Source organism: Stegostoma tigrinum, chromosome 12 (assembly GCF_030684315.1).
Source record: "Stegostoma tigrinum isolate sSteTig4 chromosome 12, sSteTig4.hap1, whole genome shotgun sequence".
NCBI classification, from domain to species: domain Eukaryota; kingdom Metazoa; phylum Chordata; class Chondrichthyes; order Orectolobiformes; family Stegostomatidae; genus Stegostoma; species Stegostoma tigrinum.
This window is the reverse complement of record NC_081365.1, coordinates 76,436,627-76,501,626: the sequence shown is the minus strand read 5'-3', so window position 1 is coordinate 76,501,626 and position 65,000 is coordinate 76,436,627. Positions and strand designations below refer to the sequence as shown.

Genomic DNA, 65,000 nt, shown 5'->3' with positions numbered 1-65,000 from the left:
GATGCTGTAGAATCTGAGATAACAAGGTGTAGAGCTGGATGAACACAGCAGGCCAAGCAGCATCACAGCAGCAGGAAAGCTGATGCTTCAGGTCAAGACCCTTCTTCAGAAATGGGGGAGGGGAAGGCAATTTGGAAATAAATAGGGAGGGAGGGAGGCAGATGGAAGATGGATAAAGGAGAAGATACCTGGAGAGGAGACAAACAGGTCAAAGAGGCGGGGTTGGAGCCAGTGAAGGTGAGTCTAGGTGGGGAGTTAGGGAGGGAATATGTCGGCCCAGGGAGGACGGACAGGTCGGGGGGGTTGGATGAGGTTAGTGGGTTGGAGATGGGGTTGGGGCTTGAGGTGGGAGGAATGGTTGGGGAGGCGGGGATGAGCTGGGCTGGTTTTGGGATGCAGTAGGGGGAGGTGAGATTTTGAAACTGGTGAAGTCCACATTGATACCATTAGGCTGCAGGGTTCCCAAGCGGAATATGAGTTGCTGTTCCTGCAACCTTCGGGTGGCATCATTGTGGCACTGCAGGAGGCCCAGGATGGACATGGCGTCGAAGGAATGGGAGGGGGAGTTGAAATGGTTTGCGACTGGGAGGTGCAGTTGTTTATTGCGAAACAAGTGGAGGTGTTCTGCAAAGCGGTCCCCAAGCCTCTGCTTGGTTTCCTCAATGTAGAGGAAGTCACACTGGGTACAGTGGATACAGTATACCACATTGGCAGATGTGCAGGTGAACGTCTCTTTGATGTGGAAGGTCTTCTTAGGGCCTGGGATGGGGTGAGGGGGAGGAGGCGTAGGGGCAGGTGTAGCACTTCCTGCGGTTGCAGGGAAAAGTGCAGGGTGAGTTTGGCCAAGCGGATAAGGGTGTCAGTGAGGGGGACTGGTCAGGCCTGCAGGACAGGAAGAAGCGGAGGGCCTTTAGGCCATCTGTATGAGGAATGCAGGTGTCTAGGGACCGGATGTCCATAGTAAAGATGAGATATTGGGGACCAGGGAACTGGAAGTTCTGGAGGAGATATAGATCGCCTCAAACTCTCCACCCGCTCACCCATGCCAGCCTCTTCCCCCGCAGAACATGCAGCCCTCCCTCCCTCTACTCCAACTCCAACCTCACCATCAAACCCGCAGACAAGGATGGCGCAGTGGTAATATGTCGCACTGACTTCTACATCGCCGAGGCCAAATGCCAACTCTCCGACACCTCCTCCTGCTGCCCCCTTGATCATGACCCCACCCCCGAGCACCAAACCATCGTCTCCCAAACCATCCACAACCTCATCACCTCAGGTGACCTCCCACCCACAGCCTCTAACCTCATTACTCCCCGACCACGCACCACCCGCTTCTATCTCCTTCCTAAAATCCACAAACCTGACTGTCCCAGATGACCTATTGTCTCCACCTACTCCTGGCCCACCGAACTTATCTCCACCTATCTTGATTCCATTTTCTCCCCATTGGTCCAGGAACTCCCTATCTATGACACCATCCACACTCTCTACCACCTCCAGAATTTCCAATTCCCTTGTTCCCCTCCACTGACTCCCTCATCCGCCTAGCCAAACTCGTTTTCACCCTCAACAACTTCTCTTTCAATTCCCCCCACTTCCTACAGACAAAGGGGGTGGCCATGGGTACCCGCATGGGCCCAAGTTATGCCGGCCTCTTTGTAGGTTACGTGGAACAGACCCCTCTTTCATAGCTACACTGGCCCTAAAACCCACCTCTTCCTCCGTTACATTGATGACTGTATTGGCGCCGCCTCGTGCTCCCCAGTGGAGCTCAAACAGTTCATCCACTTCACCAACACCTTCCACCCCAACCTTCAGTTCACCTGGGCCATCTCCAACACATCCCTCACCTTCCTGGACCTCTATGTCTCCATCTCTGGAAACCACCTAGAAACCAATGTCCCTTTTAAGCCAACCGACACCCACAACTACCTAGAATATTCGTCCTCTTACCCACCTTGCTGCAAAAATGCCATTCCCTATTCCCAATTCCTTCGCCTCCACCGCATCTGCTCCCGAGATAAGGCATTCCACTCCCCGACATCCCAGATGTCCTCTTTTTTCAAGGGCTGCAGCTTCCCCTCCACAGTGTTCAAAAATGCCTTCAACCGTGTCTCCCACATTTCCCGCAACTCATCCCTCACACCTGCTATCCTCAATAATAACCAAATCAGAATCCCCCTTGTCCTCACATACCACCCCACCAACCTCCAAATCCAACACATCATCCTCCGACATTTCCGCCGTCTGCAATCTGACCCCACCACCAAAGACATTTTTCCCTCCCCACCCTTATCTGCCTTCCGGAGGGACCATTCTCTCCGGGACTCCCTTGTCCGCTCCACACTCCCCTCCAACCCCACCACACCCGGCACATTCCTCTCAACCGCAGGAAGTGCTACACTTGCCCCGACACCTCCTCGCTCACCCCCATCCCAGGCCCTAAGAAGACCTTCCACATCAAACAGATGTTCACCTGCACATCTGCTAATGTGGTATACTGCATCCGCTGTTCCGTTGTGGCTTCCTCTACATCAGGGAAACCAAGCGGAGGCTTGGGGACCACTTTGCGGAACACCTTTGCTCGGTTCTCAATAAAAAACTGCTCCTCCCAGTCGCGAACCATTTCAACTGCCCCCCACCCCGAATCCTTGGACGACATGTCCATCCTGGCCTTCCTACAGTGCCACGATGACACCACCCAAAAGTTGCAGGAACAGTATCTCATATTCCACTTGGGAACCCTGCAGCCCAATGGTATCAATGTGGACTTCACAAGCTTCAAAATCTCCCCTTCCCCCACTGCATCCCAAAACCAGCCCAGCTCATCCCTGCCTCCCTAACCTGTCCTTCCTTTCACCTATCCCCTCCTCCCATCTCAAGTCCCACCACCACCTCCTACCCACTAACCTCATCCCGTCCCCTTGACCTGTCTGTCCTCTCTGGGCCGACCTATCTCCTCTCTAACTCCCCAACTACACTCACCTTCACTGGCTCTAACCCCGCCTCTTTGACCTGTCTATCTCCTCTCCACCTATCTCTCCTCTATCCATCTTCTATCCACCTCCCCTCTCTCCCTATTTATTTCCGAATCCCCTTCCCCTTCCGCATTTCTGAAGAAGGGTCTCGACCCGAAACATCAGCCTTCCTGCTCCTCTGAGGCTGCTTGGCCTGCTGCGTTCATCCTGCCTGGATGTCAGGTTCTCAGCGATGGGTGCGTGGTGAATTGAGCAGGGCGTGTGCCTAGTGCTGTCATTGGTGTGATATACCACCTCAAGACGTATGTAGCGACTTTTGATCACTTGAGTGAGGTGATCGAACTTCAGTTGGTTGGCCCAGCATCCTCAGGTTTCGACGCGGGGCCTTGACTGTCAAAGTAATGTCTTTTCATTCGCTTCTGGAGGCCCAGTTGCTACCCCAGGCCCACAATGATACAGGACACGGTTCTGCGCTCCCACTCCTAGCTTAGCATGGAAAAATTTTCACGGCCCTTTCTCTCCTGCGTCGTTCAGTTCTTCACCGATTCCTGGGAATGACGCAGGGCCTGGTCAGCTGCCGGGACCTAGTGCAACCAAAATGTATCTTCCTTTCAAGAAATACTCGATATTAGGGAAATGCAACCTTGCAGCCCCATTTGACCTCTGAATATGGTCATGAGTTTGGGAGGGGTGTCTGTTTTTGCAGGCACTACGTTTCTTGGAGTGAATTTTTGGGATCTATTCGGTTTAATGCTTGTGGTACCGTCCAGCGTGGGAGGAGGCCATTCTGTCCATTTTGCCTGAGCGTGCTGCCCAAAATAATCTCGTTCTTTTTCGCTTTTTCTTCAAATGGTGGCGTAGGCATTGGCTTTTCGAGTTATTTATCCCAGGTCTGTTGGAAACATGTTATTGAAGTCACTTCCTCCGTCCTTTGGCATCCCATAGGACTAGCGGAAGGAACAAAACCGGAGTGTGCTGGAGAAAGCTCAGCAGGCCTCATCAGCGAAGGGAGAAAACAGAGTTAACATCTCAAGTCTGGTGACCCTAATTCAGATGCCATGCTACTGGTTCTAATACCGACCCCACGCAGCAGAGATGGTGTCGATGTCTGTCAAACTCAGACTCGCTCATGCAGTTTGTTGCAACAGGAGGTTTTCCGTCACGCTAAATTCCTCCCCCACCAAACCCCATACCGCCCCGCTCTCTTGGCAAACTTTAAAACCCTGCAGCAAACGTTTTCACCGCTTGTTATTTCCGTAGTTTCTTGTTAACTGAGGTAAATATGTTTTGAGCTGAAACTTTTACTGACCGCTAGTCTCTGTTAATCAGTTGCTCGTTGCGGTAATAACCACATTTTCTGCATTTGAGCAGGCGAGGGTGGGAAGTGGATCAGCTCTCGGATCCAGCTTACTCATTAACAGCACTGTTCTCTAAAATGAAAGGTCTCCCCAGACGCGAGCCTAGTGCTGAGCATAAATGGACTGAGTGATATCCAGTCTGGATTGAAGAAGCTCAGCCCCATAGCCTGGGCCTAGAAGCAACACTCAGCCCGTGTGCCACTGGGCCTTAGCAACAGCTATCAGCCTGAGTCAACTCAAAGCCCCGTGGAGGAGAGTGAACATACACGCGTTAAGAAATGGGAGCACCGTCAGGCCACCCGGCCCCTTGAGCCCGGTCCCTCATCCAATAAGATTGTGGCTGTGATAACGGGAACTGCAGATGCTGGAGAATCCAAGATAACAAAGTGTGAAGCTGGATGAACACAGCAGACCAAGCAACATATCAGGAGCACAAAAGCTGATGTTTCGGGCCTACGATGAAGGGTCTAGGCCCGAAACGTCAGCTTTTGTGCTCCTGAGATGCTGCTTGGCCTGCAGTGTTCATCCAGCTTCACACTTTGTTATCTAAGATCGTGACTGATCTTTTTTGTGAACTCAGCTCCACTTACCCGCCTGCTCGCCATAACCTTTAATTCCCTTACTGTTCAAAAATCTCTGCCGTTAAAACCATTCAAAGAGGAACCATTCAAAGAGGAAGCCTCAACTGCTTCGCTGGGCGGGGAATTCCACAGATTCACAACCCTTTGGGTGAAGAAGTTCCTCCTCAGCTCAGTCCTGAATCTGCTCCCTCCTTATTTTGAGGCCTCTACCCCCTTGTACTAGGTTTACAAACCAATAGAAACAGCCTCCCTGCTTCCATCATATCTATTCCCTTCATAATTGTCTATGGTTCTATAACATCCCCCTCATTCTTCTAAATTCTAATGTGTGTAACCCTGCATTTGTCATGGTTAATCCGCCTAATTTACATGCCCCTGGACACTGCGGGCAATTTAGCATGGCCAAAATCCACCTAGCCTGCACAGCTTTGGACTGTGGGAGGAAACCGGAGCACCTGGAGGAAACCCACGCAGACACAGGGAGAATGTGCAAACTCCACACAGATGGTCGCCCGAGGGTGGGATTGAACCTGGGTCCCTGTGCTGTGAGGCCTGGGGAATGGGCCTGGGACAGGCAGGTGGACTCTTTGGGCCCATTGGCCTGCTTCCACACTGTAGGGGATTATATGAATATGGTGCCAACCATTGTCACTCGGAGGCAGCTCCCACTTAAGCTGCATGTCCTGTTGCCCAGTCGTGCAGGCCAGAAGGTACTGCATGTTTGATGTTCATCCACAACATCGCCATCATCATTTTGAAGGGTTGGGGTTGGGGTGCATTCGTCATTCCCATTGGGAATTCCAAGGCTACCCCTGAAGGAGAAGAAGATATCCTTGGGCCCATCTAGATGTTCCTGTTCAGAGCCTTCCTGGTGATGGCGGTATGTTTAATGGCATTCACTGGGGGAGAGTTCTCAAGATTTTGGCGTTGAAGAGCCATATTCTGACTGTTTGTCTGAAGCCCAGTACTGGATGAGCTGAAGCCACCCCGGGATTACATATGAAGTAGACTGAAGACATTGTTATTGGAACCCACTCCAAGCTCCAGATTTTACCTCACTCCCTAACAGCGCTCCAGCTTGTTTCCAATCTCGGGGTGTCACATTTGACCTGGAAGTGAATGAGCATTATTGTTGCTGTCTTTAAGTCAGGTCATTGCTATTTATCAATGGAGTCAGAGAGTCATACTGCACAGAAACACAGTCTTCAGCCCAAACAGTCCATAACACCCAGGCTTCCTAAACTGACCTAGTCCCATTTGCCAGCATTTGGCCCATATCCCTCCAAACCCTCCCTATTTACGTACCCCTCCAGATGCCTTTTAGATATTGCAACTGTACCTGCATCTACTGTTGCTGCTGGCAGCTCATTCCACACACGCACCACCCTCAGTGTGAAAAAGTTGCCCCTCAGGTCTGTTTTAAGGCCGCCTGAAACCCATGCTCTCTGGCTTTGAACTGCCCCACTCTAGGGAAAAGGCGTTTGCTTTTCACCTTAACAAAAACTGAAAGAACTGCGGGCGCTGGGAATCAGGAACAAAACCAAGTTGCTGGAAAAGCCCAGCAGGTCTAGCAGCATCTGTGAAGGAAAAAACAGAGTTAACTTGTTCCGGTTCTGAGGAAGGGTCGCTGGGCCTGAAACGTTAACTCTGTTTTTTTCCTTCAAAGATGCTGCCAGACCTGCTGACCTTTTCCAGCAACTTTGTTTCGGCTGCTATTCCCATTGTCTATTTCTACTTCCATCTTTGTATCAAAATCTGACTTCACCTCTGCCGAAGATCTCATGTTGCTGAACCACTTGTTTATGCCCTTGTTAGCTCGCGGCTCACTATTCCGACACACTCCCGCCTTTTCTCTCACATTCCCCCTCCTGAAAACTGGAAGTCAATCCAAATTCGACTGACTTCATTCACAGCAAACCCCATTCTGCTCACTGTCCTGCATTAACTCCCAGCCAAACAGTGTCTTGATTCTGAAAAGTTGTCATCCTTAGTTTCAAATCTCTCCATGCCCTCACTCTTCCTATTTCTGTAATCTCCTCCAGCCTCCTCCCCAGCCCACCAGCTAATCCTGGACCCTTGTACGCTGACCGTGTCATCATTCATCTGGCGTTCATCCCGTTTGACTTGATTTGACTTACTACTGTGACATGTACCTAAGTACAGTGAAAAGTTTTGTTTTGTGTGTAGTACATGCAATTCATGACGTGCAAAGACCACAGGGTGATGGAACAGGCTGAGGAGATACAGCTGCATAGAAGGTGCACTGCAAAGCAAGATCGGCATTCGATTTGAAATTTGAGAGCTCCATTCAGAAGCCTAATAACAGTGGGGAAGAAGCTGTTCTTGAATCTGTTTGTGTGCGTGTTTGGTATCTCCGGCCTGACGGAAGAGGTTGGAACAGGTTATGACGGGGCGGGAGGTGTCTTTGATGATGTTGGCTGCTTAACTGTGGCAATGAGAGGTGTTGATGGAGCCAGTGGATGGAAGGTTGGTTTGTGTGATGGCCTGGGCGAGGTTCACAACTCCCTGTAGTTTCTTACGGACCTGGGCGGAGCAGCTGCTTTACCAAGCCATGATGCATCCGGATAGAATACCCTCCACACATCCCTCCCTACTTTCCTTCTTTGCAATACCCTTTGAACCCAACTCCCAAAGCAGATTTTAGGTTCAATAGTAGTAACTTGTGCAAACTTAGAACTGAGATTTGGAAGAGCAGGACAGTTATATGATATGTAAGAATGAGATCTGCTGTAGACAGCTGGCAAAACGTTACCATAGTCTGGCACCATCTTGAGTTTAAGGTTTTGTGAGGTTTTAGGTTACCTGTCCTAATAGGTTGTAATATGCGTCATACTTTGCTTTAACAGATACCGTCTCTAACACAATGAAACGCCCCAAAACCCTTCACAGGCACATGCTAATACATGACGTTGTTACAACATCTCGACATGGGTAGCAGAAGTCTGGATAGTACATTGTAGAGGCAACAGAAAGGTCTGGTGAGTGGGATAGCAATAAAAACAGAGTTCCTTCAGCCTCATGCCACAGAGCGCTGTGGGATCCGGCATCACCGAACGCAACGAGGATCATCAGATGTTCTTGCGATAACTTGCCCCTTGATGGCTACACTGATGAGCAGGCTATGGAGATCCTGAATTAACCCCTTTCTCCCTCCCATTTGCCTCAGCACAAGTACCCAAATGGAGTACTTTTACCCAAATATTCTTTGCTTGTGTCTCAGAAAAGGGACAGGGAGTTGACTTTGATTTTCATCAAACAGTCCCTTCTTTATTAAACTGTTGGGGTCCCAATATTCAGTATAAACATCGAGAAAGCAAGAACTGCAAATGCTGGAGTCAGAGGCAACTCTGCCTGGCCTGCTGTGTTCTTCCAGCTCCATACCGTGTCACCTCAACGTAAACATACTTCTGTTACAACATTTACTTCACGCACCTCAGACTTCAACTTTAGCTCGCTTTTTTATTTTTATTCAACTTAATTCACATTTAACTCATATTTTAACTCTACAAGTTTGACTTGAAACAAATACTACCTGGATTTGAGGGAAGCAGCCAAATTTCGCTCTTGATGCAGATCTTGCCTCACAGTTCTTTGTCTTCTCTGAAGATAACTTTGGGCATTTGCTTCTCAAATGTTAGTCTCAAGGACTCGCTCCTTTGTGCTGGTGACTTATATCCCAAGGTGCGCTCATTTTCCAGAAACTTCGCTAGCACCCAGCCAATGAATTGACTAACCCTGGTCACAATTTTCGATCCCAGCTGGTGAAGTTTATTGGTAAACAACTCCCAAATATTTAATTACCATGGTCCATCTAAGTGGCAGCACTACGTCTAACATAAAACTTTCCTTATTTTGTCAACGCAGGAAACTGTAGGTCACAGCTTGCAGGAAATGTCACAACATTTCCGGGCTACTGTTTTGACCCAGAGTTTAGACTAGATTGACCAAAGTTCCCAGCATGCTTGAGTGTAGCTCTTAGCCGGTCTTGTAGCCATTTCTGCTGCTGGTCACCTGACCACACTTATCACTCCTGTCTGAATTTATGTCTTAAGATACTCATAACCTGTTGTCTGTCATTCAGAGCAGCTTCAGGAGGTAATTAAGAAACAGAGAGAATGCAACAGAACATCATTAATGAACAAAATTTACCATTTCATTTGCTCCTCCTGTTTCATATGGCCCTCACTGTCACCAGCTCAGATATCAGCACTACAAGAACTTTGAAGACAAGTACAGAACTGCAATCCATATGAAGTGAGTCACCAGGTAAGAGACAGTGGTGACCAGGTAATAGGGTGAAAACACAAAGGGTGGGGTCACAGGAAAACGATGACAGGAAGTTGAAGGGCAGAGGAAATAAGGAGGCTGATGGCTATGTGCGCTGAGATACTTGCTGTATTGGAAGGTTGTTCCTCGACAGGTTCTTGACTTGCCGCAGAAATAAAACCTCTCATCCCATTGATTCCAAAAGGCTTCTGGCAGCTCAGCTGGGAACTGAGAAGCCCCCTGGCTGCTCCATTGCCCATTTTCCTTGCTTTTGATAATGACATTGCCAGTCAGCATTAGCCTCTTCATTCAGTGTCAACTCTGGTTAAGAGAGAGGGACAGACTGCGTTTAAGAGCTGGAATGTGATATAACAGCCTAATATGGTTGTTTAGCCCGTTGCTTGAATATACAGTCCGCCTGTCCACAGCAGAGATTATGTTGGGCAGTACATAGGGACTGCAATAAGGAAGTGTGTGAATTCGACAGACACAAACAGGCACAGAATGTTAATCACAGAAGAAGCTGCGGTGTGAGCAACTTCTTAGTCCATGAACTAAACATGTGGCTTGCTTTGGCCCTAGCGTTAGAGATTATTTGCATACTGGGAGGGGATAGCGTGGTGGTAACATCACTGGAACAGAAATCTAAAATGTTCTGGGAGACATGGGATTGCAGTGGAGAATAAAATGTGAATTCATTAAAAGTTCTCGGATTCAAATCTAGCCATCAATTATTGTAAAAACCCATGTGGTTCACTGATGTCTTTTAGGGAAGGAAATCTGCTATCCTTACCTGGTCTGGCCTACATGTGACTCCAGACCCACAGGGGTAGGGGACTCTCAACTAAACTCTATAATGGTCCTGACAGGCCAGGTACAGAGCAAGGACAACACTACACCATTACTGAGTGAAAAAAAAGACCAGCAGGATTCCCAGGATGACCTAAGGAAGGCAGTGGAAGGGATGTGGAAAATAATTCGGAAGGTGCCGCTGTGTTTGTTGTAAATGCAACACTGCTCCAGACAGGAACATCTTTCACTCGCTGCAGCTTTAAATGTAACTCATTCGGGAGTTGAAGCTTCCCTCTAAATTCAGAACACTCCACGAAATTTCTCCGGCATTTTGTGCTTTTATTGCAGTACTGCGTTATTTAGATTTCAACCTATCTTATTAGGTTTCAAGACAGAAGATGGTGGGTTTGAATTCCAACGACACGAGTTAATCTAGCTCTGTTTTGAGTGCAGTACTGACAGAGCGCTGTACTCCCTGAAGCACTCCCCACGATGTTTAGCTGAGATTGTGTCTGTCTTCTTGAATGCACAATAACTGGCCAATTCCAAAGTAAAGCTGCATACTGGTCATCAGCTCCACTAAAACAAATGCAGTCAACCAGCCGTTTGTTGCATTAAATAAAAACAAACCTGTGTGGGTACTGGAAATCTGAAACAAACATGGAGAATACTGGAGAAACTCAGCAGGTCTGGCAGCGTCTGTAGAGAGAGAAACAGAGTTAACACTTCGAGCCCTGTCTAACTCTTCTCGAGAATGCTCAACTCATTGCTGTGGGATTTGGCGGCGTAGAAAAATGACCTCTGTGTGTGCATTCATGCAGCACCTCAAAGGCTCTGCCTTTCGGATCAAATGCTTTGAGTTCGCTCTGAGTTTTGAAAGGTGCCAAGTCGAGGCACATACAGCACGGGAACAGGCCCTTCAGCCCAACCCGACCAGTTAACCATAATCCCAAACTAAACTCGGTCTGTATCCCTCTGAACTGTTCCCGTCCAAATGTCTTTTCAATTTTGTAGCTGTGCCACTTCCTTTGGCAATTTATTCCACACACGAGTCACCCTCCGTGTGAAAACGCTACCCCTCGGGTCACTTGTGTATCTTTCTCCTCTCACCTTTTATGCTCTCTGTTTATGAACACCCCAACCCTAGGGAAAATGCCTTTGCTATTCAATGTGTCCATGCCTCTCATGATTTTATAAACCTCTATAAGGTCAATCCTCAACTTCCCGTGCTCGAGTGAAAGAATGCTAGTTTATCTGGCCTCTTCCTAGACTCAAGACCTCCAGCCTTGGTAACATCCTTAGGGAAACTGAACGTTTCAAATGTTGATGTTGATCTCTATCTCTCTCTGTACCTTCTCCGCGGCTATCACACTGTATTCTGCTCTCTGCTCTGTTACCCTGATGCACTTTTTCCAGTACAATCTGCCTGTATAGCACAGAAAATGACACTTTTCACTGTGTTTCAGTACATGTGACATCTCCCGGAGCATTCTGCTTCGTACTGAGATCAAGGGCATTACTGCTCCAGCAGCCTGGAGAGTGGGCTGCCTGTGGGGAATTAGGTCATGTCAAAAGGGACCTGTCCGGTTGACCTGACCACCAACCTCCCTTCCCCCCTCCCCCTCCGGAACTAGGGAAATCGGCGGAAAATGGAAAGAGGCTGCAGAATCTCAATTATCCTTCCATCTGTTGAAGACGGACTTACGTTCTTAAATAAAAGTGAATGTTTTTACACTTATCAGCAGATTCTGTAGATGCTCTTAGGCAACATCATCAAAAATAGAAGTTATAGAAAACTGGGGCACTGAATATCACAGTAAAAAGGTAAGACAGGAGATCAGAGGTCTTTCCCCCAGGGTAGGGGAGACCAAAACTAGAGGGCATAGGTTTAAGTGAGAGTGGAAAGATTTAAAAGGGATTGAACAGAGGGTGGTGTGTGTATGGAATGAGCTGCCAGAAGAAGTGGTGGAGGCCGGTACAATTACAACATTTAAAAGGCATCTGGATGGGTACATGAATAGGAAGGGTTTAGAGGGAAATGGGCAAAATGCTGGCAATTGGGACTGGATCAGTTTAGGATATCTGGTCAGCGAGTTGGACCAACGGGTCTATTTCCAGGCTGTGTGACCTTTTGACTTATCACCATACGCTTGCCTTCTCTTTGGAACATGTAATCCGTTCTTCACCCCACGCCCAATCGTCACCAGCAATTCTCTCAGTGAGGGCAGGAGAGGGCAACTTAGTTCTGGTCATTGAGGCAGTGGGGTGGTCTTCTGAAATCTTCCAGTGTTGATCCATTCAATTTTTTGGAAGGATTGTGGATGATAAGCCATTTCATTCATCCACAAATCCGCATACCACTCGATACAGAATTGATGCAATCACTTGATTGACACAAACATTCCTGGGACAGAACATGCTGGAATTAGTAAGCAGTGGTGGAGAGACAAAAGTAGGATTGGCGCTTCAGTTCACTGTCCTTCCGTCAGCATTCCTCAATCTTCTTTAATTCCAGGCTCAATTTCCAGCGTTACTTGGAGCTGGCTTTGAATGCCCCAGCAAACATTCACTTTGGGCTCAAAATCTTCCATCGTTACTAACTGCTGGTTTGTTCAAACTGGAGGCAAACAAAGATGTCAGAGGATTACCCAGTAAGATAAAATACCTCTGGTACGATGCTTGTTCAGTTTCAGAAGCAGTTTCTGTTTCGAAGCATTCTGCAATGAGGTTGATGAATTAATTTCCGGCAGTATTCCTGAGAGCAAGAAAGATCTATTGATGTTACAATCCTTCATAACAAGTTGTTTTCACTCCTGCTTAAAAGAAAATCATCAGGGAAAACGATCAGAGCTTTTTTTAATGTATCCGAGAAAGAGGGATGTTTTGATAAGTCCTACATTGGGTTGCAAAATCGACAGAACAGGCTGAGCTGTTGTTTTACTTTATGCTTGCTAAATCCACTGCATCTGCTGCGTGTGGTGGGGGCTCACAGAAGTCATAGAGCTATGGGCTATGAGGACTCAGCGACGTCCTTAAAGCTTTGAAGGACTGGGTGTGAAGCCACCGCAAAGTTGATGTGCAGCAGAGATTGAAATTTGAAAGCCCAAATTCAATATTTGTCTGGCGCAACTGACCTCAGTTAGAGTTTGGGGAGAATCCAAAGAGCTATTTTGTCCAATAGTTATTTTCGTATCTGCACTGATGTTGTCCCTTTCATCCCATGGACATTGAGTCTATATTGTGAGAGATAATGGGAACTGCAGATGCTGGAGAATCCAAGATAAAAAAATGTGAGGCTGGATGAACACAGCAGGCCAAGCAGCATCTCAGGAGCACAAAAGCTGATGTTTCGGGCCTAGACCCTTCATCAGAGAGGGGGATGGGGTGAGGGTTCTGGAATAAATAGGGAGAGAGGGGGAGGCGGACTGAAGATGGAGAGAAAAGAAGATAGGTGGAGAGAGTATAGGTGGGGAGGTAGGGAGGGGATAGGTAAGTCCAGGGAAGACGGACAGGTCAAGGAGGTGGGATGAGGTTAGTAGGTAGATAGGGGTGCGGCTTGGGGTGGGAGGAAGGGATGGGTGAGAGGAACAACAGGTTAGGGAGGCAGAGACAGGTTGGACTGGTTTTGGGATGCAGTGGGTGGAGGGGAAGAGCTGGGCTGGTTGTGTGGTGCAGTGGGGGGAGGGGACGAACTGGGCTGGTTTAGGGATGCGGTGGGGGAAGGGGAGATTTTGAAACTGGTGAAGTCCACATTGATACCATTAGGCTGCAGGGTTCCCAGGCGGAATATGAGTTGCTGTTCCTGCAACCTTCGGGTGGCATAATTGTGGCACTGCAGGAGGCCCACGATGGACATGTCATCTAAAGAATGGGAGGGGGAGTGGAAATGGTTTGCGACTGGGAGGTGCAGTTGTGGCTTCCTCTACATTGGGGAAACCAAGCGGAGGCTTGGGGACCGCTTTGCAGAACACCTCTGCTCAGTTCGCAACAAACAACTGCAGTGTCACAATGATGCCACCCGAAGGTTGCAGGAACAGCAACTCATATTCCGCCTGGGAACCCTGCAGCCTAATGGTATCAATGTGGACTTCACCAGTTTCAAAATCTCCCCTTCCCCCACCGCATCCCTAAACCAGCCCAGTTCGTCCCCTCCCCCCACTGCACCACACAACCAGCCCAGCTCTTCCCCTCCACCCACTGCATCCCAAAACCAGTCCAACCTGTCTCTGCCTCCCTAACCTGTTCTTCCTCTCACCTATCCCTTCCTCCCACCCCAAGCCGCACCTCCATCTACCTGCTAACCTCATCCCACCTCCTTGACCCGTCCGTCTTCCCTGGACTGACCTATCCCCTCCCTACCTCACCACCTATACTCTCTCCACCTATCTTCTTTTCTCTCCATCTTCGGTCCGCCTCCCCCTCTCTCCTTATTTATTCCAGAACCCTCACCCCATCCCCCTCTCTGATGAAGGGTCTAGGCCCGAAACGTCAGCTTTTGTGCTCCTGAGATGCTGCTTGGCCTGCTGTGTTCATCCAGCCTCACATTTTATTATCTTGGAGTCTATATTGTGACATGTGTTTTAGAAGTTCATATAAAAGGTAAGCTCCCATAGTCCCTGACTACATTCCCAACCACGCACTCTTAACAGAAACATGACTGGTGGTGAGTCTAACCCGAGGGTAACCGTGCCTCAGGTTAAGGGTGAGGTTGAAGAAGGTGAGACTCTCACAGTGACCACAACTGATATAGCAATTGAGCCTGTGCTATGGGCATCTGGCTGCATTGCAAACCAGCCATCCAGCTAAATGAGCGAACTGATTTCTCATCCACGCCCTCACCTCTCCCACGAATGACGTGCAGCTCAACCTCAGGGGTTGGTGCTGGGTCCACACTTCTGCTTGTCGTTTACATAAATGATGTGGATGAGAGTACAGGAGGCACAGTTAGTAAGTTTGCGGATGACATCAAAATTGGTGGTGTGGCGAGCAATGAAGAAGGTTTTCTAAGGCTACAAAGAGATCTTGATCAATCGAGTCAATGGGCTGTGGAGTGACAGATGGAGCTTAATTTGGATAAATGCGAGGCATTGTATTTTGGCGATACAAACAAGGACAGGACTCGTAGAGGGAAAAGTAGGGCTCTCAATAGTGTTGTAGAACAGAGAGACCTAGGGGTTGAGGTACATAATTCTTTGAAATTTGCTTCATAGGTCGACCGGATCATTAAAAAAAGAATTTAGCATACTTGCCATCACTGCTCAGACCCTTGAGCGTAGGAGTTGGGACGTCACGTTGAGGTTGTACAGGTCATTGGCAAGGCCACCTCTGGAGCATTGTGTCCAGTTCCGGTTGCCCCATTAGAGGAAGGAAGTTATTAAGCTGGAGGGGGTTCAGAAGAGATTTACCAGGATGTTGATAGGTATGGAGGGTTTGAGTTATAAGGAGAAGCTCGATAGGATGGGGCATTTTTCACTGGAGTGTGGGAGGTTGAGGTGACCTTATAGGGGTTTATAAATACATCGGGGTCTATGGATAAGGCGAATGACAATCTTTTCTCTGGAGCGGTGGTTTTCAAGAGTAGGGGCCATATATTTAAGTTGGGAGGAGAAAGATTTTAAAAAGACTTATTTACACAGTGAGTGGTTAATGTGTGGAATGAACCTCGAGAGAAAGTGATGGTTGTGGGTACAGTTACAACGTTTAAAAAATATTTGGATAAATACATGAATAAGAAAGATTTGGAGGGATATGGGCCAGGAGCAGGCAGGTGGGACTAGTTTAGTTTGGGATTATGGTCAGTATGGACTGGTTGGACTGAAGGGTCTGTTTCCATGCTGTATGACTCAATGACTCACTGGGCTGTGGTTTTTAGGGGTAAATCCTTGTCCAATTTAATGGTGGAGGTCCTATCGCTTCCCGTAGGTAGAAATTACGAGTGTGACTCACTTTCAAGAGCAGTGCTACTTCAAGCTGCACTCACAAAGCTGTTAAACATTTTAATTCCTCCTCTTGGCTGGTATTGAGCAGATAACTGTAAGCTCAACAGCCCGCAGTCTCAATTGCAATCACTTCTCTCCAATATGAGCAGCGTTTCTGTTGAGTTTGCTTGTTAAGAATTCTCTTTCCATTTCGTATCACTGGCAATGAGAGGTAGCGTAGTAATGACAGGCCTGTAAAAATCAGCAGGATTGTTTACCAGGGGAACATCTTAGTTTAATCATTAAGCCTTTTACAGACCTGTATACACACTTTTCCACCCATTCCTGCTGCTGATTTTCATCTGACAGGGAATATAAGACCACATTCTCCGAGGATCAGCCTTTGCAACATCTCTCGAGCTGTAAGGATGTGGTTTGGGATTTTACTTCTCGTTTTCAATATCTTCCCGTCCAGAGGGTCCGATGCTGCAGCAGTGAATAAGCTCTGTTTCAAAGGTCTGTTACTTTAACTGAAACTTTGCTTTTGTGAATTTGTACATTAAATTTCTGATGATATCACAATTAAAACGCATTATGGATATGAATCATTTCTGATTTTTGCTGCTAATGAATTTTGCATTTTTTTGACGTAATAACATTGCCGAATATGTACTGATGCTAAGTCAGATTAAAAACCATTTCTGGAATGACCCTTAAATTCGTTTCAGATGTTTGAATAACTTTCTCACCCCCCAACCTTCACTGCGTCTTGCTGTGCTGTTAACCTTTTACTAATAGAGACAATTCTGCCTTGCTTCGAGAGTTTGATGTTTTCTTGGTCATATTAATTACAGAATCTCCTTATGCTCACAAAGTGCGAATCAGCCTGAATGCAGCCCTTGGAGACAAGGCAGTAAGTTCACCTTAATTGCTGTTTAAGACGATTAAAGGTTTTGATCAGATAAAGTATTTCCGCTCATGGCAGTGTTTGGAACAAGGGGGCATAACCTTAAAATTAGCCGTTAAACCCCACTGAAGCAACAAGCTGGAATTCAAGCCCTTATATTCCTTGAGACATGACAAAATTTAAAAGAACTTAATTCCCTGTCTTTCTCTTAATTTACCTGATTGATGGAAAGCTTGAGCAGGTTTCCATACTGAACAGGAATGACTTTTCAGTGTGAATATTACCAATATTACATGGTTGGTACTTCTGCTTTACAGCATCAGGAGCCTGGGTTCGATTCCACTGTCTGTGTGGTGTTTGCACTTTCTCCCCGTGTCTGCGTGTGTTTCCTCCAAATCCCCTGCTTTCCTCTCACAGTCCAAAGATGTGCAAGTTAGATTGGATTGACCGTGCTAAATTCCTCATCGTGTGCAGGCTAGGTGGATTAGCCATAGGAAATGCAGGGATAGGATGAGTGGAATGTTCTTCGGAGGGTCAGCATGGGCTGAATGGCCTGTTTCCACACTGTCGGGATTCTGTGCAGGTTAACTTTTATTAACTGCCGAAGTATAACTCTATTGGTTAAGGTTCTAACCCCTTTATAAACTCTCCCTCTACACACACAAACAGACAGGAGAAAAAAAATGGGTATTACAGGCAGAGGAAGAGACTGGAAAAGCAATTGTTGCTGTGGCAGTCTTTTCACCTTGCCAGAGATGAAAAGAAAGCAAAAAAATAAAGATATAGTCTTTAGGCAGTGCAAGATTGTTGTTAAGGAGCACTTCACACAAAGTACCGTGGAGTTGTGAATCTTTCTCTTTGCAAAAAACTGTTGAATTGATTGGAAACATCATAGCCGAGGTTGAGAGATTCCCGTTATTTAAGGGTTATGGAATTATTCATTGTTCATACCCCTACTCCGATTAGCTGGTTTAAAATCCGCTGACAAAAATTTTCCATTATTGTCATGTTATAGAGACACAGAAGGAGGCAACTTGGCCCATCCCTCTTGTGCAAGGAATTTGGATGAGCAATGACCGCTCAAACACCCCAACCCACATTTCTATTCTGATTCTCAAACATTTGACCAACTCCCTTTTTAAAGTTAAGTATAGAACCCTCTTCCTCTCTATTCCAAGCACTTTTCCAATGATTTTAAACTTCAAGCCATTGACCCATACTTTTGCACTTCCGAACCCAACAAAACTTCACCTTTCTTTGGAGATAGCAGGAACTGCAGATGCTGGAGAATCTGAGATAACAAGGTGTATAGTTGGATGAACACAGCAGGCCAGGCAGCATCAGAGGAGCAGTAAAGCTGACGTTTCGGGTCTGGGCCCTTCTTTGGAACCCTTTATAGATCACATCTTAAATGTCACTGTTTGAAGGAGAACAGTCTTGAAATTTTCCAATCTCTCCTCAAACTATGGCTTTTCTCAGTGTGAATGAAAGGAATATGTTCATGCCATTAATATTGTGATTGTTTCAGTACTCCCAAGTTTAAGGACATAACTAAACAAGCATTGGAGTTTCTTGGATCTTGCTATTGATTTTCTTGCTGTTGATACTCAAACAATGCATGTGGCTCTGATATAGATAGGCAGCAATATGGATTTATATAGGAAAACACAATCGTGTGTAACAGAGGAAGTGACAAATCAGCCAAAATTCCTGGTTTTAGTTACCATTGGGAAGTACCGGTAAGTAGCTCTTAGGTCTGGGTAAACTTAAATGGCGCTCAGTAGCTTCATGACACATCAGCCTGAATTTCTCCAGTGAAGGAGAGCATCTCCTCTTTGGCCAAAATGATGTCTGAGGCTCAATTGCCGTGCTCCTCCACCCTCACCACACTTTCCCAAACCCCACCCCAACCAAATCTGGGCATATTAAAGAGACAACAAAGTGTGGAGCTGGATGAACACAGCAGGCCAAGCAACATCTTAGGAGCATTTGCTGCTTGGCCTGCTGTGTTCATCCAGCTCCACACTTTGTTGTCTGGGCATATTAAAGTGCAGTTTCCCCCAAACCAATCCAATTTTTGCAGACGAGATGTCCAATATAAAACTTATGGGTTCTACTATTCTCAGGTGAAGGCCTGTAAAGCCACCAGTGTTCTTTGGGGAGGGAGGTGACCCTTTTGCAGAGTTCTAGTCCTTTGAGAGGGGTATGGTGACCTTTGGATGAGGTCAGATGACCTTTGTGATCATTAAAAGTATGAATATGAATAAACTCACTGAAGCTGCCAAGGGAACAGTCAAGCCAAAAAGACATCTAAATCTCCTGACCTTTAAATTTTGCAGGTGGGAAAAAACTGTTTATGAAGGAAGACTGGGATTGAGCATTTGAGGGATATGGGTGGAGATGTGCAGTGGTATCAGTGGGGCAAGGAGAGTGAGTTTGGGGAGTGAGGGTGAGCGTTTAGGATGGAAGTGAAGTTTTTTTTGTTTTATTTTTCCTTTAACATTTGTGACAAAAGCCCAGATGATGAAGGCAGATCTTTGCAAAATGTTGCCTCTCTACTCAGCTGCCTTTACTCTCCCAGTGTTCCCACTGCAACAAATGAAAAGCAATTACTCTCCAAAGCTGAGCCACTGGAATCAGCTCGCGATACAGTTCAGTTAATGATTTGCTTCAATGGGCCTGTCTAATGCAACATGGACCTAGGGGGAACAAGCAGGAATATGTTAACATTGGATGACTATGACTGGGACACTTCAGCGTAGAGTCCTAGGGGTCTACGTCACAGCAAACAGGCCCTCATCACGTGTCAGAAGTATTTAGATGCACACTTGTGATAACTTTGTGTTTGGTGAGCTGGATTGATAAGGCAATTTTAATGCAGTCTTGATCTTGAAGCTGTTTTAAGGATGGTCATGCAGGTGGGACCTTAGGGAACACCCAAGTGGTGTCAGCTGCTTTCGGAGCAGCGGGCTAGGGTTAGGGAATTAAATGCCCCTCCTGTACCCACTTGTAACAAGGCATGTTGTGCCCTACCCCCTGTGCCTAGGTTCAGGCAACCCTGGATACTCTCTCCTGAGCTGGTCCCCCTGGAGGTGAGCTGGTGATCAGCCAGGAGCACCCAGCCTGTGTGGAATGTGATAGGGCACTGTATGCCGGTTGGATGCTTTGCGATTCAGACTGGCACCATCAGTGCCAGCCTGAACTCGATGTGAAGGGCCTGTCTTCTCAACCTTGCCCGTCGCTTGAAGCGTGGTGACTCTCCATCCGCCAGTTGTTTCTCTCTAACGAGAGAACAGCCCCGTGGTCCTCTGAGATAATGCTGACTTTCTCCTTCAGACTAATAATGTGACGGAGATGAGGAGATGCAAACCAAAAGAGCTACCTGAAGTTATGGCAGCAAAACCTGAAGTTTTACAGCCTCCTGGTGACTCCAAATTCTGTTCCACCCATGTATTATAATTAACACTGTGCTGTTGAGGGAAGCACATTTCAGATCATTACAAGACTCTACAAATATAAGTCAATTCCTTTCTATGCCCTCAATTCACAGGGGTTCTGCCCAACAGAAGTAGCTTCTCCCTATTTATTTGAACTGGCAATGGATTCATGCTCATCATTAAATTCTTAATTCCAGATATTTTGTTGAATGCAAATCCCAACATCTGCCATGGTGGGATTTGAGCCCACTGGCTGCAGAGCTCCTAACGGTCAATAATACTGGCGAATCTATTGGTCAACTTCTGACTATGCATGAGGCAGTGTTGGCCAGGAGGGGGTTGCCGCTGAAGCCAGGTGCAACATTGCTGTCTGCTACCTTGTTTCAGAGAAGTGAGATGTGAAGAGGAAAGGTCTGAGTGTTGAGACTGATTTTAAGTCTTGTTCACCGACAGTATGAATGGGATGAAAACGAACAATTCTACTTTCAAGCAACCATGGCCTATGGCATGAGAAAATCAATGAACAAAACATTCGGGTAAGTGCTTCACAAAATGAATCATCCTGGGAAGATTGGCTGGGTGATTTGTTTCTGTTTCGGGTGAGACTTAAAAACAAGTGTTTTGAAGAGATCGCCAATTTGAACCAAACTCACTCTCCCAGCCGCCCCACAGCATCTTCCCCTGCATCGGCACATGCCCACAAATGCTTCCAGTTCTGCTGAGCTTTTCCAGCAATTCCTGTTTTTGTCCCTCTCCCTGTCTACCTCCTTCCAATTCTAGCAGTTGCCAAGCTGTCTCGGTGATGTTGGAAGCCAACTGGCTCTCGAGAGTCAGATTATTTGCTTAAATCTTTTAGTGAGGCTGAATGCTCCAGGTTTTGTCTCTCGTGTCCTTAACAGTGGCTAACTGGGTTCCCTGGGGTTTGGAAAGTCCAACAGTTCAGGGGAGGTTGGGCTTGCCAATCTGCTTGTAGGTAAACTGTTTTTCTACCACTGCTTGCAGGCCAAGAGAAACAACAGCGTTCTCCTAACCCAGCCCTCCATAAATTAACATCTCTATATTGGAGCCAACTCACACGCTTCAAATAACCCACTCTGCATGATTGGATACCCTTCCCGGATATCTCCACCTCATAACCTTTATTTGACATGCCCCTTGACCCTAAATGTCTCTGGGGTCAGAGATATCTTTTGGGGTCATTGATGTTTTTCCCAGTCCATGATTCCTCTTTGCCTCTTGCCAACTGGTGCTGGAGGCTATGAAATGGGCTTCAAAATGATGATCAGGTCTGGCCACTCGCTGGGGACTGAGGGAAACCCTTCCTTTGCCAGCAGTTACCTGGCCGCTCTGTTAAATATCTAGGCCCGCGTCTTGATGTCCTTTGATCACGGGGGTTCTTCTTGAATGATCTATTAGACCTTTACCCAGCCCAACAAGGGAGCAAAGAGACAAACACAGACGTTGCTGGAAAAACTGAGCAGGTCCGGCAGCATCTGAAGGAAAAAACAGTGTTGACACTTCGGGTCTGGTGACCCTTCCTCAGAGCTGATGGCGGCTGGGAAAACATCAGCTTATAGAGGAAGGGTCACCAGACCCGAAATGTTAACTCTGTTTTTCCCTCCACAGATGCTGCCGGACCTGCTGAGCTTTGCCAGCAACTTCTATTTTTGTTCCTAATTTATAGCATCTGCAATCTCTTTGATTTTTATTAAGGGAGTTAAGGGTAATTGTTATCAAACATGTTGGAGGAATGAAGTGACAATTGAGCAATTGTTAGCTAACATTTGGAAGCTGATCAATCCATGATTTACTTAATCCATTCCCATTGTATCAAGGTAAATAACAACACAGTTGCAGTGCCTGGGATCTGTGGCTTTGTTGGATATCAGAGGTACCCCATCTGATTTCTTCCCTAGGTTACAGTGGATGCCTCTTTTCACAAAGAAAGTCCGTTGTTTTTTTCACTCTTTTCCAAATTGCGGAGGTGGAAGAAACGTACTTGAACTGATTCATGGATGTCTGTTCATTCACCTCCATGAAGGCTGAGAGCCCAGTTCATTCTCACAACACTATCAAATCCGACACAGGCTCCCAGAGAAAATACTGAGCCAGATACACTGAAAATGCACCATTCACAACCACAGGATGTGTGAGCAACATACAGTGTAGATTTCGGGCATGTTAGACAAAGGAGCAATGAACAGAAGCACGTATAAATAGGTTTAGGCTAAGTAGGGTAGGGGGATAGCAGGGGATTTGGATGTATGGGCCTGAATGGCTTGTCTTGGCTGTAATTCTCTGAAGTTTGCTTCACTGCATCACGGAAGAGAACAAAATCAGGCATCAGTGTGTGCTTATGGTCTGAAGCTCTTTATTCCAACACATCTGCACCCGCCAGTTCCCTAAATACTCCGTAGAAATGGGTTGAATCTATATCATAGCTGGAGTGAGGCCTACTATTGGCACTGAGCATTAAGCCTGAATGAGCCAAAAATATATTGAGCATAAAAATCTGACATTTGAGATATTTTACTGCCAATACTAACAGGACAGATATTTCCAGGCGACATTGGAAAGGCGTGATCTGTCTCCCCCTCGAGTCATGAATGGACTACATTTCTAGCCCAGTTAAAAATGTGCTTTTTATTTTATATCAACCTACTCACTCCATCTGATTTGTCTCTCCTAAACGGTTGGAGCCAGAGCTATTAGTGTAAGAGAAGCGGTGAACTGTATGAGCAGTTATTGCCCAGCCTGTTTGTGTTGTTGGGGAAATAAAGTCATTTGTTTTACGAGAACAGTTTTTCAATTGCAACTCTAGTGTTAACTGCAACTCAGTCACAGGTTGTCTAAAGTCCTTTGATAATAAAATTTAAAAGGCACATTTTGTTTTCACACCCTATTTTGAGGTCAGACCAATCCATTTCATATATCCCTGAGTCTAGTAATCTGCTTACTCAGCAAAGCCTTCATTTAATCCCAAATCTGGTTTATTACTTGACAGAGTATTCTGCATTGTTGTGATTTGTTTCCTGTAATGAATTGTTTTCTCCATAGTTCATAGAATCCCCGCAGAGTGGAAGCAGGCCATTCAGACGATGTAGTCCACACTAACCCTCCAAAGAGCACCCAACCCAGCCCCAGTCCCCTATCCTATCACTGTGCCCCTGCATTTCCCATGGCTAATCCATCTGGCCTGCACATCCCTGAGCACTAGGGGCCATTGAGCATGGCCAATCCACCAAACCTGCACGTCTTTGGGCTGTGGGAGGATACCCACGCGGGCACGGGGAGAATGTGCAAACTCCATACAGACAGTTGCCCGAGGCTGGGTTCGAACCCAGGTCCCTGGCTCTGAGAGGCAGCAGCGCTAACCACTGAGTCACTGTTCTACCCTATTTGTCAATGTAAAGTAAATAATAATCGAGATACTAAAGTTACGTTTTCATCTCTACATCTTGTTAGGATTAGCTCCCGCAGGTGCACCGTTCCCCACTGTTTACGGTAATAATGAACAGTAGGGATGGCAACAAATCGATTTGGAGTGACAAGAGGGGAGGGTGTAACAGTGGGTGTCAATGGCCCCTTTAAGGGTTTAACGGGGAATGGAAGGCTGGCTGAACCGAGAGTGGCAGGATGCAGAATGACCTTTTGAGGGTTTAACGGGGAATGGAAGGCTGGCTGAACCAAGAGTTTGGGGTGGTAAGGTGCATCAAGTGGTTAGCACTGCAGCCTCACAGCACCAGGGACCCGGGTTCGATTCCAGCCTCGGGTGACTATCTGTGTGGAGTTTGCACGTTCTCCCCTTGTCTGCGTGGGTTTCCTCCGGGTGCTCCGGTTTCCTCCCACAGTCCGAAGGTGTGCAGGTTAGGTGGATTGGCTGTGACGAATTGCCCACAGTGTCCAGGGTTGCAGAGGCTGGGTGGGTTAGCCATGGGAAATGCAGGGTTACAGGGAAAGGCAGTGGGGGGCAGAGGGGGGGTGTGGATGGATCTGTGTGGGACACTCTTTGGAGGGTCAGTGTGGGCTGAATGGCCTGCTCTCGCACTGTAGGGATTCTATGAATCTCTCAAGCCTTCACATTCTTCCTGGAGTGTGGTGCCCAGAACTGGGCATGATGCTCCAGTTGAGTCTGACCCAGTGTTTTATAAAAGGACACTAAAACTTCCTTGTTTCTGTATGCCTCTTTTTTAACCACTTAGCCACCATCAACGATTCCCTCCATGCCCCCTTTGGCCTTGATCTAAGCTGGCAGCACATTACCACTCACCCTCTCACCATGTGGAAACTCACCCACTGACCTTCACCTTGCTGCTCCTGAAGGCTAGTCTTGCACCTTAATAACCCCCATCCTGACTGTCGCGAACCCCTGCTGTGGGAGCCATGGTGATGGTCAGTGTCTATAAAACCCCTTCCCACGCACCCTGCCCCCACTCCCAGGCTTCAGCAGCCTGCTATATCCTCCAGTTCCGTTCTGCCTACTGCTTTGATGTGTCTTCCCATTACCTTCCACCTCAACCCACGCTGTTGTATGTAAATCACCATGAACTACCCTCAATTCAGTTACTTATTAAGGAATCTCACAGACAATCCAATACTGAAACAATTGTCCAAACTTTATTGCACGTATCGGCCTCAAGAAGATCCCTCAAGTTAAGCCTCACAACTCAACCTGCCCGTTACCTGATTGATGGGACAGTTTAGCCTCAATTCCAACCAGCTGCCTCTGTCTCTGGATGTGCCCAGAGTTCTATCTTTGTGCAGTGTGGCACTTCAAAGTTCTGCTACTGAAGAATCCCGAGGTCGAATTCTTACTGGACTTTCTGTCAAGTGAAGTTTTCGATGTGACGTTATCGATGGTCCTTTAGATCAGTCCGTCCACATCATTGAGTACACTTTTTACCATCACCAGTCCACCAACTTAGCTTCTTATGAGGAGCAGCTTCCTTGTTCCTTGCTACATTCAGCATTAATTTCCTGTCTAAAAAAAACACAACTTGCCTGCAATTAACCCCATTTACCTCAGGACATTGCTTATGATGGACATTGTAATTGTCACGAGGCAACAGGTTATCAAGCAATAGTTACTTCTCATCTGCGATGGGATTGTTTATACCGCTTCGCCTCTTTCTTCCCAGGGATGGTTAGTTCACATGCCCCTTTTAATTCCTTTATCACAGCTTCTCCTTGTCCTTTTCTTCTCAGGAAACAGTTTGCTCCAGAAAGAGTTATTGATGGGTTTCAATCGCTGACCAGTTATTAAAGTTTGGAAGTTTACAGTATCAGTGTGCTCCTGCACCTTTTGGTAGCGAGGCCCTCCAGTCCTTCACAGACTGTGCTACATCCATAATGACTAACACCCAGATCTCTGACTGACTGCAACAAACAGCCCGCAGGCATCACTGACCAGTCTCCAGACCCTGAATGATGATAAATGATTCCCACAACTGGTGGTGTTCACCCTACAGCATGAACATTGCTCACTCCCCAGATTGTAGTCGGACACATCCCCTGACCATGAGTGGTCTAGGCAGAGGGCTGACTTTGGCAAAGCCCCTGGTCTGTATGCAGACTGTGCCAGTGACTGTCTCAGGGCCTCTGACTGCCCCAGAGCCTTGCCTAAACAGACACCCAACCCCCACCTACTTTCTTTTTTATTAACCATTTGTGAGACGTGGACATCACTGGCCAGGTCAGGTGAAGTTGGTAGATTTCCTTCCTTAAAGGACATTCCTGGGTGAAATGGGATTTTTTTTCTGGCAATCAGCAACGATTTCATGGTCGTCATTAGACTCTTAATCTTGAAGAACTCTTAGCCGAAGACCTACGCTTGTTTCGTGACAAACGACAACACCTCCCAGTTGCGAACCACTTCGACTTGCCCTCCCCACTCCTTGGATGACATGTCCATCCTAGGCCTCCTCCAGTGCCACAATGATGCCACCCAAAGGCTGGAGGAACAGCAGTTCATATTCTACCTGGGAACCCTGCAGCCCAATGGTATCAATGTGGACTTTGCAAGCTTCAAAATCTCTAACTCTACCTCATCCCAAGATCAGCCCAGCTCGTCCTTACCTCCTTGACCTGTCGGTCTTCTCTCCCACCAATCCACTCCTCCCACCTCACTGACCAGCCCTCACCCCCACTTACCTACACTCACCTGTACTGGCTTCATCCCCGCCTCCTTGACCTGTCCGTCTTCTCTCCACCTATCTGCTCCTCTATCCACCTTCCATCATCGCCTCCCCCTCCTCTCTCTCTCTTTATTTCAGAGCCCCCTTCTCTTCCCCCATTTCTGAAGAAGGGCCCGGGCCCAAAATGTCAGCCTTTCTGCTTCTCTGGTGCTGCTTGGTCTGCTGTGATCATCCAGCTCCACACCTTGTTCTCATGCCTTAGCTGTATTTCATTTCCAACAGTCTATGCACGTGTATTGTATACATAGACCTTGAATTGTGATGGTCTCTTAATGGTACATGTGTGGATGTTCAACCGGGTGCAGTCACTGCACGGCAGTGTTGTTCCTGTGTCCTATGTTATGGCTGTTGTCATTCCATTTCTGTTGTTGGGTTCCTGTAAGCCACTGCTTCTGAAGGTTCATGTGCAATTTGTGCAGATGGCCCATTCTCTTCTTCCTAATCAAGTGCACACAGTTGAGGAACAGCATCAACAATTATGTAAGGTACCAGAGGTTCTGACTGCGTACCTGGCCATTCACTCCTATTTCATACGATTCAGGAAACAACTGCTCCATATGGATTGCAAGGTACCATTTGGACTGGCTTTTGTTGAGACCATGGAAGGCTTATACCCTGACTGGTTTTGCCAATGCTCCCCACTGGCAAGAACCACTGAATCCCTACAGTATGGAAGCAGGCCATTGGACCCATCAAATCCATACCAACCATTTAGTTGTATCCCAACCACTTATCTTATCCTTGTAACCCTGTATTTCCCATGGCTAACCCACCCAGCCTGCACATCCCTGGGCATTACGGGCAATTTAGCATGGTCAGTCCACCCTAACCTGCACATCTTTGGACTGTGGGAGAAACCAGAGGACCTGGACGGCACCCATGCAGACGTGGGGAGAATGTGCAAACTCCACACAGACAGCTGCCTGCGGGTGGAAATGAATCTGAACAGCCTGGTGCTGAGAGGCAACAGTGCTAGCCACTGAGCCACCGTGCCACCCAAAATAAAGTTTGATGAAATAAAGTTTGACTTTTCTCCATTTCACCTTGACTTTGTCACTCAGAGTATCTGGCTTCTGGCTTCAGTAGCTTTTTTTTGTTTTTGGAAGAATAGTTTGGGTGTGGTGTTCCACAAGTCTTTGTATGGGTTACTCTCTGTGCCAACATGGAGTGCATTTTCCATTTGAGGATTGTGTTGACTGTATCTGGGCTGGATATGCTTGATTTCTTTGATTCCTTTCACAACTTTTCACTGTTGCCTTAGCCTTTCAGTTTGACTGGGTATGGTGCACAGTGTTGAATTTCCCCGTTGCTAATGAAGAGGATGAATTCTTTGCTCATGAATTAGGAGCCATTGTCGCTCACCGTAACGACACTAGTGTGTGTTCAAAAATCTCAGCAGTAGTCACTGAAATCAGCTGGTCCACCTCCCAATATTCAGAAACAAGAGTCCATAGCAACTGACCAACCAGTTCCAGCTTCTTCCAAAGTCTACCTGGAATGTCATGTGTTAACAGCAGAGCCCCCAGATGCTTAACTTGGTTCTTATAACATTGGCTGATGTGGTCCTTGCTTTTGTTGCTCATCTGTGGTCAGTAAAAGACATCTTTTGCCTTCTTCAGGCTAGACTCAATTCCTTGGTGGCTTGTATGGATACCCTTTTGCATCCCTCCTCTCAACTACTTTGGGATAATGATTCTATTTCTTTTGTACAAATGCCAGCTCGGTTGTAAATCACTTCTGCATCTATAATACACCCTGATAGATTCAGGTGTTTCCTTGATGTTTTCTAGCCATCCTTTCATCACTTCCTGCAACAGCTGGAGGGTTGTGATGTTTTGGGCTGTTTGTCTGATCTGAGCGAAGCACCTTATCTGTTAGATTCAATGTCTTCACTGGGCCGACATGCTGATTTTCACACTGAACTGAGACGTCACGCTCAGTTGCATCATCCTCTACTTTGCAGTTTGCAAACATGCTGTCGACGGCAGCACTGCCTAAATACACCCGCTTCCCCTTGCTCCTGCCTCGATTTCAGATGATAGCTTTGCAATTTGAGTAAGATTCTTGGCAGGCTCTTTGAAGAGGGCAACAGCGATTGGTGGAAATTGTTGAGGTGTTGATGAAAATGTTCACAAACAAGGACAATTCCCAGGCACTCTGTCTCCATTCTAGAGGAATATGTTCCATTTGCGCTAAAGATCTGGAATCAAACGCAACCAGTTGTTCTTGCTGCATTAGCGTTGCTCCAGGTTCTGGTGAAAGAGGTGTCACAGTAGATTTTGATAAGTCTCTTCCCTACACTCATAAAGTGTAGCAACTTATAACTGTTCTGGTCAGCTCAACAAATCCATTGTGCCTTCACCATTCTGCCATTGTGCATGGAAGAAATTCTAGTTCAGCTTTGTACCTGCGGTTATTTGAGCAAGAGCTGGTAACAGGAAAACCTTGCCATTTTCTCTTGGCTTGCGTTTTCATTCTGGGTTGCTTCTAAGTTTTGTATTTTTCAGTTTTTGTTTCTTAATGGAAGCTTGCAGCTCTGTATGTGCCTATGTCAGTAGCTTGCTTTCTTACACCTCTGCATCACCTCTTGTGCAATGTTTCAAGTGCACAACTCTGTAGGGAGTTCAATGCGAGGGGCTAAATTTTACTGGCAACCACCGAAACGTCAACTTCCTTGCCATTTCATGGAGGGTTTGTCTCCTTGAGCCTGAGCAAGGTTCCTCGTCATGTTCTTTGCAGCTCACCTCAAGAACTTGCCTCCCTGCTCTTCTCTTGCACTGTCTTCCACTCAGTAATGGCAGGCATACTCACCAATGCCAGGATCCCTGGCACTAGAGCCATCATTCAAACCTGACCAAGCACCAGATCCAGCATTGCCAGCTAGGAGTCTTTCCAGTCCCTGTAGCGAGAGGGGAATGAAAAATAAATGTTACCCAGTGCACAGAGTCTGACCTTTAGTTGTAAAATACAAGGGAGAACTTGTAAACATATTGCTATTCATTGGTTACCCGTCCCTTAGCCTCATCCTAAGGGATGTGCTAGTCTAAGGGAGTGCTACTGAACATCTTCTCATTCTGCAATGTGGAGCTATCAGGGACAGCAAAGCTTCTGAATGATTGGAATCACCATTTCTATTCTGCAGTCGCAAAAAAAATGAAGGAAAACTGGGATGTGAAGGCGCTGGTGTTGAACTGGGTCCAACAGGTTTATTTGAAGCCACAAGCTTTCGGAGGTCCTCCTTCAGGTGTTAGTGAGAGAGGTGATACCAGACACAGAATTAATAAGCGAAAGATCAAAGAGTCGCACCACTGATGAGGATGTACTAAACAAATGTAAGATGCTGTTAAATCTTTAATCGGTTAGAAGGTGTTAATTGGTTAACATGTATATGTAAATCCCCGATTCCTTTCAAGTCACTGCCCTGAGAGAACTAAGGGTTTTATCAGTACAAAGAAGGAGTGACATTTTGGGTCAGACAATGCATGTTAGATGTGAGGCCTTGTCTAGAAACTGTTTGTGCTTTGGTTTGGAATTAGACTCCAAAGAGAAGCTACATTAACAGCCTTTTTATATTCATTCACAGGCTAGGCCAACATTTATTGCCCATCCCTAGTTGCCCAAAGGGCAGTTAAGAGTCAACCATATTGCTGTGGGTCTGGAGTTACATATCCTTCCCTGAAGGACATAAGTGAACCAGATGGGTTTTTCCCCAATAACACATTCATGGTCATCAGTAGACTCCTAATTCCCGATTTATTTTATTGAATTCAAATGCTACCGTCAGCTGTAGTGGGATTTGAACCTAGGTCTCGAGAACATTACCTGGGTCTCTGGACTAACATTCCAGTGATAGTAGCACCCAACCAGGCCATCAGCTCCCTTTGGTGAACAGGTAGAAACTGCTTGCCTTAAAGCAGCATCACATTTACAGTTAATGAGAGATCATAATATCCAGCTCACATTTATTGGAGCTCCAATGTTAATTAGGTCCTGCCCTGATCTTGCATTAGTCTAATATTTAGGAAGTGATGTTCTTCCGAATCAAAGCCATCATCCACCTCCTTGGAAGACTACTCTCTCTCTCTCTCTCTCTCTCTCGGCTCGCAGAGAGTAAACCTTGCCTCTCAAGAATGCTGGGGGGATGGGGGATGTGGTGTGGGTGCCATGGGTCAATTGCTTTCCACTTAAGCTGCTGGCACATTGATGTGGCACATTACCACGCAATAACATGTCCATTCCCACTGACTGATCACTGCAGAAATCGAAGGGCAATGAGCTTTTAAGCTCTGGCTGAGGAGGGCACAGTGGAAAAGGACAAGACAGACAGACAATGAACAACACAAGTAGGTACGAAGCGAGTGAGTGCTGAGACAAGCATTAGGCTGGGTGAGTTCCAGCCTGAGTGAGTCTAAGAGCGGGGAGCAAAGTGCCCTGAGGGCAACGTCAGAATGAAAGATGTAGAGCTGGATGAACACAGCAGGCCAAGCAGCATCAGGGGAGCAGGAAGGCTAACGTTTCGAGCCTAGATCCTTCTTCACTTCAGGGTCTAGGCCCAAAACGTCAGCCTTCCTGCTCCCCTGATGCTGCTTGGCCTTCAGTGTTCATCCAGCTCTACACCTTGTTATCTCAGAAATCGCCAGCATCTGCAGCTCCTACTGTCTCAGAATACAAGGTGCTTGTACACACTCAAGTGCTGCATCAAAGGACACCACCCACGCCCTCCACCTCCTCCAGGACTTCCAATTCCCTGGCCTCCAACACCTCATATTCACCATGGACGTCCAGTCCCTATACACCTGTATTCCACATGCAGATGGCCTCAACGCCTCTCCGCTTCTTCCTGTCCCGCAGGCCCGACCAGTCCCCCTCCACCGACACTCTCATCCGCCTAGCTGAACTCGTCCTCACCCTCAACAACTTCTCTTTTGACTCCTCTCACTTCCTACAGACTAAGGGGGTGGCCATGGGCACCCGCCTGGGCCCCAGCTATGCCTGCCTCTTTGTAGGTTACGTGGAACAGTCCCTCTTCCGCACCTACACAGGCCCCAAACCCCACCTCTTCCTCCGGTACATTGATGACTGTATCAGCGCCGCCTCTTGCTCCCCAGAGGAGCTCGAACAGTTCATCCACTTCACCAACACCTTCCACCCCAACCTTCAGTTCACCTGGGCCATCTCCAGCACATCCCTCACCTTCTTGGACCTCTCAGTCTCCATCTCAGGCAACCAGCTTGTAACTGATGTCCATTTCAAGCCCACCGACTCCCACAGCTACCTAGAATACACCTCCTCCCACCCACCCTCCTGCAAAAATTCCATCCCCTATTCCCAATTCCTCCGCCTCCGCTGCATCTGCTCCCACGATAAGACATTCCACTCCCGCACATCCCAGATGTCCAAGTTCTTTAAGGACCGCAACTTTCCCCCCACAGTTATCGAGAACGGCCTTGACCGCGTCTCCCGCATTTCCCGAAACACATCCCTCACACCCCACCCCCGCCACAACCGCCCAAAGAGTATCCCCCTCGTTCTCACACACCACCCCACCAACCTCCGGATACAACGCATCATCCTCCGACACTTCTGCCATCTACAATCCGACCCCACCACCCAAGACATTTTTCCATCCCCACCCTTGTCTGCTTTCCGGAGAGACCACTCTCTCCGTGACTCCCTTGTTCGCTCCACACTGCCCTCCAACCCCACCACACCCAGCACCTTCCCCTGCAACCGCAGGAAATGCTACACTTGCCCCCACACCTCCTCCCTCACCCCTATCCCAGGCCCCAAGATGACATTCCACATTAAGCAGAGGTTCACCTGCACATCTGCCAATGTGGTATACTGCATCCACTGTACCCGGTGTGGCTTCCTCTACATTGGGGAAACCAAGCGGAGGCTTGGAGACCACTTTGCAGAACACCTCTGCTCAGTTTGCAACAAACAACTGCACCTCCCAGTCGCAAACCATTTCCACTCCCCCTCCCATTCTTTAGATGACATGTCCATCATGGGCCTCCTGCAGTGCCACAATGATGCCACCCGAAGGTTGCAGGAACAGCAACTCATATTCCGCCTGGGAACCCTGCAGCCTAATGGTATCAATGTGGACTTCACCAGTTTCAAAATCTCCCCTTCCCCAACTGCATCCCTAAACCAGCCCAGTTCGTCCCCTCCCCCCACTGCACCACACAACCAGCCCAGCTCTTCCCCTCCACCCACTGCATCCCAAAACCAGTCCAACCTGTCTCTGCCTCCCTAACCTGTTCTTCCTCTCGCCCATCCCTTCCTCCCACCCCAAGCCGCACCCCCATCTTCCTACTAACCTCATCCCACCTCCTTGACCTGTCCGTCTTCCCTGGACTGACCTATCCCCTCCCTACCTCCCCACCTATACTCTCTCCACCTTATCTTCTTTTCTCTCCATCTTCGGTCCGCCTCCCCCTCTCTCCCTATTTATTCCAGAACCCTCACCCCATCCCCCTCTCTGATGAAGGGTCTAGGCCCGAAACGTCAGCTTTTGTGCTCCTGAGATGCTGCTTGGCCTGCTGTGTTCATCCAGCCTAACATTTTATTATTTTGGGTTCTCCAGCATCTGCAGTTCCTAATATCTCAGAATTCTATTGGCAGTGGTTTGGGGACATGCCATGATGATGCTGAAAGGGTGCCCACATTCATGGATATGGGACTGGTAGGTGGTTGGCACCCCAGGATACTGGGTACCATTGTCCGAGGAAGAGGAACCTGCAGCTGGAGACACAGGGTACCCGTTCTGTTTGTTCCGCTTGGGAACTGTCACTGCCTAGTTTCCCTGCTCGGCAGATGGGAGAATAGGAAATTGCATCGAAGTGAGGCGAGACTGGACACGACCGAGAGGTCGACGTGTGCAAACAGGGCCCTCACCCAGCTAGCCTCCCATCTTGCCGTGCAGACCCTGGGTGGCAGAATTGAGCTTGGTTTCTCCTCCATGCCGAGAATCGGAATTTTCACCAGCTTTTCTCAACAGATCCACCATCGCACAGGCAAAGCTGGGAAAATTCCACCCAAAGGCTTAATTGAAGTGAAGGTGCCCGGCCTAGCTGGGGGGGAGGTGGGAGGGGTGTTCACATGACTATGGCGGGCAAGGAAGGCAATTTGTACGTGACTGCATTTCAATCCAAACGATTTTCCTCTGTTCTTTCACCGCACACAGGCACAATTAAAAAGATTGCACATTAGACTGTGGCAGGATTTTTGAATGCTTACCCAACTCTTAATCTTGTCATCCTTTGGCCTTGTTCTACAAAGCTTCCCTTATAGTCCAGTAAATGTCAAGGCTGTTCTCTTGTGATTTTAAGAGCTGTGTTGTTTTCAGAGCTGACTCTGGTCACGAGCCAAGAAGCAGGATTAAGCTGCACAGCTAATTGCTGTGTGCCCTGCAGCAGGAGTATGTTCAAAGCAGGAAGTATTCACTGTTGTGTCCAACTGCAAGTTACAGTCGGAGCCGTAAAATAAATCTGAATGAGAGTTTGAAGTAAGCTAAGTCCACGGCACTTCATCTGTGTTTGCACACGACAGAGGCAAGCGTGTTTCCGATCTGTATTTGCTGAGCGTCTGACAACGTTGGGGGGAGAAAAAAAAGGGGATGCAACTCAAACCATTGTAAATCACCCCATCCCCAAATTGGAAACAAACAAAATACCCTCTGGGTGTTTCCCCTGCTCATGGAAGCATGAGGAAATATAGCTGCGGAGACTGGTGCGTTACAGCACGGTATTTCATCAGTGTTGCACCGTGGGATGTCATTCACAAGGGATTAAATAGCATGGAGGCTGAAACAACTGCACAGAGGCTGGTGTACCCTTTATTTACACGTGTGCTCCGGCCAGCCAACATGGATCTGGGCCCGAGGGTGAGGAGTCTCTCTGAATCCCCTGTTTGTGCCTGTCAGCCAGGGCTCCCTGATTGGCCCAGGTTAACAGCCCCAGCCAAGGATCTCAATGTCCACCTGGACCTCATTGGCAATCATGACATCACTCCTTCACAAGCTCTGAGGGTGCAGACCTCTTCTTTCTCATGTAGCCTCCCCTGGGCCCAGGTCTGATCCCTCTAACTCTGGCCTGGACACAGGTGGCACAGTCCAGACCATGCCCTATCCCTTGCGCCCCAAGTGTCTCAGGCGGGTTTCCTCCTCTCCTGCTGATTGTAACTGTATCAAGGCTGGATCTAACTTGAACTCTGAGGCTTGCCTGACACGAGACGGAGGGGAAGAATGTACTGTTTCTGATAGGCCTTCAGGCTGCTCTGAGGGGCCCGGAATGTGAGGTAACAGCTTCCAGGGACCCGCGTGTTTGCTCAGGGCTGGATGGCCTACCTGAACTTCGTAAGTCAAAGGATCTGACCTCGCCTCAGTCTCTCCTCATACCCGTACTCCACTATTTCCATGGCTCTGGCACCAAACGTCGCCCACCCCGCTGAACTAAATTGTCTCTTTCGCTTGGAGAGTGCGTATATAGCCAACAGAAGACAGAGAGAGAGAGAGGCCATTCATCCCTTTATGTCTGCACCAACTCTCTGAAAGAGCTCTCCCGACAGATCCTATTTCTCTGATGGTTTTGCTGAATCGATTTATTTAAACACTGAGTGAATGGAGTAATAAGAATTGCTGAGGTGGATGGATTGAGACCAAGGTACTGTACGAACAGGAGTAACCCAGTTGACCTCTTGGCCGCTGATGAAGGGTCTAGGCCCGAAACGTCAGCTTTTGTGCTCCTGAGATGCTGCTTGGCCTGCTGTGTTCATCCAGCCTCACATTTTATTATCTTGGAATTCTCCAGCATCTGCAGTTCCCATTATCTCTGACCTCTTGGATCTGTTGCACCGTTCAATGACCTTGAGGTCATATTTTAACCCCATTTACTAGGTGTGCTTCCACACCCTTTGGCACTCCCGCCTATCAAACCCGGAGTTAAAGGTCTGGATTGAACTCTGAGTCGCGACACATTTTGAAGTGAAAACGATTTGAAGGAGTGCCTCCTGGCATCGAATTACAGCTCACATGTTTCGGTTATTCCCTCCCCAGCGCCACGTGTCCCCCTCCCCTCCCACCTTGTTCCGAACTGCCGTGGAAAATACTTCCTGTTTATCTACTGAAAGAACGAATCATCAGCCTAAACGCCTCAATTAAATCACCCGTTAACCAGCTGTACTTAGCCCAATACACTGACTCAGTCAGTGCAATTTTTCTCAGGGTTTAGCCCTTTCGCCTCCAACATGAGTCTGCTCAATCTCCATTGGATCCTCTCCAGTCAAATGTACCAAAACTGAACAATGTATTTTGCGTAACGAGAAATTTAGACAAAGGTAACATAACGTTTGCACCTTTTGTGTCCCTTTCTGTTTGATATAAAGGTTTAAGTTCATTTTTCTTTCTCAATTACCATTGCTAATTACATACTGGCGCACACTTCGGCGATGCTCTTCAGTTAAGTGTGTCTTCCTCGTCATCAACTATTTAGAGAAAGCCGGGGAAAGCACCTAGAAAAGCTGGGCAAAAGCTGGGAAATGGGATTACAATAGTTCTGAGGAAGGGTCACCAGGCCCGAAACATGAGCTCTGGTTTTCTCCTTCTCAGATGCTGCCAGACCTGCTGAGCTTTTCCAGCAACTTCTGCTTTTGTTCCTGATTTTTAGATCTCTATGATTCGAAGGCCTTACCCATTCCTAACCACATGCCACCCTGGTTTTAAGCACAGCTGTCAAACGTAGGGCTGGCTAGGCCCTAAACTTTGGAATTCCTTCCCTAAACTGTTGTGAATGTGAAAGTGTTTATGCTCCTGCCAGGTCTAAATTGCATTTTTTTCAGCGCCTATTTGGGATTAATTAGCGTCTCAAGATATCACCCCAAACTGAACAGCCCTCCCCTCATCATTTCTGGCAGATTGCTTTCTCCTTTCGTTCTGTTTCTTTTTCTTGCAGACATAACAGAAATGCCAATTTCCAATTGACCTCATGACTCTTCCTTCAGAATGGTAGCCCCGATACAGTAGGCCCGTGCGCAACAGGCCAACCTCTCTCCTTCTCGGTTTTGATTTGCTTACCTTCTGGAGGCTGTGGAGAGAGAGCAACAGCGGCGATGGCATCTTGAGGAGCGGGGCAAGAAGTTCTGGATCCTGAGCGGTGTCGGATAAAGGTCCCATGTGTGGAAGAGGTTGCAGGCCCGGAGCGATTTCAGTTGGAGGTGTCCCATCTGTGGAAGTGGTTGTAGGGCCAGAGTGGTGTTGGATGGAGGCTCCTCGTGTGTGGAAGTGGCTGTAGGCCCGGAGCAGTGTCGGATGGAGGCCCCTTGTGTGTGGAAGTGGCTGTAGGCCCAGAGCGGTGTCGGATGGAGGCCCCTCATGTGTGGAAGTGGCTTTAGACCCGGAGCGGTGTCGGATGGAGGTCCCTCGTGTGGAAGTGGCTGTAGGCCCAGAGCGGTGTCGGATGGAGGCCCCTCGTGTGGAAGTGGCTGTAGGCCCGGAGCGGTGTTGGATGGAGGCCCCTCGTGTGGAAGTGGCTGTAGGCCCGGAGCGGTGTTAGATGGAGGCCCCTCATGTGTGGAAGTGGCTTTAGACCCGGAGCGGTGTCAGATGGAGGTCCCATGTGTGTGCAAGTGGCTGCAGGCCCGGAGCAGTATCGAATAGAGTCCCCTTGTGTGTGGAAGTGGCTGTAGGCCTGGAGCAGTATCGAGTGGAGTCCCCTCGTGTGTGGAAGTGGCTGCAGGCCCGGAGCAGTATCAAATGGAGTCCCCTCATGTGTGGAAGTGGCTGTAGGCCCGGAGCAGTATCGAATGGAGTCCCCTCGTGTGTGGAAGTGGCTCTAGGCCCGGAGCGGTGTCGGATGGAGTCCCCTCGTGTGTGGAAGTGGATGCAGGCCTGAGCCCAACGTAGTTAGAGTGAATCCAAAGTGTCAGTCCCTTGGCATCTGCGGCAACAAGAGCAGGAATCCCAGGATTTCCCGGAGAGCAGGCCGAAGTGTAGGAGATCGAAGCCTTGCACTTAAGAAAGAACTTTTACCTTTATTCCTTCATTTATCCAATTAAGACTAGGAAGGGCTGTAATGTCAACTTTTAACTTTATTTGTTTGTTTTTCTACTTGTACTGAGAACAATGGTGATATTTTACTTTAAACTTTGTTTCTCTATGTTACTTTGTGTACCTAAGGTTTGTAACCGCGGGCCTAAGATGTGTGGCGGCATTGTACATTTTTCACTGGTCTCCCTGACTTGAGTGCAGAAAGCTTAAATCAAATTGGGTCAAACTACATCAACTCAAATTAACGTGCGAATTGTGCCTCTCCTTCCAGCTGTTTTATCCACCTGGCTGTGTAAATAGAAACTCAGGGCATTACTGACTAAAATTGAAAGGATAGTGACTTGACAGGGTGATAAAGCTTTTGACCTGTTTGTTGTCCACTTTAGTGTCACCGATGTGCACATATGCAATGAAACGAGCAGGATCTCCTTCTACTTTGTGGTGACAAATGAAACCTTACAACCAGTGCCCAAGTCTGATGTGGAAACGGCCATCAGGTACGATTTAAATTGCGGAGCAGGGGTCGACGTGGCGAGATGCCCATCTGGTTACAGCTGTGGCTGACGTTGCCCTTTAAATATTTCAGAATGGTCAGATCTCGGTTCAACAACGCCTTCTCCCTGGACGACGAGACGTTGGAATTCATCGGTGTTGAACCCACCTTCGCCCCAGTTGCTGAGCCATCGGTCACCGTCTGGCTAATTGTGTTCGGTGTCGTCATGGGCTTGGTTGTCGTCGGTTTGATTGTGAACATCATCACCGGTTACCGGGACCAGCGGAAGTAAGTGTTGCCAGTCCTTCCTTTTCTCCTGCTTTCCCTTTCCAGGGTGAAATAGCCGGCTTCCAGGAGCGGATGGGCGTTGTACTAGGGGCTGGGTTGCGGATCTGCTGAGTGACATTTCACTAAAATGGGTAAATGGCTCCCATTGGCACTGTGCGACCATTCTGTGAGTCTGCAAATGCCATTTGTCACTGGGTTGGCCCTGTCCTTGAGGTTACCTCGCTCTTCTGCATCACATCACCATTGGCCCAGCTGGACAAATGGGCTATTTTGGGGCGGCGCGGTGGCTCGGTGGTTAGCGCTGCTTCCTCCCGGTGCTGGGGAGCCCAGTTCGAATCCAGCCTGGGGCGGCTGTCTGTGTGGAGATTGCATATTCTCCCCGTGTCTGCGTATGTTTCCTCCCGCGGTCCAAAGATGTGCAGGTTAGGATGGATTGGCCATGTTAAATTGCCCCATAGTGTCCAGGGATGTGCAGGCTAGGTGGGTTAGCCTTGGTTGACGCAGCGATAAGGTAGTGGGGTGAGTCAGGGTGGGAGGCTCCTTGAAGGTTTGGTGTGTCCTAGATGGGTGGAAAGTCCTGCTTCCATACTGTAGGGATTCTATGATTTCTTGAAGAGAATTTTGCAACAACTGGACATTTCAGAGGAACTGGTTCAAATTGAAAGGGTGAAGGGGTACTGAACTAGATGCTGCACGTGGAAAGAACTCATTGCTATGCTCGAACGTGAGTTCTATATTTCACTTTCAACACAGAAACATGCATATGCCAAGCCTGGCACATCGCTTAGCTCCCAGTTCTACTCTTTCAAAACGAGCATGTGTGGTTTGAAGGGCCTGGGGGAGTCTGGGAATTCTGGACAATCCTTTTTAGTTTTGCTTTTATTTATCTATGGGATGAGGGTGTCGCTGGGCCAGGCAGCATTTATTGCCCATCCCTAATTGCCCAGAGGGCAGTTAAGAGTCAAACACATTGCTGTGGGTCTGGAGTCACATGTAGGCCTGACCAGGTAAGGACGGCAGCTTCCTTCCCTAAAGGACATTGGTGACGCAGATGGACTTTTCTGACAATCAGCAATGGATTCACGGTCATCATTAGATTTTTAATTGAGTTCTTGTTTTAATACTTGAATTCAAATTCAGCCATCCTGCAATTCACTCGATTGTTTCGCCTGGCTGTTCTCTAAGTGTTGGCAGGAGAGTCAACAGTCCCCATTTTTTAATCTTCAGACTATCGGAAATCAAATAGAACACATTGAGTCGGAGAGTGATGGAAAATTTGGGAAAACTTGTTCAGAAATAGTGACCAGGCGCACCTGGGACTACGGCATGGGAATTGTCTGAACGTCTGTGTTGCTCATTGTCAGGGGTCATTGGCTGAAAATGCACAAGGTTGGAACACTTCAAATTATAACTGACTGAGGAAGGGGGTGGGAACAGAATTAGCAGATGTAATGATAGGGTTAGGTTGCTCCATCCTGGTGAGGACAGGAAATTGGCTTCCTTGTTTCCAACACCCTCCTGGTCGATTGCAATAACTATCTGTAATTTTTCTAGCACAGGGTTAACATCACAAGCCAATTTAAAAATGTTGTTAACTGGATCAAAATAAAGGTTTTTTGAGTAAGAGGAATTTCATTATCTACTAACCCAAAAAACAAAGCATTAAATGCACACACACACACAAACACAGGTAATAAGCCTAACAGGGGAGGGGTGGTACAGTCAAGGGGATGAATGCTACACCGTTTAAACATCCTTAGAATTCTGGAGGCATCCATGTTTTAACCTGAGACCGTGGTTGACTACCTGTTGCCTGGCATCCTCGGCAGTGACAAAGCTTTGAGGCCTTGGTAACTGCTTATTTCCCTGACTCACCAGGCACTGTTTAAACTGAGAAAACAGAAGAAACTAAGTGCAGGAGGAGGTTATTCAGCCCTATGAGCCTGCACTACCATTCCATATGATCATGGCTGATCGTTTTGAGGGAGATTAGCAGGAGAAAGAGACAATCTTCCAGTTCTTGATAACAAGCTCATTTTATTTTTCTCTGCTGTGCTGTTGAAAAGCAACTGTTGAAATATACTCCGGTGTATATTCCTGAGTATGGTTCCATTGTCTTTTCAAGCTGCCAGTGTGCTTCTGCTCTAGACTGAGCCTACGGGATGAAAGAAAAGATAGAGTTCTTATTTATTGAAGATTAGAGTGTGATTATCTACATAGCCCATGTCAAAATATCAGGGAAAACATCAATATTGAGGGACAAAGCCAGGAACTGAGCAACCTATCCCTTGCTGGGTGACCTATAATTGTCTGTTCTGAGCAGTTAGAAATTGGCAATAAACGCAGGCCGAGATACCAAGTCATCGTCATGTGAACAAATAAAATAAAGGATTGCTGGGAGTGGCGATTTGGTCAAGATGCCTTTCACCCCTTACACTGTGTGTATGATGCTTTGCACCAGGAGTGAAACTCTATCCTTCTATCACTGGACCATCACTGGTGCAAATTGGGCTCGATGGCGCTAAGCCTAATGAATGCTTTCCTGCCTGGAAAAAAAAATAGGAATTGCAAGTCTGAGCTCAGGAGCCTCAGCCTTCGCAGTGAAAAGGGGAATGTTCTTGCACGTGGGTATCTGTGCTATGACGGTGTTGTTAGGATGTGCTGACTCTTCGATTAGTGCTAATTTTATTTGTCAACAGATTAATCCCAGCAGTCATAAACCTTTGCCTGTCGTTGCCAATGCTATTATACACTTATCTGTTTTTAAACTTTGGAGTGTGTTGCAAGCCTTGTTACCATAGTGATACTGCTCCTGTACAGAATGTTCTAGCTCAGACTGACAGGATAAACAGCCTTGCCTGGTATTAAAGCTTCTGAGCTTTGCTGACCTTTGACCTTGTGGTACAAGCTGCCCCAAATGGAACACCGATTAAAGGTTTAATTTGATGGTGGCAGATCTTTGCTTTGTTCTACATTGTAAAACTGACAGAAACTTTTTATTTATAGGGCGCCTTACATATAATAAAAATGTCACAGGGAATTTTCTCGGATGTTACTGTGCAAACGTGTGCATCAAGCCAGTATTTAGGCGAATGGCCAAATCTTCGTCAAGAGGTTGGCTTTAAGGAGAGTCTTAAAGGAGCAAAGTGAGACCAAGAGGGTGAGAAGTTCCAGGGTTTGGGGCCTAGACTACTGAAGGCTCGTCTCTAGTATGGGACCAGCTAAAACTGGGATACTCCAGAATTAGAGGGACAAAGACATATCCGAAAGTTATGGGGGTCTTACGTGAGATTACAAAGAAGACAAGTTACAGCAGGGAATTGTAAACAAGGATGAACCTTTCTAAATCAAAGTGTTATGTGGCTGAGTGCCAATGTGAGAGAAGAGATGGTCAATAAGTGGGACTTTAGTACCACTAAGGACAGGGCCACCAAGCTTCAGTATCCTCAAGTTTACAGAAAGTAGAAATGAAGACAGCACAATGGAGTCCCGGGGCAAACAAGGCATGGGTGAGGAGCTCCTCAGCAGATTGGCTGAAGTGTGGAGCAAACGGGGAGCAGCGGGTGTGTGGATTGTGAATTGGCAGACTTGGCGATGGCATGGGGTACGTGATAGAGGCCAGCTCACTTTGAAATCTCTCCCAATTGTGGCCAATCAAAGGGAGATGTGAACCTGGTCACTGTCACTGTGACCCAAACCATGGCTGCCCGCAAAGAGCTGCCACCGGGACTAGCACGAGAAATGGACTATGGGGAGTTTTGGCACACAGTCCCTTTGCTGAAATTGTGCTTGGTTTTAACACAGAGGGGCGAAATAGGAAAATGCGACACTTTCTAAAATTCCCATCCCTCGGCAGCAGGAGTACAAAACTTCAGGAAAAGGCTGATGCGATAAAAGCACAGTGTGGTAGACTAAGGTGAACTGGATGTTATTATGTAAAACAAAAAAGTGCAGAAAAGGCATTCATTTTTCATCGGAATTTACCAATTCTCTACATCAGCAAACTGTCGTGAATTATCGAATCCCTACAGAGAGGATGCAGGCCATTTGGTCCATCAGGTCCATGCCAACCCTCTGAAGTGCATCCACCCAGACTTTACACACCCCTACCCCATCCTTCTAGCCCTGCATTTCCCATAGCCCATGCACTTAGCCTGCACATCCCCAGACATCATGGGGCAATTTAGCATGGCCAACGCACCTAACCTGCACATCTTTGGACTGAGGGAGGAAACCGGAGCACCCGGAGGAAACCCACGCAGACACGGGGAGAATGTGCAAACTCCACACAGACGCCCGAGGCTGGGATCGAATGTGGGCCCCTGACGCTGTGAGGCTGCAGTGCTAACACTGAGCCACTGCAAAATCAAAATAAACTTTTGCAAAGAGTGAGCAAGAGAAAAAAAAATCATGCGAGGCTCTCCTTGCTCCTTAATGGTGATCAAATCAAGCCCCAGTGGTGTCCCAGATGATGCTTTGATGTAAGATAACAAAGTGTGGAGCTGGATGAACACAGCAGGCGAAGCAGCATCTCAGGAGCACAAAAGCTGACGTTTCTAGGCCCAAAACATCAGCTTTTGTGCTCCCGAGATGCTGCTTGGCCTGCTGTGTTCATCCAGCTCCACACTTTGTTATCTTGGATTCTCCAGCATCTGCATTTCCCATTATCACTGATGCTTTGATGTCTTTAGCTTAGCAATGTAGGAACTCTGACAATCTCTCCGGGGATTGCAATGAGGTGGTGGAAGAGCTGAAACCAGTGATATGTTTTTATTGTGTTTGCCCTGTGTGTTTCTAGCTCGTAAACGGCTCAATGGTGATAACCATGTGGATAACATGGTGTAGAGCTGGATGAACACAGCAGGCCAAGCAGCATCAGAGAGCAGGAAGGCTGATGTTTCGGGCCTAGACCCTTCTTCAGAAATAACCACATGGATACCAGCTTTTATAGGATGTTCAGGCTCTGCGTGGAGAGCCCAAAAACAGGCAGACGGGTTTAAATCCACTGCCCAGTTCTGGGTACCGAAAGCATGGGAGCAATGCACAGCGATCCCTACAAAGGACCAACCCCTTTGTGAGATGTGAGATGGCAGAGCTGGCTTCTGTTAAATAACTCAGCAGGTTTGCTGCTGCCGTCAGTGCCTTCACAACCCCAGTTTCCACAGTGATCGAAAAGAAGGCCATTCAGCCCCTCAGGCTGATGGTGCGGGATGGGGATTTAGAAGAATGCGTTTCTCCCCGGTCCTCCAGTTAGAAAATTGGACGCAAATTGCCTGACTTTAACAAGGTTGCCCAACTCCCGATAGTCTCCGTGTGCTCACTTTGGCAGCACATATGCTAAAATCGGAACGATACAGCGGAGATTACCATGGCTCCTGCGCAAGGATGACACACAAGTTTGTGAAGTGTTCAGTTTTTTTTGGGTGGCACGGTGGCTCAGTGGTTAGCACTGCAGCCTCACAGCGATAGGGACCCAGGTTCAATTCTACCCTCGGGTGACTGTCTGTGTGGAGTTTACACATTCTCCCCTTGTCTGCGTGGGTTCCCTCCGGGTGCTCCGGTTTCATCCCACAGTCCAAGGATGTGCAGGCTAGGTGTATTGGCCGTGCTAAATTGCCCGTAGTGTTCAGGGATGTGTGGGTTATAGGGGGATGGGTCTGGGTGGGATGTCTGAGTGCCCGTGTGGACTTGTTGGGCCGAAGGGCCTGTTTCCACACTGTAGGGATTTCATGATCTTATGATTTTCAATGATAAGCATTTATATCACAGTGTGGTCCAGCTTAAAAGTTCTAACATACATAATGTTTGAAAAGATCAAGCAAAGTAACTTTGTTGGGTGGGGATAAGGGCATCAAAAAGAGAAGGACAATGGCTCAGTGGTTAGTGCTGCTGCTTTACAGTGTCAGGGTCAGAGGTTCAATCCTCCCCTCAAGCATGAGTCTGTGTGTGGAGTTTGCACATTCTCCCTGTGTCTGCATGGGTTTCCTCCCATATTCCAAAGACGTACAGGCTAGGGTGAGTTGGCCAGGCCAAATTGCCCATAGTGCCCAGGGATGTGCAGGTTAGGTGGCTTAGCCATGGGCAATGCAGGGTTACAGGGATAGGCTAAAGGGGTTGGTCTGGATGGCACGAGCTTCCTAGGATCATTGTGGACTTGATGGGCTGAATGACAGTCTTCCCTGCTGTAGGGGTTCTATATGACGCTCTTAGAGAAGCAATCCTTTTGGAGGAGTTGAAGAATTGAGAACCTCGTGTGGAAGAGCAGAGTGTTAAGACTGCGGGATTAGCAGCAGAAATGACTGACAATTATGAGTCGGTTCATAAATTGAAGTTGGGCTTCCAGCACCAGTGTGCGAGGGATGGAAATTGGGGAAAAGAGAAATCCTTGGGTGGCAGGGGAAAAGGAGAGCTCATTGAAGATAGTTTACCACAGGGTGACAAGGACGGGGCAAGAGAAGTGAAAAAGATCAGGTGTTTTCACTGCAATAAAGTAGGCCATATGAAGGTACAGAGTTTCTGGTTTAAGACAGGAACGGTGAAGGCGAATGGGGGAAATGGCAATGAGTAGAGGGATATGGGCCAAATGCAGGCATGTTGTTCTAGTTTAGTTTGCGAAACCTGGTTGGCATGGGGGAGTTGGGCCGAAGGGTCTGTCTCTGTGCTGTATTACTGCAGTGCTCAGTACTGGGCCCTGCTGGGACCTGCAGCCAGCATGGCTCACAAAGCATGGCCTCCAGAGGGGGAGTGGGGGTGGCATGACTCTGAGGGCTTCAGTTGGGAAAGGAGTGCCGGAAGGTGTGGTGGATAGTGGGGGTGGGGATTGGGGTGTGGTGTGTACCGGACAGCAGAGGGGAGGCATGATGGGTACATGCGCGCTGGGCACCGCCAAGGAACGCCAGCCCCTTCTCACTTTTATTCAGCAGGGTTGGTGAGGAACGGGGCTTTCTGCGCTGTCATGTGAACGCCGCATGCTCCTCCAGCCACCCCAACAAGGCTGAATTCTCTTACCACTTGTGCCATTCATGTGAATCGCTTCTGCAACCTGCCCAAGGTCAGGGCAACCTCCCAAAGACGAAGTGCCCCAAATTGAATGCGGTTGTATAGCTAAGGTAGCAGTAATGTTCTCCGAAGGTTTAACAAAACCTTGATGACTTGTACTCCCTGTCTCTGTTGGTAAAGCCTCATAGTCTCTTTGCTTTCTCTAATAGACTTTTGCATACAAGTGAAGACATTCATGCATGTGTAAGCCCATATCTGTCTGCTTCAGAATGCCATTGAAGCCTTTTCCATTGCTTCAACTATTTTGAAATTATGCCCTAAATCTTTGAGTATGGAAAGCCACTTGGCAAAATTATTTTTGAATATCCACCTGTAAAACATCTGCTGAATGGACCTCTCCGACTTCAAATATTGGTGATCTGGCTTCGGGCGCCTCTTGTGTTGCCGTAACTGTGTTTGCCTCGTTCTGTCTATGTGCCCTATGATCTGTATGCTTTTGTTCGCCATGATCTGCCTGTACTGCTCACAAAACAAAGCTTTCCACTGTGCTTAGGTACACCTGTCTACAACAAATCAAATCAAATCAAATCTCATCATTTCCACCGAGCCCCTTTGCTTGTTTATCAACAGCTTATATTGACTCATGGTTACCTGTCTCTCCCAGCTTCTCCATGTGAACTGGTCTGCAGTTGTTGGGTTTTTCTCTCTACCTCCTTTTTGCTCAGAACAGCACAATTTATCAGTCCCTTAGCGCCACTCCCACTTCTGAGAAAGGATAGGAATATTCTGGATGGAGCCTGTGCAATTTTTATCCTTAGTTCCCCAGCAATTGCGGATACTTCCCGTTTGATGGGGTGATGTTGCTGGTGTCAGCACTGCCAACCTGTTGAAGAAGAAGGGTCTAGGCCTGAAACGTCAGCCTTCCTGCTCTTCTGATGCTGCTTGGCCTGCTGTGTTCATCCAGCTCTACACCTTGTTATCTCTGTTGAAGTATCTCCCTTTATCCACTGGTATCCTATTCAACATTGTTACAACCTGCTTTTCTTTTGTGAAGTCAGATGGCAAGTTTTAATTTGCATTAATCTTAGCCACGCTATCAGCTGCTACGAGGGAATTTCTTTTCCTAGCCCCTGTCGGATTTGACACTGTCTTCGATTGCTCACTTCCTAATGTCACCCCTCCAGCCATAATCTCAAAATGTGGCAAACCGAACATTCTCAAGTCTTCCCTAGCCGCAGGCTGCGATTAAATTCCACTGCATCAATGAAATCGTAAGACGAACAACATAGAGATTGTAGTGATTGGAATTAGGTCAGCCAGATAGATACCCAGAGAATATGGGCTCCCTGATGAGACCTGTTCACCCGAGCCAATCAGGGAGCCCCGGCTGTCAGGGAGCTTCAGGGGTTCTGCTCAGTCGTGGAGATAGCACTGAGGGAGCTGGGTCAGTGTCACGTACTATGCATCTTTAAATAAAGGGTGATTTGGCGATGTGATACCAGCGTTTACAGAGTTATTTCAGAGATAACTTGCAAATATTGATTTGCAATTAATAAGCTTGGTGCACACCTGCAAAACTGATGATAAAGAGGCTTGAAATAAGGTTTTGAACCCAGATTTCAGACGTGTCGAAACCAGTTGCCACACAGTGTCATATCTCACAGTGACATATCTCATCTCTTGCAGGAAAGCACGAGAGTCTGAAGGGGGTGGTGAAGAAAATGAAGACAAAACTCTCAAAAGCATTGAGAATGGGATTTACTGTAATTCACTAGTTGAGTCTCAAGGATGGAAAAATGAAGCCTTCTGTCAGGATGATGACAAATTAACCAAGTTATAAGAGACAAATCTTATTTAAGCCAGTGTAAAGTATCTCCGCAGGCTGTTCCTGCCTCACTCATCATCACCACAGGAAATTAGCCTTACTTGTAAGAGTTCTGATTAATAAATACAAATCAGCTCGGTTTTAATTTTTTTTTCCTTTCCTGATAGTTTACACTAGCTTGTTTTGTGTTAAATGGGCTGCGGAATGATCAACAGATCAAATAGGCCCCATCGCAGCAATTCATCGCATTGGATGTGACAGTATGATGCCTGTGTTCACCATCTTTTGAAGTGTTATTACATAACGGTTGTCGTATGGGGAGAGGCTGCTGTAGTGGGTGAGGACCTCATTAATGAACACCATAACATTGTAAGGGTGGACTGAATGATAAAATACTGCGCAAATGAGGAAAGACTTCCACCTCTCTATGACTGCCCTTATCTATTTAAGAAATTATGTATAAAAACATGGTTTCACTACTGGACCAAATAACTTACAAGTTTGTGAAAACTCATCATTGTAATCATTAATAAACCATACACAAGAATTTGCCTTCCCTAACAAGTACGCATCAGTCTTCATTGTTTTGTCAGTTTTTGTCGACGATTTTTAACAGTTCATGTGTTGACTGGGAACAGGGAATTGGACGGGGGAGGAATTTGTTATGTGTCCAACTGGCAAAGGAGCCATCCTCGACCTTGGTATTGGGGAATAAACCCAGCCAGATAATCAAATGCTTAATGGGGGAGCATATTGGGAACTGTGACCATGATTCCGTATGTTTTTCGTTACCTGTAGATAAGGATAAGAGCAGTCCTCAGATGGAAGACTTGGGGAAGGCTAGCTGCCACAATATTAAGCAGGAACTGAGGGATGTAGATTGCATTCAACTGTTTGAAGGTAAATCCACACCTGGCACGTGGGAATCTCTTCAAGGCCAGTTGAACAGAATTTGGGACCAGCATGTTCCTGCGAAAATGAAGGATAAGGATGGCAAGATTCAGGAACCTTGGGTAACAAGAGAAATTGTGAGTGTAGTCAATAGTAAAAAAGTGGCATATACCAGGTTGAGGAAACTGAAGACAGACAGCATCCTGAAAGAATTTAAAGAAAGTAGGAAAAATCTTTGATAAGAAGTTAGGAGAGCTAAAGGAAACCATGAAAAGCCCTTAGCAATAAGGATTAAGGAAAATCCCAAGACATTTTCTACATCTGCATTAGCTAGGGAAAAGGTAGGTCCACTCAAGGACAAAGGAAGGAATTTACGTACCGAGCCGGAGGAAGTGGGTGAACACTTTACGTGGCTATTCACAAAGGAGAAGGACATTGTCGACGGTAAGTCTAGAAAGGGGAATGTTGATATTCTGGGGCATGTCATTCTAAAAAAAGGTGTTGGTTGTTTTGAAAAGCCTTAAGGTAGACAAGGCCCCAGGACTCAGAGGGATCCATCCCAGAATGCTGAGAGAGTCAAAGGAGGAAATTACCAGGGTCTGACACAAAATCTTTGCATCCTGTTTAATCACAGAAGAGGTCCCAGATGCTTGGAGAATAGCCAACACTGTTCCTTTGTTTATGAAGAGCAACAGGGATAAGCCTGGAAGTTTCAGGCTGGTAAGCCTTACATTAGTGATAGGGAAATTTTTGGAGAAGAGTCTTAGGGACAGGAATTATTCACATTTGGTAAAATATGTACTTATCAGGGCTAGGCAGCATGGCTTAGTGCGGTGAAGGCCGTGTCTCACAGAATTGATTGTGTTTTTTGAGGAATTGGAAAAGATGATTGATGAGGCCAGGAGAGTGGACGTCATCTACATGGGCATTAGTAAGGACTTTGACAAGGGCTCTCATGGCAGGCTGGTAAGATGGTAAATGGATATAGAAGACAGAGAATAGCAATAAAACATGTTTACTTTCTGACTGGAGATCTGTGACATGGTGGTTCCACAGGGATCAGTGCCGGGACCCCTGTTCATAATGCATAAATGATGTGGAAGAGAATGTTGGTGGCCTGGTTAGTAAGTTTCTGGACAACACAAAACATTGACGGAGCTGTGAATAGTGAAAAGGATTGTCAGAGGATACAGTCAGAGAAAGATAGGCTGGAGAGTTGGGCAGAGAAATGGCAATTGGAATTTAATCCAGACAAATGCAAGGTGATGCATTTTTGAATGTCTAACGCAGAAGAGATGTATTGAGGAAATGGCAGAATTCTTAGGAGCATCAACATACAGAGGGCTCTAGGTATAGAGGTCCACAGCTCCCTGGAGGTGGTAATGCAAATGGAATTGATGGTAAAGAAGGCGCATGGCAATCTTGTCTTCAACATTTGGGACACAGAGTATAGAAGTTGGCAAAGCATGTTGCAGCTGTATAGAACTTCAGTTAGGCCACATTTGGATTATTGTGTACTGTTCTGGTCGCCACACTGCCAGAAGGATGTGGAGGTTTTAAGAGAGTGTTCAAAAATGGTTTAGCAGGAAGTTGCCTGACTTGGAATATATTACCTGTGAGGAAAGGTTGGACAAACTTGGTTTGCTTTTACTTCAGAAGGTCGGAGGCTGAGGCGGGGGAGGGGGGGGGGGGTGGTGGCGGTGGGGGGTGCGGTTGGGGGCTGGGGTGTGACATGAATGAAGATAGTTTTTACTGTGAGGACCAAAACGTTCAGTCATTTCCGCTAATGCCCATTGAGTACCCCACCTCCCCATTATTGTTCACCCACCCCACATAATTATTCTGTCACCTTGAACATCCTTCCATTTCCACAAATCTTCTCCATGCCTTTGTTGACTTTCTTATCTTAACTCCTAAGTCCCTAAACTTTCCCAATGCCTCTCCTGAACGCTCAACCTACCAGCTCCCCTTCCACCTTCCACCACTGTTCCAGGCTGAGCAGAACTGCCCACGCCCATGTAACCTCCACCACATCACATCCAACTCCTCTCCCTGCCCAACTCCGAACTGAGTATACCTTCTACTAGGCCACACCATGGACAGATCCCCAGACCTAAACAAACCGGAGAAATAGCCTCACTCCAGACACCCTGCTCTCTGTAACATCCCCTCCTCAACTATACTGAAGCGCGCTTCAATATCCATGTATTCTCCCTATCCGTGGCAGTGCCCAACCCTGTCACTCAAAATACCCCACTCTTGCCCAGCCATTACTCCCCTCTGCTGCTTTTGCTCCAGTTAGATTATTGAGAGGTTGGTGTTCTGGGAGACATGAACACCATAGACAGGCTGCACCGCAGCAAGGCCGGGACCGACATCCTTACACAGGGCCATTCACTAGTACAGTGGAGCAAAGATTCAAACCAGTGCAGCAGTGGAAGAGACTGAGTGGTGAGAGAATCAAAGAAAGATACAAAAGAAAGATAGAAAAGGAAAATAAAGCAAAAGTTGAATGCTGAGGAAACAAGGGCCAGTGGCATATAGGGCTAGAGTACAAAAGTAGATAGAGCCAGAGCGTCATAGAATCCTACAGCACGGAAAAAGGCCCTTCGGCCCAAACTGGTCCATGCTGCCCAAAATGTCCATCCACGCTAACCCCATTTCTCTGCACTTGGCCCATATCCTCCTAAACCTTTCCTATCCATGTAACCATCTAATTGTATTTTAAATGTTGTTAATGTATCTGCCTCAACCACTCCCATTGGCAGCTCATTCCATATACATACCATCTGCTGTGTCAAACGTTGTCCTCAGGTTCCCATGTATTCTTTCCCCTCTTACCTTAAACTGATGTCCTCTAGTCCTTGACTCCCTGTCTTTCGGAAAAAGACTGAGGGAATTCATACTATCCATGTCTTGATCTTATACACTTCTACAAGATCCCACTTCAGTCTACTACGTTCTGAAGAAAAAATCCTTGCTTGTCCAACCTTTCCCCATAACTCAGTTCCTTGGGCCTTGGCAACATCCTTGTAAATCTCCCCTGCACTCTTTCCAGTTTAATAACATCCTTCCTATCACAAGGTGACCAAAACTGTAGCACCATACTCCAAGTGCAGCTTCACCAACATCCTGTACAGATGCAACATAACTTCCCAACTTCTGTACTCAGTGCCCTGGCTGATGAAGGCCAGTGTGCTAAAAGCTGCCTTCACTGCCCTGTCTACCTGTGACTCCACTTTCAGAGAACCGTGCACCTGAACTCTAAGGTCCCTCTGTTCCACTACACTCCTTAAGGCCCTACTATTCACCATGAAAATCCTACTTGATTTGACTTTCCAAAATGTAACGCATCAAACATATCTGTATTAAACTGTATTTGCCATTTCTTGGCCCACTTTCCCAGCTGATGAAGATCCCGCTATAATTTCTGATAACCTTTATCACTGTCCATGATACCACATATTTTACTGTCTTGTTAATCATGCCTGTACATTCTCATCCAAATCATTGATATAGATAACAAAGAGCAATGGGCCCAGCACCGAATCCTGAGGCACACCACTAGTCACAGGCTTCTAGGCTGACAAGCATCCTTCTGCTATATCTCTCTGCTTCCTACCATCAAGTCAATTGTGTATCCAACCTGCCAGCTCTCTGCGGATTCCATGCGATCTAACCATCCAGAGGAGCCTACCATGTGGAACCTTATCAAAGATCTTACTGAAACCCATGTAGAATATGTCTCCCACCCTGCCCTCATCAACCTTCCTGGTCACTTCATGAAAGAGCCCTAACAAATTTGTGAGGCATGATCTCCATTGCACGAAGCCATGATGACTACTCCTAATCAAACCCTGTCTTTCCAAATGCAGGTATATCTTTCAGGCAAAATCTTTTCAAGTAACCTACCTACTACAGATATTAGGCTTACTGGCTTTTCTATGCACCTTTTCTTGAACAAGGGCACAACGTTCGCAATCCTACAGTCTTCCGGGATCTCACCCGTGGCTAACGATGGTGCAAATATATCAGCCAGGGCCCCTGTAATTTCTTCTGTAGCCACTTGCAGGGTTCTTGGATATATCTGGTCAGGACCGGGAGATTTATCCACCTTCATACATTCTAATACTTCCAAAACCACCTCTACTGTGAGGTGTACTGTCCCCAAGATACCGCCACTAACGTAGCCAACTTCCCAGGTCTTCATGTCTTTCTCCACAGTAAACAAAGGGATGTAATATTCCATGAGGACCTCACCCATCTCCTGCAGTTCCACACAAACATGTCCACTTTGGATCCTGAGGGATCCTAGTCTCTCTCGAGTTATTCTTTCTCCATTAACGTATTTAAAGAATCTCTTTGGATTCACCCTAATACCCTCAGCCAAAGTTAACCGGTGCCCCCATTTTGCCCTCCTATATCCTCCTTCAGTAAACTCCTGTATCCCCTATACACCTTCAGGGATTCCCTAGTTGCCAGCTGTCTGTACCTGAGCCATGCCTCCTTTTTTCTGGTCAAAGCCTATCCAGGGTTCCCTACTCCTCTACTCTCACAGTTGTGTACAAAATGTCATAAAAGGCAAGTATGAGAACACACACACACAGCATTTGCGATGAGGTTGATGAATTACTGTCACAAATAGATGCAAATGAGTACCATGTGATTGCAAAGGGGGGACGAAGCTGCAGAATGATCAAAATTGTGACTCTTTATTTATTCATTCACAGGATGAGGGCCTCACTGGCCAGGCAGCATTTATTGCCCATCCCTAATTGCCCAGACGGCTGTTAAGAGTCAGCCATATTGCTGTGGGTCTGGAGTAACCAGACCAGGTAAGGATGACAGTTTCCTTCCCTAAAGGACATTAGTGAACCAGATGGGTTTTTCTGACAATCGACAATGGATTCACGGTCATCATTAGATTCTTAATTCCAGATATTTATTGAATCCAAATTCCACCATCTGCTGCGGCAGGATTCAAACCCTGGTCACTAGAATATTACCGAGGTCTCTGGAATTAACAGCCCAGAGATAATACAACGAGGCCATAGAATATTCAATCTTCTAGCAGGACAGGCAAACTGAGAAAGGAGGTGGGTTAGCACTGGAAGATGAGATGGTGAGAAAGGGTATCGGCACAGGAAATCTAAGCATAGCATCAGCCTAAGAAGAACTACAATCAAAAAGAGGTAGAAAACATCTTTAGAAGTTACCTATAGGCATCCAAACAGACATGGTGAGTTTGGGGATGGCATTAAACAGGAAATTAGAGATATGCTCAATAATGCTATAGTAAACATATAATCTACATGTAGACTGAACAAACCACATTATCGATTATACTGTGACCTACCAATTTCAGGATTTTTAATCCACTGCATTGAGGTACTACCTCAGGTGCAGACTGTCCCAGATTTGATTTTGTGCAATGAGAAGGGGTGAATTAGTCATTTCCTAAAGAAAGTGAGACTTTCTTTAGGAAAATTCTTTAACGGGATAAAAATCATGTAGTCCAAAGCAAAACCTGAACAAATGAAACTATGATAACACAAGGGGTGAGTTGGCTGCAATAGATTGGGTAACTTCATTAAAAGATATGGATATGGACAGGCAATAGTTAGTAGTTAAGGAACTAATGGATATACTATTGCAGTTATATATTCCTTTTGGATGAAAGAACAAAGCAGTTAAAGTGCCCATTTCAAAGATAAGATAATAAATTAAGGATAGTATTAGATCCAAAGCGGCATATATTTTGGGAGGTGATGGCTTAGTGGTATTATCACTGGGTTGTTAATCCAGAAATTTAGGTCTGAATGCCACCACAGCAGATGGTGGAATTTGAATTGAATAAATATCTGAAATTCAGAGTCTAATGGTGACCATGTCAAATGTTGGAAATGGTGACCATGTCAAATGTTGGAAATGCCCATCAGGTTCATTAATGTCCTTTAGGGAAGGAAACTGCCATTCTTACCTGGTCTGGGCTAAATGTCACTCCAGACCCACAGCAATGTGTTTGACTCTTAACTGCCCACTGGGCAATTAGGGATGGGCAATAAATGCTGGCCCAGACAGTGATGCCCACGTCCCATGAGTGAATTAAGAAAAAAATAAAAGTTTCTCAAAAAATTTGCAACCCTGACACATACGGGTTGTTTAGAATTCAACAATGGAGGATCAACAAGTTTATTGTGAGGGGAAATATGGAATAGGAGAGTACAGTTGTAAGGAACATAAAAGTAGACTGTAAGAGCTTCTAGAAGTGTATAAAAAGGAACAGGCTACAGAAGACAAGTGTAAGCCCTTGCAGCTCTGAAATAATGGTATTGATAATGAGGAACAAGAGATGGCAGCGTAACTGAACAACCACTTTTGACTTCATTGAATAAGATGCAAACACTTACCAAAAATGCAAAGATCTTTTGGGAAGGAAGAATCGAAAGTAGTTTGTATTGATATTAAACATACTAGAGAGATTAAAAGGGCTGAGAGCTAACAACATCCCAGGGAGCTAACGCGAGAGGGAAGAAGCGGGGGAGGGAGTGAGGAAAATCTGTAGGAATCTATTATAAAGGATGTGACAATAAGATGATTATAAAATATTAACAAGATGAGACAACATCAGCATGAATTTACGCAAGGAAACTCATAGTTGTCAAATCTACTTGAGAATTTGGGGCATATTGCTAAGAGAATGGAAGGGGACAAGCCAATGGATGTGGTGTATTTGATTTTCACAAAGCTTTTGATGAAATCCTACTTGAGAGGTTAACGTTCACTCTCAAAGTTGGTGGGGCTGGTGGTAATATGAATCAAAAATTGGTTAGCAGACAAGACAAGATAGTAGGAATAGCTGGATCACTTACAGCATGGAAGATGGTGACAAGTGAAGTACCAGAGACATCAGTGTTTGGGTCCTAAAAATTTATAGTTATATCAACAACTTGGATAAGGGAATTGAGAGTAAGATTTCCAAGTTTGTTGATGACTCAAAACCCAGTGGGATTGTCTGTGCTGAGGAGGACGTAAAGAGGCTTCAGGGAGATTTAGGTAACTTGAGTGAGTGGGAAAATACATGACAGATGCTGTATAATGTGGATATGTATGAAATTGTAGACTCTGCTGGAATGACATAATCATGGAAGCTTATCCTCCTGATAGGGATCTGAAATTTGCACAATTATGTGGATAATTTCCTCCTGTCTGCTCTGGGTTGGGAAAACTGTGCCCATAGCCTCAAAGCTTGGCTGATCAGAAGCAAATAACATTTGTGCCACACAAATGCCAGACTATGACCATCTCCAATAAGAGATTGTCTAAGCGCCACCCCTTGACATTCAATGTTGATACTATCACTGTATCACCCACCTTCCATATCCTAGGGGTTATCATTCACCAGAAACTCAGTTGGACTTGCCACATAAATACAATGACAACAAGAACAGGTCATTGGCTCAGAATCCTGTAGCAAGTAACTCACCCCCTGACTCCCCAAAGCCTGTCCACCATCTACAAGCTCAAGTCAGGAGTGGGATGGAATGCTCCCCACTTGCCTGGATGGGTGCAGCTCCAACAATCCTCAAGAAGCTTGACACCCTCCAGGACAAAGCAGCCGCTTGATTAGCACCACATCCACAAGCATCCACTCCCCCCACCACCGACGCTCAGTAGCAGCAGTGTGTACCATCTACAAGATGCACTGCAGAGATCCACGAAATATCCTCAGACAGCAACTTCCAAACCCACGACCACTTTCATCTAGAAGGACAAGGGCAGCAGATATATGGTGCGACCACCACTGCAAGTTCCTCTCCCAGCCACTCCTCATCCTGACTTGGAAATGTATCGCTGTTCCTTCACTGTCACTGGGTCAAAATCCTGGAATTCCCTCCCTGATGGCATTGTGAGCCTACCTACAGCTCAGGAACTGCAGTGGTTCAAGAAAGCAGCAGTATATGCTGACCCAGCTGGTGCTTCCCTCATCCCACAAATAAAAAAAAACCCAGAGCTTTGACGTTTATTGGAGTCGATAGGAAATAGAAGCCAAGGTTGAATTGTTACAGCAGTTGGCCTTTGGCATTGAATAGTTGGCTGAGGTTGCATCTTTTGTTGATCTCTGGGAAGCATATAAAAGATACACTTCTGATTGTCTTCAAAAAGTAACTGTTGAATCATTGACCCATAAATTCATAAAGCCGCAAGAGAAATGGACCTCTCGGTGTCCATGGTAACCAGGTTTGCCAAACTAAACAAGTCCCATTTGCTTGCGTTTGATCCGTATCCTTCTAAACCTTTCCTATTCATGTACCTGTCCAAATGGCTTTTAGATATTGCAATTGTACACACCTTCACCACTGCCTCTGGAAATTTTTGCCATACACATACCACCCTCTGTGTGAAAATATTGCCCTTCAGGTCCCTTTTAAATCTTTCTCCCTTAAAAAATATGCCCTCTACTTTTAAGTTCCCCTACCCTAGGAAGAAAACCCTTGCTATTCGCCTTATCTATGCCCCCTCATGATTTTATAAACCTCTCTAAGATCACCTCTCAACCTCCTAAGCTCCAGTGTAAAAAGCCTCAGCTTGTCCAGCCTCTCCTTATAATTCATACATTCCAGTCCTGGTAACATCCTCGTAAATCTTCTCTGCACCCTCTCTAATTTAATAGCATCCTTCCTATAGCAACGGGACCAGAATTGTATGTAGCGCTCCAAAAGTGGCCTCACCAGCATCCTGTACAGCTGTAACATGACATCCCAACTCTTATACTCAATGCTGCCCTTCCTCTCTTCTGGAGGAACGTATTCCCATTTTGAAGATGTATCCTTTGGGCAAAGATTCCCGCGCGTTCCATTGTAGACAAAGACAATATCTCAAACTGAATGACTGACAACTGAGAAATGAGATTTGATATAAAAATAATTTCTTATAGCTCCTTCCTTCATCATCTCGAGGTTGAGGAAGACATATTTTAGAAGATTTCAGTCTTCCTTGTGGTAATCCTCTCGCACAGTCCTGTTAATGCTAATTCTAGCCTCTGGAAGCCCCACATTATTAAAAATATGACAGATTGTTTCCTCCCTACATCTTTGAGAAGGTAAAACAGCAGACTTATCTAACATTAACAACCATCAAATGTTACAAAGTGCTTTACAGCCAATGAAGTTTTATTGAAGTGTAATCATTGCTGGAAAATAGGAAATGCAGCCATGCACAACTAGCTCCCACAAGCAACAATGTGATAACCATGAGATAATCTTTGCTTATGTTGACTGAAAAATAGACATTAATTATGACACCGAGAATAACTCCTCCAGCACTATTGGCTCTATTGCACCTATGGGACGTTGCAGATGGGAGGTCAATTTAGCATCCCATCTGAAAGATGGCACCTCCTACAAAACAGCACACATTAGCACTGCATTGGGATGCTGGCCTAAGCTTTGGAGCTAATGTTCTCAAATGAGATTTGAACCTAGAACTCAGAGGACAGTGCCCCAATTAAGGTGTGACAGTTTGCTGACTAACCCAGGCAGAAACTAAGTTCAGATAATGAAGGATACCTTTATGCCCTCCTTAATGAGATATGGCCATAGCTTGTTTTATAACCTCGATATGGCCTGATTTCTTTGGATAAATAGCCATTTCATCAGCATTAGCTCTTTCCTTTCCCAGTATTCAGTTTAGGCACAGATTCTACTTGGAGGACACGTTTTGGGCCCATTTCTAGGATCTTTCCTTGAGTGCCCATTTCTCTAACAGAGTGCAATCCACCTTCAAGGACTTTAGCTGTTGACTCTCGCAGTGTTATGGGTTATCTCCAGGCCATCCACTTCTGCAGTGTTTGTTTATGTATGGATGGGGAAACTGGCATTGGAGGGGAATGAGGATAAATCATTAAAGGGAAAAAGCAAGAGGGAGAGAGGAATTCTTTTGAGGTGAGATGGAACAATGGGTGGGGTACGGCCTGCTTAGTACAGGAGCGGTTTTCTGACAGAAACCTTGTAAATAATGGAGTTCCAAAGTTCACTTTTATAAAATGGAAGTAAACACAGTTATATGGAACATCTGAATTAAAAGGAAAACTGAAAATTAGTGTGCAAAACTGAATTTTGGAGCACCGTTCACAGAAAAAACTGCATTTAGCCATCTATAAAGCTTATAGGTGATTATCTCAGCCAATGAAAACAAAGTTGGAAAGAAATCAGGTTGAAATTGGTTGTGAATAAACCAGATTCGCAGTTTAATGTATAATGGAAATGTTAACTGCCTGAATAAATAATTCACAACATCCCTAACTAATTAGATTAACCAAAAAGTCATAAGAATTCATTTCAGACAAGAACAAGGAGAGGCCTCACTGTAAGTATGTTAGATTTTTGATGATAAAATTGTTTTCTACTTTCTGTCTGAGTGTGTGCTAAGCTTTACCTTATTAATCATCACTGATTCCCTTGTGAAGGGCATCAGAATTCCTTTCCCTGCTTTGATAATGGATTCCTCACAAAAGTATTAAATCAGAGGCCTCAGCACCTAACTGCAGAGATGATGAAAGAAGTAAATATATGTCCAGGATAAATTGGTCATAGAGACAAACGTGGAATGCAGCATAAAAAGAAGCTACTTGGCCTATTGAGTCCAACCCAGCTCTCTCCAATCAATCCAGTCAGCTCTCTTCAAATATGTAACAACTTGCTGGAGAAACTCAACAGGTCTGGCAGCATCTGTGGAAAGAGAAACAGTTCATGCTTCAAGTCCATTATGACTGCTTCTCTCTCTTCTGCTGAATTTGTCCAACATTCTTTGCATTTGATTTCTAGAAATGCCTCTTCCATGCCTGTCTATTTTCCTGAAAGGCTCCACTCAATGTCCTTTTAACAACTTTGGTTCTGATTTATCAAAGCCATTGGGTTCCAGGTTATCGCGGCAATCTGTTATTTCTTAGTCTCTTACTTTAATCTGGCTGTACCTGGTTCCTCTCTCTGTTACATTTCCCCTCAGTCTCCGTTCCCTCAAGAACAGTAACCTCAGTTACACTATCACTAAAATCGCTCATCCTTGGAACCCATTTTGCTGAGTCTCCCTTGCACCTCTCAAGGGCCTCAAATCCTTCATAAAGTGTGATGATCAGAACTGTTCTAGTCGTGGCCTAACCAGAGATTTATCCTTGTTCAGCAGAATTTCCCTGCTTTTTGTACCCAATACCACTTTCTTGATGAAGACCCAGATTTCATGTCACCTTCAAACATTCACGTGCATAATCAGGTCCTCTCTCTCTGCACACCCTGTAGAATTGACCCATTAAGTCTATACTTCCTCTCTCTATCCCTTCAGTCAAAATGCAACACCTCACCATTTCCAGTTGCTACTTGCCTGTCTTTCTGCTGGCCTCTCTATGCCCTTGCGCAGCTTCATTAAGGAGTTGGTTTGGAGGGGAGTTTGAAGACAGCCATGTCTCTGTAATCTTACAGATCCTGGTTTGCCTGATAGTGGAGGTCGGGGCCTGGGAAGAATTGTCCAAGAATTCCCATTGATTTGATTGGGCAGGCACTACTGAGTCCAGGATTGGAATTAGCAATTGTATCAGATAGACCATAGTGGACTCGCATACATCTCCACCTTTGTGGTCAAGATTATTTAATGATCTATGAACTAATATTTGTCATTTTTTTCCCAGCTGCATATGTTTCAATAACAAGGCAGTTATCCTTTTAACACAACAGTGCAGCATAATACGTACATTCACTGTTCCTCTGCCATAATATTGATGGAAGACCACGAGGATGGATGCCAGTCACTGGGCATTTTCCCCAGGGTTCTGAAGAGGAACCTGCACAGAACATTGGCCTGAACCCTTCATCAGAAAAGGGGGATGGGGAGAGGGTTCTGAAATAAATAGGGAGAGAGGGGGAGGTGGACCGAAGATGGACAGAGGAGAAGATAGGTGGAAAGGAGAGTGTAGATGGGTAGGTAGGGAGGGGACATTCACATAAATGTCTTCCCAATTTTGCCCCAACCGTGACCATATCTACATCCAGAACATTGAGACCCTTCAGAAGTGTTTCTCCCTGAGATCCTGAAACACACACTCGCAGCCATGGGCCAGCATCTCCAGACACTGCAATCCAGCCTGCCCCAGCTCAGATCCTCCCTCTCCCAGACCTGCAAAGGACCTCTCCTGTTTTTCACCTGCACATCCGCCAATGTGGTACACTGCATCCACTGTACCCGTTGTGGCTTCCTCTACATCGGGAAAACCAAGTGGAGGCTTGCAGACCATTTTGCAGAATACCTACACTTGGTTCACAATAAACAACTACACCTCCCAGCCACGAACCATTTTAACTTCCCCTCCCATTCCTTAGACGACATGTTCATCCTGCACTTCCTGCAGTGCCATAATGATGCCACCCAAAGGTTGCGGGAACAGCAACTCATATTCCGCTTGGGAACCCTGCAGCCCAATGGTATCAATGTGGATTTCACAAGCTTCAAAATCTCCCCTCTTTCCACTGCATCCCAAAACCAGTGCAGCTCGTCCCCACTTCCCTAACCTGTTTTTCCTCTCACGTATCCCCTCCTCCCACTTCAAGCCTCACCTCCATCTCCTACCTACTAACCTCATCCTGCCTCCTTGACCTGTCCGTCTTCCCCAGACTGACCTTTCCCCTCCCTATCTCCCCACCTATACTCTCCTCTCCACTTGTCTTCTCTATCCATCTTCGGTCCGCCTCCCCCTCTCTCCCTATTTAGTTCAGAACCCTCTCCCCCTTTTCTGATGAAGGGTCTAGGCCCAAAACGTCAGCTTTTGTGCTCCTAAGATGCTGCTTGGCCTGCTGTGTTCATCCAGCTTCACACTTTGTTATCTCAGATTCTCCAGCATCTGCAGTTCCCATTATCTCTCTCTCTCTCAGAACATTGGCCATGTTTCTTTGTCGAAGCGGCCAAACAGTAGGAAGAAAATGTAGGCTTAGACGATGATGTAATGGTAGTTGAGGTAGAAAGGATGTTCCCTCATGTGGGGCAATCTAGAACAAGAGGTCATAACTTTTGGATTTAAAACAGGGATGAGGAGAAATTACTTGCCTCAAAGTGTCAGGAATCTGTGGAATTCATTCCCCCAAAGTGTGGTGGATACTGGGACATTGAGTAAACCTGAGGAGGAGATAGACAGATTTTTAATTAGTGATGAGTTGAAGTGTTTATGGAGAGGTCATGATGAGAGCAGCATGATCATATTAAATAGTGGAGCAGGTTCAAGGGGCTCAGTTGTCTACTCCCATTCATAATTCTTAAATTCTTACCTTTGTTAGTGCTGAGAAATGGCAGAAAACATGTTCACCCTCTTGTCTCAAATTTCGTGACATTTTGTGGTGTTTTGTCCCAAACGCCAGTACCAAAGGTGAAAGCTATTCTATGGTATCCTCTCTACCTGCCAATCTTCAATTTCAGTCTCCCTTGATGACAGAGATAGTAAGAGCCGCGATGCTGGAGTCAGGGATAACACGGCGTGGAGCTGGAAGAACACAGCAGGCCAAGCAGCATCAGAGGGGCAGGGAAGTTGACGTTTTGGGTCGGAACCCTTCTCCCATTTCTGAAGATGGGTCCTGACCCGAAACATCAACATCCCCGCCCCTCTGATGCTGCCTGTTCTGCTGTGTTTCTCCAGCTCCGCGCTGTGTTGCCCATTGACTGCATTTGTTTCACTTCTATGATGTTATTCCTCCCCCAAACTCACAGACACTCAACACTTGTAACTGTTCCTGTAGCTAAAGCTGCTTTGACTTCAGGGCAGCATTTGATTGACAGTGTTGTCAATGTGAATCTAGAACAAAGTCTGATGAGCTATTCCTATTAACATTAACGCCGTCAATGAAAGAGAAACAGCTAACTGATTGTGGTAATGTGGATTCTCAAGAGGTTGGGCACAGAACCCTTGGTTCATAGAAATTTATGGAACAGGAACAGGCTACTTGGCCAACTGTTCCCACATCAACCCTAACTTCCAGCTCTTGATTCAAATCCTTGTACGTTACAACACCCAATTTTAATGTGGTGTAATTTTCTGCCTCTCTCTTCCTTTAAGGCAGAATTCCAGACCCTCCCCATCCTAGGAGTGAAAGATTTACTCTTCAGCCACCCTTCAATTCTGCCAGCAAATACTTTAAATCCATGTCTCTTACTTATCGACCCTGTCTGCAAAGTGGAATGGGTCAGTCCTCTCTGTCTGCCTTGGCCTCTCATAATTTTGCACACGTCAGCCTCAGCCTCCTCTTTTCCAATTGCATTAGCTTCCCCTATCTTTCCTCATTGCTAAAATTCTGCAAAGCAGGCTACGGCCTCATAAATCTCCTCTGCACCCTTTCTAATGCGATTACACTCTTCCTGTCATGGGTAACCATATCCAGCTTTGTGTTAACTGGCCTTTTACACAGATGCTGCTGTCACATTCTCTGCTTCAGCTAATAAAGAATGTTACATGCATTGCGTTATCTACCTGCCGGCCTCCCCTTGGGGATGCGTGGACATGCATAGCCTTAAGGGCCCTTCTGCTCCCCTGCCCGAATCGATATCCAGCCACCCATTGTACAAGGGAGCTAGCAGTGATAATATTACTGAAGTGGTAATCCAAAGGTCCGACAAATGGTCGAGGATGTTTTCAAGTCCTACCAATGCAGTGGCAATGATTAACTCAGTTAATAAAATTTAGACTCAGTAATGTCGACCATGCCAACGTTTGTTATAAGAAAAAATCATCTGATTCCACTTCAGAGATGGAGATCTGTTTTCTTTTTACATGGTCTTTGTGGGTGACTCTTCACTGCCTACTTTAATGGATTTTTGGTTGAAGGAGAATTAATGATGGACAATAGAAGCCTTGTCAGTGATGCCCACTTCCTACTTAAAACTAAAGGACCATTAATTGAGTATTGATCTTCCCTAACACATTATCCCACTGTTCTGTGAATTGAATTCCATTTGACAAGCTCCCAACACAAATATCTCTCAATTTTAACAACTTCCTGCCCGCTGTTGAACCAATGTTTGAATCCACTTCTTGTTCGCAGCCATCAGCTATCAATGTACTGACTGTAGGAGTGTAGGTGTAGGGATGTCATGTTGAGGTTATCCAAGACGTTGGTGAGGCATCTTCTGGAATACTGAGTCCGGTTTTAATCGCCCTGTTATAGGAAGGGTATTATTAAACTGTACAGGGTTCAGAAGAGATTTACCAGGATGTTGCGGAGACTGGAGGGTTTGAGTTAAAAGGAGAGGCTGGATAGTCTGGCCAGTCACATGATCAGCTCAGATCCCATGCCAGTAGTAGGACATTATAACAGAAGGGAGGATATCTCAGTGTTTAATGTGCATTTAACAACTGTTTACATCTCAAGCTTGGGAATTGTACAATTCAGGTGTAATAGTGAGGCATTGCTGTGAGTGTTTGTGAAATTATTGTCGATAGCAGTTTTCACATTCTGCTTAATGCTCTATCAGCATCCTGAAATGCTCCTATGATTTTGAGAAGTGACTTATAAACTGAATGTAATCGACGAACTCTCTGAACGAATGTGCCCTCTCTGAAGCTGCCTCCTTCCTCGAATTAGAGACATGAGCAAAAGAAAGCACAAGTGCTGGGGAAAATTGGCATGCCCAAACAGGCCAGCTCTTCGTCCATTGGGATTAGGAAAATGAGGGGCGATATCATTGAATTATCCAAAATTCTGAGGGGGCTTGGCATCACAGATGTTGAGATGAAGATTCCTCAAGTAGGGGGATCTTGGACGAAAGGACATAGTTATGGAATAATCATTTAAAACTGAGATGTAAATGAATTTCTTCTCCCGGAGAGTCGTGAGTGTCTGGAATTCCCTGGAGTCACGGATGCTGGATCACTGAAAGGATTTAAAGGGGAGGTAGGTGGCTTTTGAAATATTGAGGAGGCGAAGGTCATGAGGAGCTGGCACAAGAGGGATGTTGGGGCTTGGGGCAAATCTGCCACGTTCGTATAGAAATCAGATTTGAGGGGCCGAATGGCCTGAAACAGCTCATATTCCTGACATTCTTGTGTCTGGCAGCATCTGTGGAGAGAGAGAGAGAAGAGAGACAGTGAACTCGTTTCCACAGAATGCTGCTTCTGAGTGGAACAAATTAGTGTAACAGGCAGTGTGCAATGAACCCTCAAGCAACGCACTGGCTCTGTGTATAATACAAACAGCAAGAGGGTACATGAATTTACCAGACATGGATAACCATGCTGAAGGAAGGTCAATGAGTTATTGTGGCACCCCATTTGGATACAGCACTCGGACGGGGAGATCCTGAGAACCCCACGCTGGACAGGTGGAGGCTAAGCAAAGATATTTGCAGAATGGTTTGTCTTGTGACTCATGTTGGCTGGAATTCGATCACAATTACACTCACACTGCTTAAGTGTGGGTTCACACTCTGAGCGTTTGCAGACCGGAAGCAGGACGGGTTTGACTATGAAATTCGGTTTTGTGTTAATTGTGGGAATGGGACCGCCTGCAACGCAGAGCCAGGATTACAATCTGCCTGCCCTGACTACAACGCAGGGAGCTAGGGGGCTCAGACATTTGTTAGTTAATGGGGGCCCTGGTGCTGGTTAGTACAGTCTGTGCTGCAGGGTCACTCCTTCTTCCAAACAAGGCTTTTTTTGCAAATGGGAGAGACTGCTCTGACGGTGTATCGTTTGGACTCAATTCCCGATGGGTTGGGAACGGCTTTCAAGGAATCAGAACGTCACCGGGCGGCCTGTTCCTAGCAGGCCGCTGCGAAGTCAGAGTGTTTACCAGCTGCTTACCCTTGAGCTGGACAGGAGGATTGCAAAGGGGGCCAGTCTCTGAGGCTCGTTGCTGCTCTGATGCTGCCACACCCTCTGTGGCACATCCACATGAAAAAAAAACCTCAGGAAACCAGCTCACTATTCAAATACCCAATTAGGCACAAAAAGCCGTGAGCCCTTCTGGAG

General features: G+C 46.5%; 2 protein-coding genes and 1 non-coding gene across 4 annotated transcripts in view; all 3 read left to right on the top strand.

Moving 5' to 3' along the window:
• Window positions 1–16,052: 16,052 nt before the first annotated feature.
• On the top strand, window positions 16,053–47,666 carry cltrn (collectrin, amino acid transport regulator). Of its 2 annotated transcripts, XM_048540854.2 has the most exons (6): window positions 16,053–16,433; window positions 16,772–16,830; window positions 20,715–20,797; window positions 37,892–38,002; window positions 38,092–38,286; window positions 46,972–47,666. In XM_048540854.2, the coding sequence occupies exons 1-6, from the start codon at window positions 16,346–16,348 to the stop codon at window positions 47,123–47,125; spliced, it is 690 nt and encodes a 229-aa protein (XP_048396811.1). In that variant the 5' UTR covers window positions 16,053–16,345; the 3' UTR covers window positions 47,126–47,666. The 2 variants fall into 2 exon arrangements, with proteins under 2 accessions (XP_048396811.1, XP_059506029.1); XM_059650046.1 differs by lacking the exon at window positions 16,772–16,830 and having other exon boundaries at window positions 16,327–16,433.
• Window positions 43,600–43,706, top strand: LOC125457365 (U6 spliceosomal RNA). The gene has a single exon (XR_007248606.1). It is a non-coding gene; the product is annotated as a U6 spliceosomal RNA (small nuclear RNA).
• A 10,656-nt stretch (window positions 47,667–58,322) lies between the features above and the next one.
• The window catches only part of ace2 (angiotensin I converting enzyme 2), a 65,093-nt gene continuing 58,415 nt past the window's right edge, over window positions 58,323–65,000 (top strand). The window contains exon 1 of the mRNA XM_059650441.1: window positions 58,323–58,369. The gene's annotated coding sequence lies outside the window, so the exon portion shown is untranslated. The remainder of the gene's footprint in view (window positions 58,370–65,000) is intronic.

Coding starts and splice junctions, on each gene's coding strand:
- cltrn (XM_048540854.2), top strand. CDS start 16,346: ATGTGGTTTGGGATTTTACTTCTCGTTTTCAATATCTTCCCGTCCAGA. Junction 20,798..37,891: donor TCAATGAACAAAACATTCGG/GTAAGTGCTTCA, acceptor TGTCCACTTTAG/TGTCACCGATGTGCACATAT. Junction 38,287..46,971: donor GGTTACCGGGACCAGCGGAA/GTAAGTGTTGCC, acceptor CATCTCTTGCAG/GAAAGCACGAGAGTCTGAAG.